Source organism: Prionailurus viverrinus, chromosome C1 (assembly GCF_022837055.1).
Source record: "Prionailurus viverrinus isolate Anna chromosome C1, UM_Priviv_1.0, whole genome shotgun sequence".
Classification (NCBI taxonomy): domain Eukaryota; kingdom Metazoa; phylum Chordata; class Mammalia; order Carnivora; family Felidae; genus Prionailurus; species Prionailurus viverrinus.
Genome location: NC_062568.1, coordinates 143083225 through 143134951, shown reverse-complemented (window position 1 = coordinate 143134951; position 51727 = coordinate 143083225). Strand labels below are relative to the sequence as shown.

At 44.2% G+C, this 51727-nt stretch overlaps 1 protein-coding gene across 1 annotated transcript; it reads right to left on the bottom strand.

The window, feature by feature from the left end:
- Window positions 1–17205: 17205 nt before the first annotated feature.
- LOC125171728 (uncharacterized) lies at window positions 17206–49425 on the bottom strand. Its single transcript, XM_047868874.1, has 8 exons — window positions 49228–49425; window positions 42795–42953; window positions 38794–39035; window positions 28163–28234; window positions 27646–27805; window positions 26313–26485; window positions 21752–21885; window positions 17206–18138 (listed from the first exon to the last, which is right to left on the bottom strand). Exons 1-7 carry the CDS (start codon window positions 49423–49425, stop codon window positions 21864–21866), a joined length of 1026 nt encoding a protein of 341 aa, XP_047724830.1. The 3' UTR covers window positions 17206–18138; window positions 21752–21863.
- Between the last annotated feature and the right edge of the window lie 2302 nt (window positions 49426–51727).

Below are 51727 nucleotides of genomic sequence, written 5' to 3'. Positions count from 1 at the left end.
GAAAACCCTAAAAACTTCACCAAAAAACCTGCTATAACTGATAAATGAATTCAGTAAGATCATAGGCTATAAAATCAACATAGAGAAACTACATTTCTCTAACACTGTAACATTAGTGTTACATGTAAATGTAACATTAGTGTTACATTTCTAACACTAATAATAAAGTAGCAAAAAGAGAAATTAAGAAAACAATCCCATTTATAAGTGCACCAAAAATAATAAAATACTTAGGAACAAACATCCAAGGAGGTGAAAGACCTGTACTCTGAAAACTATAAAACACTGATGAGAGAAACTGAAGACAACAAAAATTGAAAGATATTCCATGATCATGGATTGGAAGGGCCAATATTGTTAAAATGTCCATACTACCCAAAGCAATGTACAGATTTAATGCAATCCCTATCAAAATACCAACAGTATTTTTTCATAAAACTAAGAGAATAATAAAATTTCTCTGGAACCACAAAAGACCTCAAATAGCCAAAGCAATCTTGAAAAAGAAGAACGAAACTGGAGGTATCACAATATCAGATTTCAAGATATACTGCAAAGCCGTAGTAATCAAAACAGAACAGTATGGTATAGCACAAAAAATAGACACATAGATCCATGAAAGAGAATATATAGCCCAGAAATAAACACACAATTATACGGACAATTAATCTTTGACAAAGGAGGCAAGAATATGCAATGGGAAAAAGAGAGTCTCATCAACAAATGGTGTTGAGAAAACTAGATAGCTACATGCAAAAGAATGAAATTGGACCAGTTTCTCAAATCATACAGAAACATAAACTCAAAAGGTATTAAAGACCTACAAGTGAGACCTGAAACCATAAAAATCCTAGAGGAGAATACAGGCAGTAATTTCTCTGACACTGGCCATAGCATCATTTTTCTAGATGTCTCCTGAGCCAAGAAAAAAAAGCAAAAATAAACTATTGGGACTACATCAAAATAAAAAGCTTCTGCACAAGGAAGGAAACAATCAACAAAACTAAAAGGCAGCCTACAGAATGGGAAAAGATATTTGCAGGTGACATATCTGATAAAGAGTTAGTATCCAAAATACATAAAGAACTTACACAACTCAACGTAAATCCCAAATGATCCAATTAAAAAATGGGCAGAAGACATGAACAGACATTTCTTCAAAGACAACATTGGGATGGCCAACATACACATGAAAAGATGCTCAACATCACTAATCATCAGGGAAATACAAAGCAAAACCATAAAGAGATATCACCTCACATTTGTCAGAATAGCTAAGAAACAACAAGTGTTGGTGAGGTGGTGTAGGAAAAGGAAGCTTCATGCACTCTTAGTGGAAATGCAGCCACTGTTAAAAAACAGTATGGAGGTTCCTCAAAAAAATTAAAAATAGAGCTACTATAAGATCCAATAACTTCACTACTGGGTATTTACCCAAATAATATGAAAACATCAATTTGCAAAGATATGTGCATGCTTAACATTTATTACAGCATTATCTACAATAGCCAAATTACGGAAGAAGCCCAAGCGTCCATCAATAGATAAAGAAGACGTGGTGTGGGGGGTGGGGGGCACCTGGGTGGCTCAGTCAGTTGAGCATCTGACTCAGTTTCAGCTCAGGTCATGATCTCAGAGTTTGTGGGACTGAGCCCAGTGTCGGGCCTTGCACTGACAGCATGGACCCTGCTTGGGATTCCCTCTCTTCTTCTCTCTTTGCCCCTCCCCTGTTCATGCTCATGTGCGCTCTCTCTTTCTCTCTCAAAATAAATAAACTTAAAAAAAAAAAGATGTGTGTACACACACACACACCACACACAGTGGAATATTACTCAGCCATCAGAAAGAATGATATATTGCCATTTGTGACAACATGGAAGGATCTAAAGGGTATAATGCTGCCTTTCAGCCAGAACAACCATCTTCCAGTAATTCACCAAAATGACCAACACAAAGGGAAAAAGGAGAGGTGCATGCTATATGTTCTTTAGACCTTTTGGAAAACATGGCGTTGTTCCCTCAGCCACATACATAGGAATCTACGAGAAAGGTGATATTGTGGACATCAAGGGAATGGGCACTGTTCAAAAAAGAACACCCCACAAACGTTACCATGGCAAACCTGGAAGAGTCTACAGTTAGCCAGCATGTTATTGGCATTTTTGTAAACGAGGGCAAGATTCTTACCAAGAGAATTAATGCATGTAGTGAGCATATTAAGCACTCAAAGAGCTGAGATAGCTTCCTACAGTGTGTGAAGGAAAATGATCAGAAAAAGAAGGAAGCCAAAGGTACTTGGGTTCAACTGATGAAAGCCACCAGCCTGCCCCACCCAGAGAAGCATACTTTGTGAGAACCAATGGAAAGGAGCTTGAGCTCCATTGAGCTCCAAAGGAGCCCATTGCCTATGAATTTAAAAAAGGGTATAATGCTCAGTGAAATAAATCAGAGAAAGACAAATACCATATGATTTTACTCATATGTGGAATTTAAGAAACAAAGGAAAAAAAGAGAAAACAGAAAAACCCTGTTAAATATAGAGAACTGATGGTTACCTGAGGGGAGGGGGATTGGAGGACGGGTAAAATAGGTGAAGGGGATTAAGAGTACACTTATGATGAGCACTGAGTAATGTATAGGACTGTTGACTCACTGTATTGTACAACTGAAATTAATAAACACTACATGCTAATCATACTGGAATTAATTTTTTTTAAAAAACAACAAAGTATGGTTATCTTTAACAGAAGCAATTAGACTTTTACAATACTGAAGTGGATTTCCTTTTATTAACTGTGGATCAGAGGAGGCAGGGGCTAAGTGCACTGGGTATTCTGTGCTATTACAAAGGGTGAGACCCTCAGAGTTCCAGTGTGGGTGGATCCGAGATTTAGAGGGACCAACAGCAGTGCTTTAGGCCAAGGTATTTGGAGGATCTCTATAAATTTTGAGAGGTGGGTCTAAATAGTGCTGTTTGAAGATGGTATGCACAATGGAAGTGTTGTAAAACCAGCCAAACCACACAGAATTAAAACACATCTATAAAATAGTAAAACAGTAAAACAGATTCCCTGATCACTGTGAAGTTTGAGAGGGGTTCCCCAGGTATAATCTTTTCAAACAGAAGCATTAGCCTGTCTATAAGAGAAAGCTTCGGTCCAGTGAGAAAACATACAAACCATTACTAAAACACATTTAGCCATGAGAGGGAAGGTTGTATAAAATCCATTTGTAGGAATAGGTTTCTCTAGATAGTAGGCACTTTGGACAGCCTCATTAACTTTTCTTTACCAAAATTGGTTCATAAATGCCATCCTCTGTCAGCATGGTTCAATGCATGTACAGCGGGAAATACGGGAAATTTTAGAATTTCTGGTAAGGCCAGATTGTTATTTGGTTCAAACCAGGGTTCTATTTTTATGCAGCCAACAATTATTATTATGGAGCCAATATTGTTTTTCCCTCTCTAGGGCCAGCTATTAGGCATCTCTTACCAATTTTTCCAAAATTATCATTTGGGAGAACAGCCCGTTGAGCTGTGGCAGAGGTTTGGCTATTGATTTCCTTGAGAGTAGCAATTTTGGCAGAAATATCAGTGAGTTGGATTACTTTGGCCTACAGGGAGTGAGTCTGGAATGCCCAGGAACCTTAAGAATCAGGTGGGTCGACAAAAATATGGCATCTAATACATTTTGGACATAGGAGCTATTTTAAATTCTGTTTCCATTGGAAGTAAGGACAACCCATTGTTTCCATAATATTCCAAAGTCATACCAACTAACAGTATAAATGCTTGTGGTTTTACCCTTGGCTACAGTATAAATTCAAGTAAAGCCATAGGGGTCAGCGTGTTGTGCTGAAGTATACAAAATATAAAGGTGCTGCTTCAAGGACTTCAAAAGGAGTTGCACTAGGATATTCAGTATCATACTCATCATGTTTATCCTTTAGGTAAGAACCATCAGTCAGTAAACCATGAAAAACCTGCACTCACAGCAGTTTCATATAAATTGCCACAGGGATTCAAAGGTAATCTGTCAGCACCAAGCAGTCATGAGGGGTTTCGCCTGGATGCAAATGTAGTCCTTATTCTCAGATCAGGTGCCTCAATGATCAAACCTGAGTTTGAGCAAACTGCAGTTTTTCTTTGTAGACTAAGTCCTTTGAAGTCCAAAAGTTTGAGGGGCCTCTGGGCGGCTCAGTCGGTTAAGCCGCCAACTTCAGCTCAGCTCATGATCTCACCGTCTGTGAGTTTGAGCCCCACATCTGGTTCTGTGCTGACCGCTCAGAGCCTGGAGCCTGCTTTGGATTCTGTGTCTCCCTCTCTCTCTGCCCCTCCCCCACTCATTCTCTGTTTCTCTCTCAAAAATAAACAAACATTAAAAATAAAAATAAAAAAATTTAAAAAGGGGCGGCGCCTGCGTGGGTCAGTCGGTTGAGCGTCCGACTTTGGCTCAGGTCATGATCTCACAGCTCGTGGGTTCGAGTCCTGCGTCGTCCTCTGTGCTGACAGCTTGGAGCCTGAAGCCTGCTTTGAATTCTGTGTCTCCCTCTCTCTCTGTCCCTAACCCACTTGCATTGTGACTTTGTCTCTCTCAAAAATAAATAATAAACATTAAAAATTAAAAAAGTTTGAACAGGTATATTCTTCCTGTGAAGAAGTTTGAAAAGAGGAGCAGAAAAGCAAATTGTCTACATATTCTAACAGGATAGAGTCTGCATAAAACTTTATCACATCCAAATCAGCTTTTAAGTTTCATGAAAAGTAAAAAGGACTGTTCAAGAAACGCTGGGGCATCACTGTTCAGGTATATTTCCCTTCTTTCCAAGTAAAAGCCAAAAGATATTGGCTATCCTCACCAGCTGGAGTACTAAAAACATGCCGCATAGATCAATTACTCACTTAAGAATTTGCTATCAGTGGGAATTGATGTTAGTGGCATGTGGGTGTTAGAAGCCACAGGGTGCCAAGGAATAACAAGGTTATTTATTGCTGGCAGGTCCTAGACAAACCTCCATCCTCAGACGTTGGGTTTTCTCATAGGTAAAGAGGGGTATTACAGGCCAAGAGCAGGATAAGGAAGCCCCAAGCCTTGTAATATCCTATAATGGGCTTGATGTCTCCTTGAGAGGCTTATTTATAGGGTGTTAATTATACGAGAGGGTTTAAGAGATCTATTTGAATCTTGATGGGAGGTTCACTGTGCATCTTGCCGATGTCAATTGAGGCTTTTGCCCATAAAAAGGAGGGTAGCTCAGCCAATAGAAGCTAATTTAATTTCCCTGATTGGCTTTTATTACTATCGTCAAATTCAAGAATTATTTCCCCCTTTTGGGAAATATTTTGGCATGATACTTATCTAAGAAATCTCAGCCCAATAAATGCATAGGGGTGGAATAACTAAGGAGAAAAAGGGTATGTCTCCAAGGGCCTAGACAAAAGGGAAAAGGTTCAGAAATAGGATCCTGTTGAGGTTTTTTAGAGATACCCACTATTTTAACTGTTTTAGTGCTCAAAGGCACTGCTTTGTAGCAATAGGGTTAAACCCTGAGAGTGTAGCTCTGGGGTCAATAAGAACAGAGAGATTTTCATTTCCAGTCTGGGCAGTGGTTTCTCTGAAGCCAATTAAGAGGGAGGATTGAGGGGCGCCTGGGTGGCGCAGTTGGTTAAGCGTCCGACTTCAGCCAGGTCACGATCTCGCGGTCCGTGAGTTCGAGCCCCGCATCAGGCTCTGGGCTGATGGCTCAGAGCCTGGAGCCTGTTTCCGATTCTGTGTCTCCCTCTCTCTCTGCCTCTCCCCCGTTCATGCTCTGTCTCTCTCTGTCCCAAAAATAAATAAACGTTGAAAAAAAAAAATTAAAAAAAAAAAAAGAGGGAGGATTGAGAAGAGCCCCTATAATTCCTTGGAGCTCTGTCACTGGGAATTAAGAGGACATTGGAAAGACCAACTGGAAGGCTGAAGGTACCTGCAACACTTAAATTCATAAGAATCTTTTTTCCCCAATGTCCTGGCTCTCTGCAGTAACAACAGAAACTAAGGGGTTTTTGTTTGTTTGTTTGTTTGTTTTTTCATTTTGTTTAGGGGGCTTCATTTGCTGCAGTTGAAAATTGAGAATTTTAGCAGTCTTTTAGGTGATTCATCTAATTCACTCGATGTGAGCGAGCAGATTTGCCAAATTAACTAAATCTGTAATGGTAAGTTTCCTGTTTCATCCTGATCCTTTTAACTAAAAGAGAAAGATCCCAGGTAAGCCCACTAATAAACAGAACTAAATGCTACCCAGGTAGACTCAACATCTAAAGAAAGAGGAAAAAATTCTTAAAATACAATTTGGAGTTGATTGTAAATAGTCATGAACAGGTTCATCAGGCTTCTGTGTGGAAGCCTGAATCTTGTTTCAATTAGCAGGTTTAACAAAAGCTACCCTAATTGCTCGGTAGAGATTTCCAGTGAGTGTTCTACCCTCTTGCCAAAAGTTAGGGGTTTCTCTAAATCACCTTCAGGATGTTACCTCGGGGCTAGTTTCATCCAATCTTTGGCCTGGTCCTCACCACCAAGCAGGTGAACTAATTAATATAAATCTGAGAAATGAAGTTAAGTCTGAAAAACGATGCTAAATTCTTCAGCAAATTTATGGGGGTCGCCACTCACTTTAGGAAACTTCATGACTCACACACAATTCGGTCTTAGTCCAGGGAAAATAAGAAACTTGGGTTTTATTTAGATCCTCAAAAGACTTAACTTTAAAGAGGAAGGTTTTAACAGGCTCAGGAGAGGAAGGAGGGGAGAGAGATTCCTGTCTGCAAAGAGGGAGGGGAAAGGGGCCTCAGAAGCCATTTTGATTCCTTTCAATTGTTGGTTTGTCTCAGTTAGATTAGAAATAGTATCTTGCAAAGAGGCAAACTTAGAATCCTGAAAACATCTGGGAGCCTCAGGGTACAATTTAATATAAGCATTCCATTCAGTTTTTTGCTTTGTTTTAGAGCCTCAGCTTTCTAATTTAATTTTGAGTAAAACAAGTTTGGGGAGATCGAAATTCCCCAGAACAGCCATTGATGTTCTAAATTTTGGTTAAGTCAGTCCATTTAGTTATAAATGCGTGCAGGGAGGGACCATTGTTTTAAAACAAAACCAGCCAGAGTCTGGGGGGGGGGGGGAACCCTCAAAGCATTCTGATGACTGGAATCCCATTTCATGGAGGTTTTTCTCTAGAGCAAAGAGAAAAATTTCTAAACAGCAGTTTTAATAGATACAGCCTGGTTCCAAAAGGAATCAAACCAAAGTCCAGCACAGTTCCAATAGAAACAGTCCGGTTCCAAGCAGGAGTCCCAGCAAAGGCCAAATGAGTATTCTCATACAAAGAAAAAAAAAAAAAAAGAGAGAGAGAGACAAACAAACAAACAAAACCCAAGGCCTTAAAACAAATCCCAAATAATGCCTGGAGAATTCAAACACAAAGCACGGAGCTCAAAATCCAGGATAAAACTTACCCTCAAACCCCAGGGTGGGCGAGAAAGCCGTGAACCCAGGCTCTCTGAGCACCAGCACCCATTTGCTCACCACCTTCAGAGCTGTTGGGGGTCTTCTCTAGATCCCACTTCTGCTCACTAAGTAATATTAACCTTGAAAATAAAACTGCCAGCTATTTTACCAGCAAAAAAAAAAAAAAAAAAAAAAAAGTGTTTTTTCGGGAATAGCAGAGAATTGCAAACCAGGACAAACAGGCTACCACAAAACCATAGGCAGATCCACAGAACAAAGGAGAAAAAAAGTACTCTTTTATGGAGGAAAAGGAGAAGTTAGGAAGGCTGTTAAAAACACTCAATCGGAGTAAACTAGGAGTCTGAAGTATAGTGGCCTTTCATTGGCTAAGTTGTAACGACGTCTCATTGGCTGGGCTGTTGCCAGGGGGGGAAGAAAGCCTTTCTTCCCCCTGCTAGGGTAGTAGAGTGGTATCCACAGGCGAGGTGCCCCAGCTCTCCTCGTTGACAAGGAGTGGTCGAGTGTGAGAGCTCCCCCTGCTTGGCCTCCTGACTCCATTCCGAAGGAGGTTTCCTTCTGATTTTCACAGGACTAAGTTTTTCCTGGTTCAACAGGAGTTGAACCAGGAGTCATCAAACTCTAGGTGTCACGTGGTTTTTCATCCTGCCTGCCAAAGGGTGTTTGATTACGGTTCCCAAAAGCCTTAGACATTGTTAGGTGGGCGAAAGGAAAAATTAAAGACCGATTTTTACCGCCCTTCTTGGGTTGTTTTGAGGTACCTAACAGAAAGGGCTGGTAGATAGGGAAAAGCAAAGGTAAGCAGAACATCCTGCCTTCCAATGTACTGTTGTAGGGCTGAGATTCTTTCAAACTAAATATTCATTTTCTTGCAAAACGATGGAACGTGCTGCTTGGGAAATACCTCATCATCCTACTTCCTTGCTAGTGTGCCCAGAGTGCCACCCGAAGGGCACAGCAGGGCAATGAAACAAATTTGCATTTGAGGTCAGACCTGGGTTTGAATGCCTGCCTGCCTCTTTCGGGCAGGCACTAACTGTGAGACCTGGGAGGTTACTCAACCTCTCTGAGTTTCCTCATCATCGGCTGAAGGCAGGCCCCTCAGGGAGTGGTCAAGGTGGGTGACTACACCCACACCACCTCTTCTTAGGGCTCAGTTTTGCTTTTCTTACAGGGCCACGAGGACCGGACCTGGAGGGGCAGGGGAGAGGCACTGACCTCGAAGTCAGGGTGGTGGCGGATGGGTTGGCACAACGCTGGATCCTGGCAAGGGCAGCGGGCCCCTGCCCAGAGTGGCAGCACCAGCAGCGGCAGCAGAGCGAGCCCAGGAATGCCACGTGGCCGGCGGGCGAGGAGGCACAGGCGAGAGAGCAGCGGCAGGGCCATGACGGCAGTCACTGCCCGGCAGGAGTACCTTCCTCCAACTGGTGGCTCAGGTCCAGCCTCTCAGCAAGGCGGACCCTGCCTCAGGGCAGAGGTGATGGCGTGGGAGGGGCTGAGCTGTCTGGGCCACTGGGGACATGAAGGTTGGGTGAAGGAGAAAGGCCGCGGTGAACATCTCCCCTGGCAAGCCAGTGCCTCATGCCCCCAGCAGACCTGCTGACTCAATCAAGTAAATATCATCACTCCCTCAAACTCACAGACACCCCCTCAGCACTCTACCCCTGTCTTTGTGTCGTGGCCTTTGTACTCCTCGTGCAGTATAAATGTGGAAGCAGTCCCCCAAATGAGAAGCAGGGGGCTTTGAAAGAGATGACTGAGCAACATGGTTGGAATGGTGCGGGTTAGGGAGCTCTCCTGGGGTGCTCTGAAACTGGCCCCCATGCACAGAGGGCGGGGAGAGACCAAAGACAGAGGCAGCCACTCCAGGTTGGTAGGTGGCAGTTTTAACAAAACAGCAAAAGGAACTTACATACGAGGCTCGTCTGGGACAGCAGCAAGACAAATGGATCCCTGTGGCTGCCCTCCACATCTTAAAAAGCTTATCAAGAGGCCCTAACTGGGCTCAGGCACATAATACCGTGCAGATGTTTTTACCACCACATCACCACCTCAAGGTTATGTCCTTGGAGCAGCCTCTGGGAGCAGGAAAGGCAAGCAGAACCTGTATTCCAAGGACAGGGGCGCGGGTGAGGAGCCTCAGAGTGCTCACAGGTCAACGGGCGGGCGGGCATGTCTTTTTGATGACATTCCCCAATGCGCCACCCTCAGTAACAGGCTCTTACAATCTCACATGCCTGAATGGTCAGCAAGGGGTTTCATTAACGTAGAGGTGCCTCTTTTGATGGCTATCTGCTGCATCGGAGGAGGATGCCACAGCAACAATACAGGCACCTGTTAGAGAAAACACAGATTAAGACAATAATTCCCCAAATTAGTGACACCTCTTTCTATTAAGAGCCCTAGGATCCAAGCCATTGATTTATTCAATCTTCTAGCCTGGGGTTGGATCACTCAGGGCATTTTCACCTGTGTCCTCATGTGATTCGATAAAGATCTACATTAGCATACTCATAAGGTATGAGCTCAGAACATTTTGGCTTGATAATGGCACAGGCACCTCCTTGTGAGGTAGTAATAATGTCCAAGGACATCCTATTTCAGAAGATAGTTTTGCTTGGGGTGACTCAGTCAGTTAAGCGTCCAACTTTGGCTCGGGTTATGATCTCACGGTTCGTGAGTTTGAGTCCCGCGTCGGGCTCTGTGCTGACAGCTCAGAGCCTGGAGCCTGCTTCAGATTCTGTGCCTCCCTCTCTCTCCCTGCCCCTCCCCTGCTCTCACTCTGTCTCTCTCTCAAAAATAAGTAATAAACACTAAAAAAATTTTTTTTAAAAAGAAGACAGTTTTTCTCACTAGAGTCATTTAAGTGTTCAGTAAGGACAGGTTTTTTTTTGGTTTTGGTTGTGGTTTTTTGGCTATCGTTCAGGGCGTGCTGACTGAATTTTTTAGTAAGGGCTTCTGTGTATGCTATAACATCCTCCAGGCCTATGGAGGGAGCAAAGACAGTAGCCAAATAATCAAACCAGTGAAAGACAGTGTCTACCTGGCCTTGAGGAGAGGGAGGCTGGCAGCTTTAAGAACCTGACTCAGTTGTGCACACTACACATGTTGGCCCTGGGGGGCAGTGCTGTGAGGTGTGAGGAGATAGACTGAGGACAGGATTTGCCAGAAGAGGAACCCCCATCTTCTCTTCTCTCTCAGGCTGTACGTTCTGTTTCAGACACAGTACATTTCAACAGGTCCGGCTTGCGGCAAGACAAGGGGACCCCGGTGGAGACTGGGCAGTTTCTCCTCACCCAGGAATTTGAAGGAACTCACCAGCCCTGGCGGTATGCCCTGTTGCAGATTCCAGTAAATCATTCCTTTCCCAGGGGTGACGGGGCTCGGCATTCTCAGCAGATAGCATATTGATCCACAGTGGAGAGCTGGGGCAACGGCCGTTTCCCGTCATTTCCACACCTTTTTCGTGTTGGGGGCCTTGCCAGGGGTCCCCAGTCTGGCATATGGGGCAACTGGCCCTGCTCACTGAGTATTCAAATGTATTATTCCACCTGGTTTTATCTGTTAACAATTTAACATGCTGTCTTAATATGTTTTCTTTCTACCAACCCTGCCGCTGGTGGATTATAGAGGAGATGAAACCTCCATTTAATGTCATTTTTTTTTTTGCCCAGTCATATACAGCATGACCTCTGAAATGTGACCACCACACCCGACCCCAGTTGCTATCTGATGAAGGTGTCCATAAATGGCACTCACTCTCTCTAATCTCCTTATGGTGGCAGCCTGTTTTGCATTGCTCCAGGGGATGGCTTGGGTCAGGCCAGATGCTGCGTCCACAGAAACCAGGGCATATTTAGAACTCTCACTTGGAGGGGACCAACACGATCAACTGGCCAGTCCCTCACTGGTTGGGAACTCCAGTGAATGGCCCCAGATTCTTTCAGCAGTTGCCTTGGGTGTTGTTTAGAACACACGGGATAGCCTGTCACTTCATTAGCAATGTCACTGTACTTCAAGGGCACTTTTGGCATCTTTGGCAATACACCATCCCACCTGGGCCTCGTGTTGGCCATTCTTTCTGTGCACCCAGTCTGCTGTATCTACTGCAGGGTCTTTAGCTAAAGCTTGTACCTGAGACAGGGGGCATCAGCTTCCAGATTGCCAGAGGGGGTGGTCAGTGCCTCAGGAGCTGGGACATGGAAAACAGTGAGGGCTGCCACCAACTGTAGGTTCACGTCTCAGGAGCTCTCCTGGGGTGCTCTGAAACCGGCCCCCATGCACAGAGGGCAGGGAGAGACCAAAGACAGAGGCAGCCACTCCAGGTTGGTAGGTGGCAGTTTTAAGAACAGCAAAGAGAACTTACATACGAGGCTCGTCTTGCACAGCAAGACAAATGGATCCCTGTGGCTGCCCTCCACATCTTAAAAAGCTTATCAAGAGGCCCTAACTGGGCTCAGGCACATAATACCGTGCAGATGTTTTTACCACCACATCACCACCTCAAGGTTATGTCCTTGGAGCAGCCTCTGGGAGCAGGAAAGGCAAGCAGAACCTGTATTCCAAGGACAGGGGCTCAGGTGAGGAGCCTCCAATCACCTGGGTCCAGCTCATGGGTCAACTGGCAGTTAACATCTTTTTTGATCATGTCCCCCCAGTGAATGGCTAAGAGATTTTTAAGATACAGATATTTGTTCTGAATACAAGCATCTAATTTTGCTTCCTCTCATGCTTAAACTCCAGTAAAAACTTAAGCCCACAAGGACAAGGAGATGACAGCAACCTCATTTTGGAAGCTGGAAAGCATGAGAGGTAAGTACCCCAAACCCCAAAAGTATGGAAAGCTGAGAAACAACTCAGTTTAAACCACAGAATCCTTAAAATGTTCCAGAACTGCAAGAGGTGCCTCAAGAATTAGAGCAAAGGGGGGCGCCTGGGTGGCACAGTCGGTTAAGGGTCCGACTTCAGCCAGGTCACGATCTCGCGGTCCGGGAGTTCGAGCCCCGCGTCAGGCTCTGGGCTGATGGCTCAGAGCCTGGAGCCTGTTTCCAATTCTGTGTCTTCCTCTCTCTCTGCCCCTCCCCCGTTCATGCTCTGTCTCTCTCTGTCCCAAAAATAAAATAAAACGTTGAAAAAAAAATTTAAGAATTAGAGCAAAGGGGGAATAGGGAGAGGCTGTCTGAAAATAAGGGGGAACATGGTGAAAGCTGCTTAACAAGCAGATCATTTCTCCAGGCTTATGTCTCTAGGCAACTATCTCTCTCCCATCTCGACTGAAGTCTGGAGGTTTCATTCTTTGGAGTGGGTAAATTCTCTAATGTCCTTCCAGGAGAAAGATAAGAAAATTGGGAGAGCAGTCCTGCAGATAAGAAATCATCAATTAAGTAATTCAAGAAAAACTTCCAGGACTGAAGCACTTGAAGTTTCGGAATGAAAAGGCAAAGAATAGATCCTAAAAGCTTCTAGAGAAAAAAAAAAAGTCACAAAAGATCAAGAATCAGAATATCATCAGATTTCTCAACAGCAATGCTTGAAGCTCAAAGACAATGAAGGAATGCATTTGAAATTCTAAAAGAGTATGGTTTCCACCTAAAATTATTAGTCAAGTGGGAAAGTCATTTCAAACGTCAAAATATTTACCTATCATACAGTCTTGCTCAAGCAACCGCTAGAGAATGTGTTTTACCAAAACAAGGAAGCACGCCATGAAAGACTAAGAGGGGTACAGAAAATAGGAGATGGCACTAGGAGCCGGGGCCTTTGAGAGGTAATCAGGTCATGAAGTAGGCATCCTCCTGAATAAAATTGGTGGCCTTATAGAAAGGACCCTAGAGAGTCCCATCACCTTCCTGCTGCCTTGTGAGGATACAATGAGAAGAGAGCCATCTTTGAGCTAAGAAGCGGGCTCTCACCAGACACCAAATCTGCCAGGGACTTGCTCTTGGACTTCCCAGCCTCCAGAACTGTAAAAAATACGTGTTTGTTGTTTAAGCCACGCAGTCCTTGCTACCTCTGTTATAGCAGCCTGAGAGGACCAAGGCACCAGCTGGGGCTGATGCGGCCAATGTAAGGACCACACTCTGAGAACCACTGCCTCAATAGATCCTGTCCTTTGGAACTTGAATATTTAGGTGGTCTTCTAAACCCGATTTGTTTTTCAAGAACTGATTACAGCTTGGTGGGATGACACCTTAGGGTTGAATCTAAGTGGTGTTTCCACGTACTGAAATCATTTTTGAGGCTAGCTCGAGTAAACATTTCAATGCAGGTGTCAGCCTGCATTAAAAATTAAATATGAAAGTAGCAGTGGGCTCTGTTCACAGTAGGTAATACCCCTTTGCTCATTTAATTCTCACAACAACCCACGAGACAGACTCAAACTAGTGTCATCTCTAGTTTACAGAGGAAGGGGCATCAGAAGTTAAACATTTTCATACAGATAGTAATGTGTGGAGCTAGGATTTGAACTTAGTGTAGCTCCAAAGGCAGGATCTTTTTTTTTTTTTTTTTTTTTTTAAATTTTTTTTCAACGTTTATTTATTTTTGGGACAGAGAGAGACAGAGCATGATCGGGGAGGGGCAGAGAGAGAGGGAGACACAGAATCGGAAACAGGCTCCAGGCTCTGAGCCATCAGCCCAGAGCCCGACGCGGGGCTCGAACTCCCGGACCGCGAGATCGTGACCTGGCTGAAGTCGGACGCTTAACCGACTGCGCCACCCAGGCGCCCCTTTTTTTTTTTTCAACATTTATTTATTTTTGGGACAGAGAGAGACAGAGAATGAACGGCGGAGGGGCAGAGAGAGAGGGAGACACAGAATCAGAAACAGGCTCCAGGCTCTGAGCCATCAGCCCAGAGTCCGACGCGGGGCTCGAACTCACGGACTGTGAGATCGTGACCTGGCTGAAGTCGGACGCTTAACCGACTGCGCCACCCAGGCGCCCCCAAAGGCAGGATCTTAACTATTCAGTCTCCATCCCCAAAAAGAACAAGGCTCAGGCTGGTCAGATGCCTGGGAGCCTCATCCCTCACCACCTTCAAGCAAGAATCATCAGTTCAGATGGCGGAACACAGCCTCCTAGGGCTGTTTTCAACAACCATAGCAATGTGATTTTGGTAGATGGTAATTTAAATTAGATAACAAGACCACAGTCTGCTTCGCAGCGATGGAGAAAACTGGGTCACCATTAGGGTGACACAGTCTAAGACTCCACCACGAGAGGGTGCAGCATGGGCCAGGATGGCTTCCAAACTCTCCATGAGCCATCCTTTCCACACTGTGAATAGAAACTCTCAGAGTCCCATCTTACATCCATCTTCCCCTCCTATAAGCAAAAGCGTTCAGCCTTTACTGGGATCTTCCAGATATAACAAGGTGACCACTCCATTGAGTAAGCAGCCCAGCATACCTTAAGGAAAATAGTAATTACAAAAAGCTTCTTAACTTTGAGCTGGAAATTGTCTACTATGACCCTAACTGTTCCTAGGTTTTCCCTTGGGAACCTCCAGAGCAACTATGATAGCTTTTCCACAAGGTACTCTTCAGGCATCGAAGATGAGCAACCAGTATCTCCTCCTCTTCTGCTTTCCAAAGCTTTCCTTTTTGGGGCTAAATAAATCAAAGTCCCTCAACTGTTCCTCCTATAACATAGTTTCCAGACTTTTTGCCATCTCACTCATAACCTCTTTTTAATGTTTTGTTTTTTATTTTTATTTTTGAGAGAGAGAGAGAGAGAGAGAGAGACAAAGCATGAGCGGGGGAGGGACAGAGAGAAAGGGAGGCACAGGATCGGAAGCAGGCTCCAGGCTCTGAGCCATCAGCACAGAGCTTGATGCAGGGCTCGAACTCACAAACCTCGAGATCACGACCTGAGCCGAGTCGGATGCTCAACCGACTGAGCCACCCAGGTGCCCCATCACCCATAACCTTTTTTGATGAACTTGAAGGATGTGGTGCAAAGCTAATCTGTACATTCTAGGTCGGGCATGGTCTGGCATACAGCAAAATTGTTACCTCGTATGGGCGCTTTCTGGGCATTAACGATGTCTTAGCTTTCTAGGCAGTGATATACCTCTTAGCTCATAATAAATTCATGATCAACTAAAACTCCTTGCTCTGTCTGACAGGAAATATTGTTCAGCCAGGTCTCTTTCATTTTTATCCATGCAGTTTGTTTCATGAAAAAAGAATTTTACATTCATCTCTTAAAATCCTACCTTATTTGAGCCAGTCCATCTTGAATGCAGAGACTCAGAAGCAACGTGTCTGCGTGTACTCCAATGAGAGAAGTTTAGGAAAAACGTGACAACCTGTAAAGCCTGACTTTTTTAAATGGCTTCTCAGGGGCACCCGGGTGGCGAGTCGGTTAAGCATCTGACTCCTGGTTTTGGCTCAGGTCATGATCTCACGATTGGTGAATTTGAGCCCATATTGGGCTCTACGCTGATGGCTTGGAGCCTGCTTGGGATTCTCCCTCTCTCTCTGCCCCTCCCCTGCTCTTTCTCTCTCTCTCCCTCACCCCCTCTCTCAAAATAAATAAATAAATAAGCTTTAAAAAAAAAAAAGACTTCTGTCTGCATGCATGGACAGCCACCAAAAAGGTGTCCACTTAGCAGCTGCCAGACAGTGGAGACCAACAGGGACAGAGGTGTCACTGCGGCTGCTGCTCCTTTGGGGGCTGCTGCTATTATTGCTGCTTTGCCTCTCCTTGCTTTTCACATCTCTCGTTTTTGAATCCCAAAGCAAGCAGAATATGTTTCAAGAAGACACTAGGATGCACAATCTTCTCATAGGATTTACAGAAATGTCTCTGACTCTCTGCAAATGTTTCTTTGACAGTTTATGTGTACGTATCAGGGAGGGGGGTGTTTTTAAAGCTTTGAGAGTGCAATCTCTTACTTTGAAAAGACCCACTGCTCAGAAATAATTGGGCTTTGACTTGATACAAGATCAAATGTGTGGAAAAAGGTTTATAATTTATAGTTTGCCTTTACTAAGCGATAAGAATATTTTGCAATATTATGTCATAACTGTTTTTGTTTCAAACCCCAATTTTCAAGTTCTCATTTTTTATAGTTGAAAATTCTGATTAAAATCACAAGTTATCTAACCCTGGCTCTCAGCTTTTTTTTTGTTTTTTAATATTCCTTTCCAGTGCAAGAAAAAAAGTACCATGAGTTGTTCTAGTATGAACGAGAACCAGACAGCCGTGGCCATAATTGTGCATTCCTTAAATCCCATCTCTATTGCCCGGGCAACCCTAGTTAGAGATTTTTTTTCTTCATCAGTGGAAGATGTGTTCTTTCAGGATTGGAATTCACACAATTGGAAGATGTGTTCTTTCAGAATTGGTAGAGGAGTAAGACCTACCTTATATGTGTGGGACAATCTGAAATTAATTGGTGGCTCTCCAGTGGAATCTTTGAACCAAGGGAAATACGCTATGTAGGATACCTTTTGATGGGAAACAAAACCCTACTGCTGTAATTTTAAGTGAAGAAACAGAGCCAAGTAAAATTTTTAAAAACCGTCCATTCTACAATCAAAACTGAAGCCTTATTAAATGCCATCTAACAAAATTTAAAATAGGAAGTAACGGGGAACAATTAAAATGATCACGTTAAGAATTCTGAAGACAGGAAGAATCATTATGGGAAAGCAAAGGGCCCGGGCAAATGAAGTAATGGAATCATAAACAGAATGATTAACAACATCCTTGAGCTCAGATTTATTAGATAACAACCAGTTGGTCATTCTGGCAAGGTAAGAACCTTACTATATGGTGACTATCCACAGAAACAAAAAGATAGAAAATAGGGCCATTTAAATTACATATTGAATTAATAATGGCAAAATAACAAAAGCCTCTTTGGTATGGAGTTTTTTAAATCACCCATTTATTTACTAATAATATTTGTGATCACTATTATATCATCAATAGCAATAGTATAAGTAATTATTTTCAGTTGCCATGTTGCTGTGTACAATGCACTTTAGTATGTATGATCCTATTAAAACACATCCAGCGGATGATCAGTCACAGATTCAGATCATTGTGTCTCTTTAGCATATTCCAAATAGATATCTGAAGTTCAGTCCTTGAATTTGGTGGCATGATTACTACCAACGTTAGTCCCTTGCCTTTGTGAAGATGCCAGGGAATTTCCTCTTCCTCCTCTCTCTCTGTCCCTTAGGGTTTTTGCTCCTTTGGCTCCGTGCATAATGTCGCTGAGGCTGCACCGCCGCTATCGGGGCTCTGGTACCACTGCTCGTATCGCCCAAGACCATCTGTGTTGGGTTTTGCTTTCTTCCAAGTGTGTTTGCTTCCCCTCTTGCTGCCGAGGCCTCCACGGCGCTTCCCGCCAGGACAGGGGCTGCCAGGGTCCTTGCTGGGGCGCCTCCCTGCAGCCTCTGCGTTGCCCTTGCGCTTTGCTGGGAGACCCAAGTCCCAGTTTGGGGCTTGCACTTTCCAGGAGATGTTACAGAAAATGTTACCATTTTTTATAGAAACGTGAATGGGTTTTTCCTCTTGCTTCAATGTGGATTTCAGAATTTCACTGTTATGTATTTTTGTTTGTTTGGAGACACATGCTTATTTATGTTGGTCAAGCTTGTTGATGATGTCTTCAGTTTTAAGCTATGAATAAGATGATGATGTTGATTACTGAAAAGGGGTCCCAGAGCAGAGTGATTAAGAGTTCAAGCTCCGTTAGGGCACCTGGGTGTCTCCGACTCAGGTCGTGATCTCACGGTTTGTGGGGTTGAGCTCCGCATCCTGCTCTGTGCTGACAGCTCAGAGCCTGGAGCCTGCTTCGGGTTCTGTGTCTCCCTCTCTCTCTGCCCTTCCTCTGCTCGTGGCTTGTGCTCTCTCTCTCTCTCTCTCTGTCTCTCTCTCTCAAAAATCAATAAACATTGAAAACATTAAAAAAAAAGAGTTCAAGCTCTGTCAACACACAGAGCTGGGTTCGAATCTGCTCAATTCTAATCATTTGACTACAAGAATGTTATTTAACTCTTAGAATTTTGATTTTGTACAAAACAGGTAATAACAGTATGATTCTCACAGGATGCCTTGGGAATCATGAACAAAAATGAAATGCGGGGCGCCTGGGTGGCTCAGTCGGTTGAGCGTCCGACTTGGGCTCAGGTCATGATCTCCCCAGTTTGTGTGAGTTCGAGTCCCACGTCGGACTCTGTGCTGGCAGCTCAGAGCCTGGAGCCTGCTTCAGAGTCTGTGTCTCCTCCTCTCTCTCTGCCCCTCCCCTGCTCATGCTCTGTCTCTCTCTGTCTCTCAGTAATAAAGATTAAAAAAAAAAACAAAAAACGAAATGCATGTAAAAGCCTTTGGACGGAACACATATTACTACTAATTTTCATTACTGTTCTTACTGGAGTATCAATTACCATATCCTACATGCAGCTCTTTGTACAAATAAGCATTACATAAGTTTTGGTTTCATAATGAAATCAGTAAATGAATAGGAATATATGGTACCTCTAATACCTTATCCAGTGAAATTGTAAGATTTAAAATTTGCATATGCCTTTCTTGAAGAACAAATGTTTTCATTATTACTTTATAAAGTTCTCCAAGGCTTATGCCATCAAAAGCTAACAGAAAAGATTTCTGGCTTCAGCAAAAATTTTCTCTGATAGACCTTAAAACAAAGCAAGTGCAATTTTTTCTCCAGGGAGAAAAATCAAATGCAAGTAAATATTTATAAATAAGTATTTAAGGAGGAATAAAATAAAATCTGTCAATAGTCATCTATTCATCCACTTGTACATACTATTTAATGAATATGTGTAGAGTGTTACAATGTCCTAAACTGATTCTGGATTAATCCCTTTAAATGCATTGCTGGCTGAAGAGAAGGCTGCACTGGGCTTAAGGTTGGGATGAAGGTGGGGGGACTTGTGGGCCAGAAAGGAGCCCATTCCAGGGCTCAGTATCTCTATTGTCAAGTGGGGATGTGGCTATTCCTTCCCTGCCTTCTTTGCAGGATGCCCTCATCTTCCTGATCCCTGTGCTGGAGTGTCCCAGGGCTCCCTCTTTGACCTCTTTTCTTCTTAATCCATGCTCACTTTTTGAATAATTTCAATCAATCCCATGACTTTAAATACAATCTATATGCTTATGATTCCCAGCTTTATATCTTCACTCTAATCTCTCACTTGAGCTCCAGATTTGCACTTTTAATGGCCCACTTCGTACTGCCATTTGGGCATTAAATGGGCATCTCAAACTCACCCTGTGGAAGATGAGCTCCTGATTCCCCCCTCCCCCCACACCTGTTCCTGCTCCAATGTTCCCCATCTCAGTAATTCCCTAGCCAATCACCAGACTGTTCAGGCAAAGCCCCTTCTCTCTCCCACATACCATGTCTAACCCATCAACTTCAAGCTCTCCCCCTAAACATTTCTCACCTCCTCCATCATACCTTAGTCCAAATAAGCATCAACTCTTTCCAAACGTGCTGCAATAGCCCCTATTTGAACGCTTTTGTTCTTGTCCCCTTGAAAGCAGCCAGAATTATCTTTCAAAATTGTAAGTCATATTCATTGTATTATTATCCAACACATTCCAAGTTAAATCCAAAGTCTTTACCAGGACCTCTAATGCTCTAGACTGCTGGTTTTTGCTTGTCATTGGCCTTCAGTCTTTCTTGCTGAGTGGCTTCTTCCCACTCTTTGACATCCTACCTTGTTCTTCCCTCAGGGCCTTTGCAGTCGCCGGTCCCTCTGCTTAGAACACTCTTCCTCAAGCTTCTCGAGGCTTTTCCCACCACTTGTTTCAGGTCTCTGCGCATCTGTTACCTCCGCATAGTTCTCCTGATCAGCCTCTCTTTAATACTCTTTCTCACATGAAATCACCCTACTTGGCCTCATTTTTCTTCAAGCATTCATCAACACCAACATTACATTTATTTGGTGAGTGGCTTAACTTAACCATCAGAAGAGATTCTTCTTGGGGCGCCTGGGTGGCGCAGTCGGTTGGGCGTCCGACTTCAGCCAGGTCATGATCTCGCGGTCCGGGAGTTCGAGCCCCGCGTCGGGCTCTGGGCTGATGGCTCGGAGCCTGGAGCCTGCTTCCGATTCTGTGTCTCCCTCTCTCTCTGCCCCTCCCCCGTTCATGCTCTGTCTCTCTCTGTCCCAAAAATGAATAAACGTTGAAAAAAAAAATTTAAAAAAAAAAAAAAAAAAGAAGAGATTCTTCTTATTCATGTCTGAAGTCTTGTCACTTGGAATAGTGTCTGATACATAAAAGACATTCAATAAATGTTTCTGAAATGGGTAACTGAATGTCTCCACTTCCTTCCCACCCAGGGAACACAGTACCATGGGCAGACTGAAGTTCGGTTCCTTGACTTTTTGATACCATTTACTGAGCACTTATGTGCTAGGCATAATACTGATGTATTTTCCCCCCGTATATTCATTATCATGTTTAATCCTTAAACTGTACAAAGTAGGTATTCTTATTGACATTATTATTTCTATCTCCTATTTTACAGATGAGGAAACAACTCAGCAAGGGTCAATAACTTGGCCAACACCGCTAGGAAGAGATAGATCTGTGTTGGGAAAGGCAGCAGTTTGTTGACCCTTGCACAGCTGCTGAAGAGTACCATGGGCCCGGAGCATTCCCTCACGTGGAGATAAGGAGCCATCACAGCCTGTGTGGGACTTACCCCTTTGTTGGGGATATCATTCCTTGTTTTGGGTTTGGCGTATACTCAGGGGCTCTCTCCCTATTTTTTCAAGCTCCTTATCTTACGTGTATGTGCACGGGCAGGAAGATAGGGGTAAGCTATCTCTAAAACAGCTCTAATAAAACCTTTCAAGCTGTTTAGCCAAAGCTCCAGATAATTCCATTATCTCATCTAAGATTTTCCCATTCTTAAGTGTAATTTGTTTACTGTTACAAAGTAAGACACAGGACCTACAGAGAATTAACTCAGATATCTGGTACATGTGAGTGAACAAGCTTTACTCCCCGGCCCCAGGCCCCCCTCCCCCACCCCACCCCCACAAACACACGGGTGTACAATGTACTTTGTATATTAATTCTGTCTCCAGGAATTTAGAAGAATTGGGCTTAGGAAAGAAACCTTCTGTTGTTCCCGACAGCATTCAAAATTATATCCTAGATGAAACTTTTAACCAAGTAGAATTAACTCCTAGAGAAAAGAAGCTTGATGGTGCTGTACTCATTGATGATCTTGCTGTTTTTTTCAAGTCACACTTACCTCCCAAGATGCTTATAACATTGTCGACTCCTGCCCAATAAATATTCTGATGCTGGTGAAGAGGTTCTTTATATTTTTGCCCTTGGAAAGTCATTCACATGGATATTTTGTTTCAGAATATCCCATTTTTCTTCCTGAAATATGTGTCATTATATAAGGCTTAGTATTTCATTTCTCAAACCTCTATTTGTCTACAGCATTGTTAGAAATAAGTCTCTCACTGTTCTTGTGAAACTTGGCAAGAGACTGAGAACAGAAGTTTGTTTGTTTGTTTGTTTGTTTGTTTGTTTATATTAAGTTTATTTACTTATTTTGAGAGAGAGAGAGAGAGAGCAAAGGAGGGGCGGAGAGAAAGGGAGAGAGAGGATTCCAAGCAGGCTCCACACTGCCAACACAGAGCCCAAGGTGGCGCTCAAATTCAGGAACCTTGAGATCACGACCTGAGCCAAAAGCAAGAGTCAGATGCTTAACTGACTGAGCCACCCAACACCCCAGAAGTTTTTCATATTTAATTGGTAAAGTGAAAACAGTTGATTATCTGAAGAACGTGTTTAATCCTGCTTGGCCTTTTTCTGCATCCCCAGAGTCTCCAAGACAGCTTCAGACAACCATGGGATGTTTGAACAGAAGAGACACTGGAAACTACAAACTTAATCCCTCCTTTTAGAGATGACGTGACTTGTTTCCATTGGCCTAGTTTGTCTCCGGGGAATAGAGATGCATTAAACTATTCACATGGGCAAGAAAAAGTTAGGAAAAGAAACTGGCTTTCCAAATGTACTGGAAATACAGAGTAACTGGTTTTTGTTAGCCTCCTCTACCGCACCCCACCCTCCATTAGCAGAAACATGAGAAAGTTCAGAGAATCTCATTGTTAATGTCTGTGTTTGGAGTCCAGCTCTTACATAATATACAACTGAAAGGATAGAATTTTAGGTAATTATTGGGTCTCAGGCTAGCTTAAAACCCATCCAATTGTCTGTTTGCAACGGTGAGTAATGAACACAAGAATGACTATGATGATTCCCAACATGGCGCAGACCAGATGAAACTGCAGAAGATTCCAGGACTTGATTAAATGTTTAAGATATTACCTCATGGGGACGCCTGGGTGGCTCAGTCAGTTAAGCGTCTGACTTCGGCTCAGGTCATGACCTCACGTCCGTGGGTTCAAGCCCCACATCAGGCTCTGTGCTGACGGACAGCTCTGAGCCTGGAGCCTGCTTTGGATTCTGTGTCTCCCTCTCTCTGCCCCTCCCCCACTCACACTCTGTCTTTATCTTTCGAAAATAAATAAAACATAAAAAATAAAAATAAAAAAATAAAAGATAGTACCTCATAATAAAAGCAAGTTCCCTTAAAATAGCACTTCAATTTCCAGTAGTCACTCCGGATGGCCAGGTGACGTTATTTATGCCATCCTAATCAATTATGCAATTGCTACCATTATGTATTCTGGGCACATGAACTCATCACTCTTTTGTTTCCACCCCTACCAACTTCAAAGAAACATTATGAAGATAAATCAGACAAAATGCATGAAGACAGGAGCATTACACTGGGGTTCTTTGGAAGTACACAAATAAATTGTGTGTAAGATTTATGTATTTACGTACACAGAGCATTCTTTTGGTTAGAAGCTTTTATCAAATTCTTAAAAGGAATCTGTAACCTCAAAGTGGTTAAGAAGCACTTACAGTCAATCAAAAAAAAAAGGAAAAAAAAAAGGATTTCATTAGAGCTGTTTTAGAGACAACCTCTCCCTACCACCTTTCCCTGCCAAAGACACACACTCAGGATAAGGGTCTTAAATAGAAAGAGAGTTCCTGAACTTACAAGTGTTCTTATGATGCCCAACAAGTCACTACCCTCCATGATAATGCAGTTGTCCATGGAAGCACCAGAAGACCACAAACTGAATCAGACCCTACTTTGGCTACTCCAATCAATGGAACACCCTTTCTGTCAGCACAAATAAAGCCTACTACAGCCCGAGAAAATACATCTTCTTTAGCTATCACTGTATCTTCCCCTCCACCCTTTCCTCATAATCATTTCTGACATGCACACTGACCTTCTAAATGTCTTTTTTTAATGTTTATTTATTTATTTTGAGGGGGGAGGGGCAGAGAGAGAGGGAGAGCATGAGTCTTGAGCAGGCTTTGCACTATCAGCATGGAGCCCGACACAGGGCTCAAACCCACGGACCGTGAGATCATGACCTGAGCGGAAACCAAGCTCAAACCCGCGGACCGTGAGATCATGACCTGAGCCGAAACCAAGAGTTGGATGCTTAATGGACTGAGCGACCGAGGTGCTCCTTACCCTCTTAATTTCTAATTTAAGTTGGTAGGAAACAACAGATTCAATGCCCTAACAGGTTATTACTTAACAAGTATACATCGAGTGTCTTCCAGTTTCCAGGCACTATGCTAGCCAGGGATGCAACAGAAAACGAGGTCAGTGCTTCCATTATGAAGCTTGACCCAACAAGGGCCAGAAAGGAAACCAGTACAACGCAGTCTGGGGCGGGTAGCACAGGAGGAGAAACAGAGCAGACGGGGCACACACAAGAGGAATGCCTAATTCAGTCTTGATGGTCACTAAAGGAAAAGAATATTAATAAACATCCCCTAAATAGCATTCACTGTACAACCGGCACTCTTCCAAGTGCTTTGTATCACTGTTTAATTCCCTTAAGGATTCCAACAACATTAACTGAAGAGCCAGACTGCAGAGTAAGGAGTAGGGTCACAGGCACATTCCAGGCAGAAGTAAGAGCAGGTATAAAGCCCCAGACGTAGGAGAGCATGGAAGAGAAACAGACACAAAGGTGCATCAGAGGCACCTTGTGACAGCTCACCAGATCTAACTGCTAAGTATTCAGGGATTTTGCAAACCAGCAACCGTTGGTAGCTCAAAATCAGCCACAGCAGGAGTATTTACATTATGGAAGTTGGCAAATATCACAAATCGATCAAGCGATATTTGGGTTTGGCTTTTGGTTTTGAGCGGCATTTTATCAGCACACCACTATGCCAAGGTGTAGGAAATAAGGACTTGACAATGACGGTCATTAACCACTCTGACGTGAGAGTTGTGGAGCAGGCTTCTCTTAAGGTTCACTGCTTGTCTTTTGGACAGCAACCAAATGAGGTTTGTCAAAGACTGGAGTATAACTAGAAAACATCTCATACCTTGAGTCCATTTTATGCTGGGGACATGCCCAACCCGAAATGCTTTGTTTGTTTATCTTGATGTCGATCCCATAGACAGAGCTATTGTGTGTTTTTCTATGCAGCTCAAGGTCAGTTTGTTGACAGATATCATTACGGTGGTGTGCCAACATCAACTCAAAGAGAGGAAACGGATGATATGTTAGAATATCATAGGGGCACCTGGGTGGCTCAGTCGGTTAAGCATCCGACTTTGGCTCAGGTCATGACCTCACAGTCCGTGGGTTTGAGCCCCGCGCCAGGCTCTGTTATGACAGCTCAGAGCCTGGAGTCTGCTTCGGATTCTGTGTCTCCCTCTCTCTCTGCCCCTCCCCTGCTCACGCTCTCTGTCTCAAAAATAGATAAAAACATTTAAAAAAAAAGAATATCATATAAAAATAATTTAACATTTTACTGGCACTTTGACCCAACTTAAACCGCACACCTAGATCCCTACATCGTATCTGAAATATACATGTCACCCTCCATCTCAGTAGTGATGCTAACCTCTCCCCTTCAAATTACAAAACCACTCTTGTTGTCACAGTGCATAGAGAGGAGCAATTTTTACATCCAGACTGGATGCAAAGTCTATGAGTAAAGCACAACGTCTTTAAAACTCTTAGGAAATCTTTCAGGACTAGAAGGAAATTCTTCCCCAGTTCTCCTCACCTTGAAGTAAGTAACATTAAAGTGTATATGTACAGTCTGTGCAATCAGCCCTGAGAGGCAGAAAGTTTCACTGAAGGACAGTGATGTGTGCTGTCTGAAGATGGCAACGCTCAGTAGGAAGGAAATACTACGTTTATAATGTATATCCGTTCACCCTAGGCTGAAACCTAGATTATGACAAAAAGTGCCAGCTTTAATGCAGGGGAAGCCCTAAACAAGGTGGAAATTACATGGTCCATTTTGAGCATTCAGAATGGCTGTGCCTAGAGCAGGAAGAGGCCTTTATGGAGTAAGGAAATCACTGTCACTTTTCTACGGGTCCCGTTACTATCTGCAGACAGATCATGCACTAGGTTATTTGTGTGTTCATATATTTTTTTTTTCTGTGCAATGCTCCCCTTTGTTCACGTTGCATAGATTTTAAAAACAACTCACCGAGGGGCGCCTGGGTGGCTCAGTCGGTTAAGCATCCAACTTCAGCTCAGGTCACGATCTAGCGGTCCGTGAGTTCGAGCCCCGCGTCGGGCTCTGGGCTGATGGCTCAGAGCCTGGAGCCTGCTTCCGATTCTGTGTCTCCCTCTCTCTCTGCCCCTCCCCCGTTCATGCTCTATCTCTCTCTGTCTCAAAAATAAATAAAAACGTTAAAAAAATAAAATAAAATAAAAACAACTCACCGAAAGACAACTTTTGTCTTGGCCACCATGTTTCCCATGCAGAGCTTACTTTTTGATAGGATCATTCTGGCCAATCTTCCTGATGTCATCACAGCCTCTGCCTGAACCACAGCAAGAAGGTCCAGAGCAGCAGATGAAAACCCAGACAGGGCAGAATGGTGGACGATCCTTTTCTGCCAGCAAAACAGAGCCGGAGACCATGAGGAGACATACCAGCCCGGTGCACCTGGCTGTCCTCCCCCTCCAATTACGCTGCTGTTGGCCACCAGCATGTTCTTCACCGCCTGGTTCTTCACTTATGAGATCACCTCCCTCAAGTACACGCAGGGTATATCTATTGCTTATGTGAAAGAGAAGAGCATAGAATAAAATTTCTTGATCCTATTATGTGCTAAACAACTCACCTATCTTCTTCCATTTAATCCTCACTACAAACTACAAAGAAGGTGGATTTAGGCTCATTTTACAAATGAGGGCAAGTCCCTTGCATAGGATTACGCATCTTACATTTGACTCATCCATTCAACAAACACTCATTGAGTGCTCCCTATGAGCTGGGTGTTCTGTAAACAAGAGGTGTTGGTTGGGTTAGACGATAGCAAATAAACACGGTCCAACTTCAGGTTGGTTTCAGTTTCCCTGCAGTGAAAGTCACAAGAATGCAGACTCAGTCCTAAATGTTTCAATTTGGAAATGAAGTTCAGAGAAAGCGGTGCTTCTTCAATCTAATGAACATGTGTTAAGTGCCTATAGGAAACAGGGTCCTATGTTAGAACCGTCAGACCCCTTATCCTTGGCCTCACTGGCTATCATTGTTGCTTGAAGAATGCAGCATTCCCTTCTAATAAAAGCATGGAAGCCTAAAATACAAAATCAATAATAAAAAAAAAAAAAAGTAGAGCTCTTCAGTTTAGAAGTGGGAATGCTTGAATTTTTGCTCATTCTGGGCAGAATATCTCAGATCGTGCAGATCACAGTTTGAAAACCACTGAGCAGGGTGCCCGGGTGGCTCAGTCGGTTAAGTGTCTGACTTCGGCTCAGGTCAGAATCTCACAGCTTGTGAGCTCAAGCCCCGCACTGGACTCTGTGCTGACAGCTCAGAGCCTGGAGCCTTCTTTGGATTCTCTGTCTCCCTCTCTCTGTCTCTCCTCTGCTTGCGGTCTGTCTCTCTCAAAAATAAACAAAAAATTTAAAAAAAAAATGTTTTTTAAAGAAAAGAAAACCACTGAGCAACTCAGTATGGCATTGATTCAAGAGAGTAGGCACTGGGTTCCATGACCCCTGCGGTGCTGATCTGGGGAAGGTGCTGAGGAGCTCTGGTCCTGGGACCCACCTGAGTGTAGACTGGGAGGTCATTCATGTACACAACCCCACCACTCTCCATAACCTTCCTTTGGCAAGGGCTGACATCTTCGGTCTTGCCTACAATCACCCCGTTATGCTCGTGGTCTTCCTGGATGGCATACCTGGGGGGCAAACTCCAGAAATGCCGACTGCAAACAAGGAAGAAAACCATCAGATCACCTTCAGCTGGCAGCTGGGAGGAATGTCACCTGACCACCTCCATCTGGCAGCCAAGAGGAATGACACCTGGCCATCTCCGCCTTCCATCTGATCGCCTTCACCTGGCAGCTGGGAGGAACGTAAACAGGCCCAGGGCAGCGGTGTTCACACCCACCTCTGCGGTTCATAGATTGATTGTTTTCTTGATAGTCACATGCAGCCTGTAGGATCCTCAGCACACGATAGTGTCTGATATATTTTCAGGGGCAGAAATGTTTTCCAACCTTCCCACTGGTATACTCAAATTTAACAGGGACAGAGAGATGGAATGCCATCGTAGCAGTCACCTTTGCTGATGGTGGGAAGGGGTCTTTGGGCCAGCAGCCATTGTATTCATCAATTTGGAAACAAGATTGAATCTGAAAACAAGATTGTGGGAAATGGCTAAGATATTTTTCGATCAAAACAAATGAAAGAATACATAAAGAACATCCCTCGTATTTATCGAGTGTTTATTTAGTTCATTCTAGCAGTGTGTTTATTCATTCATCCTATAAATATTTAGCAAGTGTCTGACTGAGCCTATAGTGTGCTCAGCCTTGGGATAACTTTCTAAGAACTGGCAATACTTCCATGATGTCATACCTGAAGACGTTCCAGGACATTTCAGACTTTCTCTTATTATAGTTTCTCTCCAATTCCCTACCGCGCCCTTTCTGAAAAACTGCAAGTCTTTAGGAAAACCATCAGGCCCTGGGCGGCCGTCTAATTGCCCTTGGGACAATCCCCAGTGTGGCCCGAAAGGTCACCAACATCATTTTGAGCCAACCTCCTAATTTGGACTAGAAGAAGCAGATCTCGCGTGGATGTGGGGCAGAGTTTTACCATCTGCAGGCAGAAATCTGTCTGGGTTCTTCCCAGATGGGAAAGAGAGAACTGAGAAAGCCAATTTCAAATTAAGTTGGCAGGAGCCAGAGTGAAGGAGACAATATTCTGGCAGTTTTTTCAGACTTCTAAATTCTTTCCAGTTGAGAGAACAAATAGACCAGAAAGATGAACACGTGGATCTCACTGGGTTGCCTCAAGTATAAAATAATGTGACCGATCTTCTCTTCTGATTTGGAGAGGGTCCCCAGAGTTGGAGGGGGGCAAACACCTCCCTGTCCTCTCCCCACCCCTCCTCCACCCCTGCCCCACTGGGCTTCCGGGGCTCCCTCCAGGAACGCAGCCCAGGTTCTTCTCTCCCAGCACGGATTCCCGGGGAGTCTCTTACCCTTCCTCCCGCCTCCCTGGGAGCTCTCTGGGGAGGAAGAGCTTGGGGGTTAAGATCACAGGCTTTTTGCTCTGTGTCCTCTCAACAAATACAGTGAGTAAATCCAGAATTGTGTTTAAAAGAGGAAGTTGCTGGCTTAAAAAAGAGAGAAGCCCTTCACCCAAGAAGATGCTTACAGGGAAGAGTTGCTGGTGCTCTCCTGGACTAGAAAAATAGAGTCTTCACTTTTGCTCCCAGGGAAGAACACGAACAGCTGAGAAAGCTGTTGATTTTTGCAAAGCCACAGAAGGAAGAAAGCGGAGGAGAAACATTTAAAGGGGAACACTTACTAATAAGAGAAGGGCCTCTCTGCCTGCTTTCTGTAACTTCCCAGCTCTTCAGATTCATTGGCATTATGAGTCAGAAATTTATTTGGGGGATATTTCAGCTCCCTCACTGTTGGAAGGTACCTGTGAAAAGACTATAAGGCCTCAAGGATTTACAGCAAAAAGAGAAATGGTCCAGTAGAAGGGGGAAAGTTCAAAACAGAAAAGTGAGATCTCTGGCTATAAGCAACACTCAGAAAACAGCCTCTTCAGGAAGGAAGCCAGTCTCTGTTACACATTCAAGAGGGTGAACTGGATTCAGTGAACATTTCGTGTTTTGTTTACAACATTTGAATGAAGAAACTTTTGTTTCGTTTTGCCTTTTTTTTAAACTTTTTTTTATGTTTATTCATTTTTGAAAGACAGAGACAGAGCACAAGCAGGGGTGGGATGGAGACAGAGGGGGACACAGAATCCGAATCAGGCTCCAGGCTCTGAGCTGTCGGCACAGAGCCCGACACAGGGCTCGAACCCACGAACCGTGAGATCATGACCTGAGCCGAAGTCTGACGCTCAACTGACTGAGCCACCCAGGCGCCCCTTGTGTTGTTTTGTCTTAAGGTTATTTATTTCAAGAGCGAGCAAGTTGGGGAGGGGCAGAGAGAAAGGGAGAATCCCAGGCACTGTCAGTGCAGAACTGTTAATGAAGAACCTTTAAGAGCAGTCTTTGCTTCTGCTCCCAAGCCCCCGAAGGCCCCATTTTTATTTCAAGCCTTTAAAAAATTTAGAATGTAGAAACAAATGGTGGACAATTCATGACCACTTCTTTACCATCATTAGTGCGAAGGTGAAGAAATCGTGTTTCTAAGGAACTGGGCTGGCTGTACACAGACCAGGAGAGTATAAGACATAATGTCTCTGTGGAATGACACTTAACATAAGTCTCCATTTTCTTCTGATTTCATCAGTTCAGACAAATCGGATTGTGTCGGCTGACTCAGGGACAATAAAATATTCCCGCCACATACAGATTTCCTGTAAGCTGTTTTGCAGTAGAAAGGTTGACAAAGGCCTGGAGGACTAAAAACTCAATTCTGTTCAGGCATTTTCCACATTTTTTAACTATTTTTGTCAGAGCTTTTTATGTGGGTTCTCTTTAAGACATGTTGGTGGCGGGGAGGTTGGGGTGGGCACCTGGGTGACTCAGTTGGTTAAGCATCCGACTCTTGGTTTCAGCTCAGGTCATGATCTCACAGTTTCGGGAGTTTGAGCCCTGCCTCGGGTTCTGCAATGGCGGCTCAGAGTCAGCTTGGGATTCTCTCTATCCCTGCTCTCTCTGCCCCTCCGCCACTCACACTCTCTCTGTCTCCCTCAAATAAAGTAAAACTTAAAAAAAAAAAAAAGACATGTTGGTGGGAGTAGTGGTGATGCTATTAAAGCAAACAAGAAAAACAAGTTGCCTTTCATTGTTTAGGCAGGTGCAAATGAGACTGAGGCAGTCAAGTCCTGGGGTGAAGAAATCGGGCAGGTGGTGAGCATTCATTGAGAAGTTTTTGGTTAAAGAAATAAAGTTATCAACGTTTCCATACAGGAACTCTAAAAAAAGACAAATGAATAAGCAAACAAAAAGCAGAAACGGACCCACAACTACAAAACAAACTGATGGTTGGCAGAAAAGAGGAGGTTGGATGGGGGGGCAAAATGGGTGAAGCAGATTGGTGGGGGGGGGGAGGGCGGGGGAGGGGGCAGGTACAAGCTTCCAGCTACGGAATGAATACGCCACCGGGATGAAAGGTACAACAGGGAATATAGTCAACGGTACTTTAACAGCGCTGTATGGGGACAGATGGTGAGCACAGCATGTTCTATAAACGTGTAGAATCACTATGTTGCTCACCTGAAGCTAATGGAACATTGTATATCAACTATACCAAAATACAGAATAAATAAATTTTGTAGCAAGAATAGCAGCCAAAAGGAGCCGATGGGTAGTGTGACTCTAGAAGCTGGGGGGCGTTTGAAGGTTTGGCTTCAACTACGCCCAACAGGAAGAGGTCAGGGAACAACTGAAGATGTTTGGAAGACGCTCTGTCCGGAGGAGACAGCATGGTGGCCCTGGAAAAGAGGGACGCACCTCTTCCTTTGTGAGCAGGAGAAAAGAGCAGCAAGGGGAGAGAGGCCGGGGCTGGGAGGCTGGGGCTTCTGCACAGACTGGGCTCCATGCCCAGCATGGCCCAGATCACCCACAACTCACCGGGATTCAACTGCTCACGTGCCTTCCCTTCTGAAGTCGTGTGCCCTTAAAACCTACTTGTGCCACACCGATCTGATTGGATGCTCTTCCCCTTAAAATGCTTTCATAGTTCTGGCGGTCACCGTTGTTATAGAATCTAAATTCCTGGGATGCCTGGGTGGCTCCGTTGGTTAAGTGTCCGACCCTTGATTTCGGCTCAGGTCGTGATCTCATGGTTCAAGAGATGGGAGTCCTGAATCAGGCTCTGTGCTGACAGTGCGGAACCTACTTGGGATTCTCTCTCTTCCTCTCTCTACCCCTCCCCTGCTCATTCTGTCTCTTTCTCTCAAAATAAATAAGTTAAAAAAAAAAAAAAACTAAACTGCTGAGCTGGTGCCTTAAGTCCTCTCTTCTTCCCACCATCCCTGTGCCTCGCCCCCACCCAGAGGAGGTCCCTGGCCAGCAACAGGAGTGCAACAAAGAAATTTATTAAAAATGCAAAATCTCAGTGGTGCCTAGGTGGCTCAGTGGGTAAAGCGTCCTACTTTGGCTCAGGTCATGATCTCACGGTTCGTGAGTTCGAGCCCTGCATCGGGCTCTGTGCTGACAGCTCAGAGCCTGGAACCTGCTTCGGATTCTGTATCTCCCTCTCTCTCTGCCCCTCCCCATCCCCGGCTCAGTCTCTCTCTCTCTTTCCCTCTCTCTCTCAAAAATAAATAAACATTAAAAAAAAAAATGCACTTACCCCGGACTTGATAAATCTGAAACACTGGTAAAGAGGCCGAGCAATCTACCAAGGCTTCCAGGGGATTGTGATGCATGCTCCAGTGTGAGAACCGTGGGCCTAGTCTTCTGAACCACTGGCAGCTCCCCAGGCCACACTGTGCTGGCCATCTGCACACCTTTATACACTCCCCTCACTGCCCAGCAAGTACCTCTCCCTCCCACTCCCGTTTCAAGCGTCAACTGTGAATCATTTCCTGACCTGCCCTCTCCTCTTCCCTGTGCTTCCATGAAAACTGGGGAGAACCTCCATCATTCAGCTTTGCTGCAGCTCAGGGTTTATGTGTCTGCCTCCCCCAAAGCCAGCGTGCTCCCCAGCACGACGACTGTTTGTCCTGGCACAGTCCTGGGGCTCAGAAGATGTTTGTTGCGTCAAAACGTTATTGAGGGGCGCCTGGGTGGCGCAGTCGGTTAAGCGTCCGACTTCAGCCAGGTCACGATCTCGCGGTCCGGGAGTTCGAGCCCCGCGTCAGGCTCTGGGCTGGTGGCTCAGAGCCTGGAGCCAGTTTCCGATTCTGTGTCTCCCTCTCTCTCTGCCCCTCCCCCGTTCATGCTCTGTCTCTCTCTATCCCAAAAATAAATATAAAACGTTGAAAAAAAAATTAAAAAAAAAAAAAAAACGTTATTGAAAAGCAAAGTACAGACAGAGGAGAGAAGAGGGAACCAGCATGAAAGAGACAACCACGAAACGATAATGGCCGGTGTTTGCTGAGTTCTATCTGTGGGCCAGGTACTGTGTGCTAAGTGCGCCACAGAAACTGTTACTTAATCCTCACAAGAACCCTGTAGGGTTTACTGAACTCATTCAACAGGGAGGTTACATAAGGCACCCGAGATGCCCTCAGCCGGCACGTGGAGGAGCTGAGATGACTACACGAGCAGTTCTGTGCTCGGGAGTCCGTACTGTCAACCCTAAACGGTCTGGGGGGAGGAGATAGCTTTTTCTGGAGCCCTCATCAGTATTCACTAGTTCAGCAACTATTCCCTCCGTGCCTGCCCTGTGCCCGAGAATACAAAGAGGAATGCAGAGAAGGGCACAGGCACACGGGTGCTGATAACGCAGCCCCGGAGGAGCTCACGCTCTAGTAGAGAAGAGAGAGCTGTAAGCCAGGGAGCATGACTCAGCCAGGACAATTTCCGAAGGATGTCCGAAGTGCTACTTAGACCGCACAGCAGGCGGGACCCACTCGTTCTGCCAAGGGTGGCACTGGATTTGGATCCTAGGAGATGAGCATAAACCCACAGGAAGTGAGGGTGGGGGAAGGGCAAGATTCAAGGCAGAGGGAAAATGCAGAAGTGACCTAAAGGAGGCATGAAACACCTTGGGAAGTCTACGGAAGGACGTCTATGGAAGGGAGAGGTGTCGCAGGGGCTGGACAGAGAACAATGAGCTGGATACTCCGGACTGACCCACGCCACAGCCGTTCCCGGTGTGCTTGCCTGTTCTGCAGAACTGGGAACGAAGCCACATTTCCAGAATGCCTTGAAGTTATGGTTCCGGAAGGAACTCTGCCAGTCAGATACAGTTTGCAAACCCCACCTGTCTACGGTGTGCAGTGGCAAAAGCGTTATTTAAATGATCACTGGAGGTCACCTGGGACAAAAAGTGTCTATGCAAACCAAAACATCGGAAACCCAAGACGCTCTGGCAATAAACGTTTATGGAAAGGGTGAAAAGTTGAAAGACCACGGGGTTGGCTGGCTTCTCTGGAGCGCAGAGAAAGGAAAAGACAAACATGAGGTTACCTAGAGCATCTTCTACCTGCTAGCAGATTCGATGTCGGTTAGGCTTAGGCTCAGCAGCAAGGGACAGAGACTCAGAATAACAGTGGCTCAACTAAGTTAGAAGTTCATCTATCACTGAAAATTCCAGATATAGGCAGTCAGGGCTGTGGCAATTCTGCTCCGTGGCACCTCCCGGCTTGCTGCTTTCCTTTCCCTGGGGTGCACCCCGCATCTTCATGGTCCAAGATGGAAGCCGTCACACTGTTGTTCCAGACTGTAGGATGGAAAAAGGGGGAACAGAGGAGGGGTAAAGGTCACGTCCTCCTGCAAAAGTTCTTGGAAACTTTCTCATGATACTTTTGCTTCATTCCACTATCCAGAACTTTGTCACCTGGCCACACTGAATTGCAAGAAAGACTGTAACAGGAATTAGCAATTGTCATTATATTTTTTAAATGTTTTTTTTTTTAATTTTTTTTTCAACGTTTATTTATTTTTGGGGCAGAGAGAGACAGAGCATGAACGGGGGAGGGGCAGAGAGAGAGGGAGACACAGAATCGGAAACAGGCTCCAGGCTCTGAGCCATCAGCCCAGAGCCTGACGTGGGGCTCGAACTCACGGACCGCGAGATCGTGACCTGGCTGAAGTCGGACGCTTAACCGACTGCGCCACCCAGGCGCCCCTTAAATGTTTATTTTTGAGAGAGAGAGAGAGAGAGAGAAAGTGAGAGAGAGAGCGAGAGAGTGCGCGTGGGGGAGGGGCAGAATCTGAAGCAGGCTCCAGGCTCTGAGCGGTCAGCACAGGGCCCGATGCGGGGCTCGAACTCACAACCACGAGATCATGACCTGAGCCGAAGTCTGGATGCTTAACTGACTGAGCCACCCAGGAGCCTCAGCAATTGTCATTATTTTAATCCGGAAGCAGGAGAGAACATAAATTGGGGGGGGGGGGGGGCAGACCATAGTCTCTCCTGCATGACACATGGTAGAGAGTGTCCCAGGAAGACACTGGGATGGCCGGGAACCAGATGGGAAGAACTTGATGTGTGGTGTGACCAGAAGTTTGGACCTTATCATACTGGCAATGAGAGCCATCAGAGAGGTTTAAGCGAGAGACAGATGGAAACTGAGCAATGTTTTCCAGGGATCCTCTGACAGCTGTGCAGGCGAGCTCTTCTGGTGAGATGCTACTGTGACCCCAAGATCAGTTAGAAGGCAGTTTCCCAGTGCGGGTGAGAGCTGCTGAAGGCCTGGACCAGGGCTGTGACAGTGAGGTGGAGAAAAAGAGAAGGGAGAGTGAGACACGCTAGGGTACAGGAGGATGGACCTTGGTGACAATTAGGAAATGGGGGGAGGGAGGACACCAAGGTTTTCAGCCTGAACAATCTGATAAATGACCATGTGGCTCACCAAAATAAAGAAAGGGATAGAGAAGGCGAAGGAGGCTGCTCCCAGTGATGGAGATAATTGATTGGTTTGATCTGGAAGATGCTGAGCTGCAGGCGCCTGTTGGGTAGAAGACATTCAGCAGACACAAAAATACGTCTGGAGCTCTGGAAACAAGTCAGGGATAAAAGTGCCAACTCAGGAGTGTGCGTCTATGGGACGGCTGCAGACACAGTTTGGGATGGCTTGACCAGAAAACAATGAGGGAACAGAGTCGAGGATGAAGACTGGAGAGTGCCAATGTGGTGTGAGTTCCCTGCAAAGTCTATTCTGATGGAAGGTTCTTTGGAAATTGAAGCTCAAGAGAGTTGAAGTTGCAAATGCATCCTTTTCCCAGACATCTAGGACCTGGGTCAAACTCTCCTTTTCAAGACAAGGTAAAACCACTAAAAGCTTTTGCTTTCCCTGGCTGAAATACTTTAACACCAGCTAATGCTAGGTTCGGGGGGAAAAGTCATATTGAAGGTTGTGGTTTCCATTACTACTCTGTAATACAGTAGAGCCTGTGCCCGGAAAACCTCCTGCCTCCCTCGTCATCCAGGGAGCTGCCTTGTCATTATGCCACCAGGTCTAGGGCTGGGCAACATCAGCAGGCTGAGGTACGTGTGGTGAGGGATGCAGATCAGAGAGCGCCTCGTCTACAAACTGCTTTCAACCGCAGGGTGATTTAATGGCCTGATGGCTTTTAAGAAATGGGAGGTTGACTGTTGGTCCTAATATCTGCTTCAATTCTAGAAAAGGTTTAAAAAAATGGCATACAGCATCCCTTTCATTTTAATTGATTCTTATTGTTGTTCCCCTCTCCTCTGCCTTCACTCCTTGCTCCTCTCCCCCCTCCCCTCCCCTTCTGCTTTTAAGCAGCTGGCTAGTATAACCCACTTGCAAAACTTGTTTCCTTGAAATTCGCTGATTCTAATTTGGAAAATACTTTAGGCCAAAGAATATGGTATCAAAAGACTCAGTTCTTTGGGTGATCATTAGCAAAATGCCTTCAACTGAGGAGAATCCAAGTAGAAGGACCTTCAATGATCTAGCAAGCACTAAAAGTCCAAACCCAACAGAAACAACAAAAGCAATCTAAACCTGAAATACTAAATGGTGGTACACTTGTCTAAGTTGGAAGGTTTGGATCCAGGATTAGTATAGGATCGTAGGATTAGTGTGAAGTCCTAATTAGTATAATTTCACCCAAATGTCTACTACTTCTCACCTCCATGTACTTAACAATGTTCACTAATACTCAGCATGACTGCCCTAAAATAGCGAAAGAAAAGCTCTGATCAAATAAAGATTGAACTACAGGTCTTATGCTCTAGTGGCTAACACATGAAAATGGGCAAAATGCAAGCCGGTGACACTTTCACTTTGGAAACGTGAAAAATTAAAGAAAATACGGTAAAACGTTTTACAAAGCAAAGTTTACTCTTTAAGACAGTCCTTTATTCTGAGATCATGTCCCTTTTATGTCAATGCGTCCTTTCTTTTATAAAAACAATAGCGCTGGGGCGCCTGGGTGGCTCAGTGGCTTAAGCATCTGACTCTGGCTCAGGTCATGATCTCACAGTTCGTGAGTTCAAGCTCCATGTCGGGCTCGGTGCTGGCAGCTCAGAGCCTGGAGCCTGCTTCGGATTCTGTGTGTGTATCTCTCTCTCTTCCCCTCCCCTCCCCTGATCGTGCTCTCTTTCTCTCAAAAATAAACAAACATTAACAAAAATGTTTAATAAACAAAATATATGTATTTTTAATAAATTGGTTACATCTACAGAACTCAAATCCGACCACCCTTGAAAGGCACTCTTGAAGGGGAGCCTCTTGGCTTTACACATCTACTCCTCACAAAGATCCTCAAAAGACCTGGTCAGGCTCCATGTGTTTAGAACACAGCACCAAACCCTTTTCTGCTTTTCAGAAACCAGGAAGGAGAAAGGAGGAAACTTGTAATTACCACATGACGCTCAAAGACAATAAAGAGTCAGCGTTAGTTAGAACAAGCTTGAATTCAGAACTTGGGTTCTCGGGCCTCCAAAATCACAGAAAACTTTCAAAATCGCTTTTCAAGAATCACAAAGAAAAACAAAAGCCCCTTCCTATGGGTTCTTAATCCACTGTGTTTTGATAAAACTATCATTGGGATTCTATTGTTATTTCCCAGAAACCAGCAGCCCACACTTTCCGGATGAATCTGCTCTTAAAGCTGGTAAATATGTAGGCAGGAGCCGAGGCTAGTCCATCATAGTCATTAATCACGGAGACACAACCCTCAAGTTGTTACTAGGGGACCCACAGCGCTGCTTGGTGAAGCCAGGACAGTCTCTCCACGAAAGAGTCTCAGAGCTGCCAGCGGGAGTTAGGTCTGTTTATGTGCAGGTGAGGACAGTCTTAAGAGGGGAGGGGTTTCAAAAATGGTAACGACTCCCCTGCCTCAAACATTTTCCCTGCAGAACACGGAGAAAATAGAAATCATTCTAATTCTACCACCGACAAATGACCACGGTTAACATTTTGATCCATCTTCCAGGCACGAATGGACGCATGGACAAACATACAGATCTCCACAACGATATACTTACTACACGTATAGAAGTGCATTTATAAGAACCTATTACTAGTTATTTATGGAGAGGAGAGTTGGTAAAGTGGTAGTGAAGGGAGACTGATTTTTTTAATATACACATAATTTGGATTTGCCATAACGACATATTACTATGTTTTACTTTCCTAACTTTTTTTTTTTTAATTTTTAATGTTTATTTTTGAGAGAGAGACAGAGAAGGGAGAGAGTGTGAGCAGGGGAGGGGCAGAGAGAGAGGAAGACACAGAATCCAGAAGCAGGCTCCAGGCCCTGAGCTGTCAGCACCAAGCCCAGCTCTGGGCTCGAACCCACCGACCGAGATCATGATCTGAGCAAAGTCGTGTGCCTAACCAACTGAGCCCCCCAGGAGCCCCCCTAATTTTTGTTTAATGGCAAAAGCCAAAGCAATCACTCTTGGGAGCGGTGGAGTCCAGTCGCGAGCACCTCCCCCGCCCCGCGTGTGCCTTGGGGGCGCAGAGGTGACCCGGCCGGGCTCCCCTGCCTCCAAGCAGGAGGCTGGTGCGAGGGCCAGGAGGAAGACTCCAGCGCAGAAGCCCAAGGCAACCCGGGCCCGCGGGCCGCTGGAAAGGCCCCGGGGGCGGGGGCGCAGGCGGCCCTTGAGCTGCGCGGGACTGTGTTTACCTGCGGGCGGGGTGAGGTGTGGTGCGCCAATGACCACTGTGTACAGAGCCTGCTTCGCTGTGCACGGGTGTCCCGCCTTCCCGCTGGTGGGTCCGCGGCGGTGGGAGGACGACTCTCCCCTGCAGGAGATCTAGCTGCTGGGGCGAGGACGCCGGGCGGCGGTCCCAGGGTGCCCTCTGGCGGAGCAGGTGCGGGCCCGCGAGGGGCGGGGCGCGCGGCAGCAGGAGGGGTCGGAGGCTTGTCTAGCAGGGATGCGGAAGAACTTGCACCCTTCAGGGACCTGCCCTGGTTTTCCAAGATTTGGTTTGGGTTTGGGTTTCCATTTCTCACCTCCTTGCCTGTGTATTCATATTTCCCTCCACTCCTGTTGGCTTTTTTTTTTTTTTTTTTTTGCAACACCAATTATTTTTCTGTTGTCCAAAGTAATGTTTATTCATTGTAAATAAAAATTTGGGAAGCACAGAAACTCATAAGGAAAATAAATAAAACAGCTGTAATCTCACCATTCAAAGATAAGCATGTGTTTAAAAGTGTTTCTAGTGGTCTTTTTTTCTGTTCCCAATATTATATATAATGGTGAGTGTGTATTTAAACAAACTGGTTAATGCTATTTGAGGAGTCAGGCCTCGTGTTGAACTGGCCCATGGGAAGAGAAGACAGACCAAAAGACAAGAGAGGAAGGGCCTTCTGCCCTTAAAAACCAGGCCTGGCTGCTTCTTGGCTTGATAAACCAGTTATTCTGGTCCTAAGGAAGCTTGTTTTTTCACATGAGCCAAAGTTGCCCCTTTACAGGAGGGAAGTAGATGGTGGTGGCCAGTGAGGTTGGGAAGGAAAGGAAAATTGGTCTCACTGTTAGCTTTAAATAACTAGAAGGTTCTAAGTATTTTGTCATGCGGTGCGGCTCCAGCCCCTGCCTGGCACCTTCTCCCAAGCTTATTCCATGTTGTTTGGCTCATCCTGTGTGATCTCCCACCTCTAGGCTGTGAGCCCCAGAGAGCAGGAGTATCTCGGGCCCATTTCTTGCACCTGGAAGAATGCTGAAGTCTCTTTGGTCACTTTGTCTTCTTTTTCCTCCACACACTTTGTCCCATCATGAAAACAGCATGCTTGCTTTACAAATGTAGCTTCAAACAATCCCCACCCCCTTCCTGCTACATTTGGGCCTCCAAGCCAGACTCCTTTTTTTTCCTCCTCTTTTTTATGTTATGTTATGTTATATCCAAGTTAGTATATAGTGTAATAATGATTTCAGGAGTAGAATCCAGTGATTCATCACCTACATATAACACCAGTGCTCATCCCAGCAAGTGTCCTCCTTAATGTTCGTTTAGCCCATCCTCCCGCCCCAAACCCTCCAGAAACCTTCAGTTTGTTTTCTGTACTTAAGGGTCTCTTATGTTTTGTCTCCCTCCCTGTTTTTTTTTTAATTAAAAAAAATTTTTTTTAATGTTTTCTTATTTCTGAGAGACAGACAGAGCATGAGAGGGGGAGGGGCAGAGAGAGGGGGAGACACAGAATCCGAAGCAGGCTCCAGGCTCTGAGCTGTTGGCACAGAGCCCAACGTGGGACTCAAACCCACAAATCATGACCTGAGCCAAAGTCGGATACTCAACCGGCTGAGCCACCCAGGTGCCCCATCCCTCTCCATGTTATATTAGTTTTGCTTCTCTTATCTTATCTTCATTTGTTTTGTATCTTAAATTCCACATGAGTGAAGTCATATATTTGTTTTTCTCTAATTTCACCTATCATAATACACTGTAGTCCCATCCACATTGTTACAAATGTCAAGATTTCATTCTTTTTGATTGCCGAGTAATATTCCATTGTATATATAGCACATCTTTATCCATTCATCAGTCAATGGACATTTGGGCTCTTGGCTATTGTTGATGGAGCGGCTATAAACATTGGGGTACATGTGCCCCTTCGAAACAGCACTCCTATATCCTTTGGACAAATACCTAGTAGTGCAATTGCTGGGTCCTAGGGTAGTTCTACTTTTAATTTTTTGAGGAACCTCCATACTGTTTTCCAGAGTGGCTGCCCCAGTTTGCATTCCCACCAGCAGTGCAAAAGGATTCCTCTTTCTCTGCATCCTCGCCAACATCTGTTGTCAAGCAAAACTCTTCTTTATGGGAAGTCTGAAGTTGTCCCTCTCTCCTGGGTGTGACTGGATGTTGGTTACAGTCATTGGTTTGGGAGTAGAGAATCAACTTCAGTGCTTACATGTGACATCACATGTAAACTCCCTCCCTGTCTCTGTACTACTTGGCCCAGGCTGAGGCAGAGAGACGGGATTGTAAGAGACTAGTCTGTGGAGCTGAGGATGTTGTGGGGCATCGGGGCACAAGGTCAAATCCTCAGGCCTTCATCTCCCCTCAAACTGATATAAAATCTCATGAGATCCATATTACTCAGCAATGCCTAGTAGAGAGTTTTCCCCGTGGAAACACAAAGAAGGACCGAGTTCCCCTTCTAGTTCTGCTTGGGTGAAATAAAGCCTTTAGGAAGTAAAAGTCACCACCTACTTGACACTCATAAAACTGGCTGGGCCATGCCTGGTCTGACCTGTCTTTTTTGGAGAATAAGAGAAAATCTATAATACCCAGAGTTGAAGGCCTGGGTTCTTCTTATGCTACATGTTAGCATTGTGCTCAGGAGTGGATTACCTGACCTCACCTAATCTCAGTTTGTTCATCTCTAGCAGGGAATAGTCATGTTACCTGGAGGTTGTGTTTCCATGATTGCTGTGGGGCCCAAATGAGCCTTGAAGCTACATTTGCAAATTTTCTCAACTTGAAAGCACTGTACCTCCTTATGTTTGATTCTCCTGCATTAATGTTGAAACCTCTGAGTGAGGAGTATGGGCAGCTTGACAGAGACATGACTCAACATTGAACTAGATGATCCTTCCACCATAGTGGCAGTGTCTCGTACTTGTCAATCAAGGACTGTGCTGGAATCGTCTTTTCGGCAGTTGAAAAAACAAGGCTCAGAGAAGTTGAACAACTCGCCTGAAGGCACACAGCTTGGCCATGACAGGCCCAGGACTGGAATATAGTCCATAACCAACCTGTCCTTGCACCCATCTCCAGCAGGAGATGGGAAAAGAGAGTTCCCTTGGAATTGTTCCAGGGTGTGAGTGTCCCCATGTAGGAGACACGGAGAAAGGGGTAGAGGATCTTAGGCTCTGCTCTAAATGTTTGGTAGTGGGAGGATGACCCCATTATTCTTTATGCATTTAGAATCTTTTTTTTTTTAAACAATGTTCTTCACATGCCATAATAGAGCTGAACACTCATTTAGACGCCGTTTAAAAATTTTATACACTGAAATTTCAAAATAGACAACTTAATAGGCTGCTTCTATGTTAAATGAGTCACTCGAAATTAAGATTCTTTCTGTATGTCTCAGAACTGGTAGTCATCTAAGAGACTGGAGAGACACTCTGACCTGGACTTTATAAATACTGACTGGTCAGTTTGACACAAAACACCTTCTTGTCTGCACACTGCTGCTTTCTTGATCAGCTTCAGAAACTGAGCACTGAGCTAGGTTAGGACACGGAAGCAATCTGTAAGACTTGGATACATATACATGATATCAGAGAAGATGACCTGACCAAGCAGTGAGAATCTTTTGATTAATGGGGCGCCTGGGTGGCTCAGTTGAGCATCCGACTTTGGCTCAGGTCATGATCTCAGTCTGTGAGTTCGAGCCCCACGTCAGGCTCTGTGCTGACAGCTCAGAGCCTGGAGCCTGCTTCGGATTCTGTGTCTCCCCCTCTCTCTGCCCCTCCCCCACTCATGCTCTGTCTCTCTCTCTCTGCAAAAATAAACTTTAAAAAAAAAAGAATATTTTGATTAATCACAGTTTGCCTTGTCCTTTCCTTATTTGTGCATACATTGGCTGTTTATACAGCACACACTCAAACATAAGAGAATCACATCCTCCTGTTAGCTGAATTTGATTTTATTATCAGAAAAGGGCAGACCAACCCCTTTTGGGGGCCAAACTAGACTGCCAGGGCACTGTCCTCTGCCCCCTTGGATGTACATGGGCAGGGGGAGATAGGTTCCCCAGACTTGAACAGAGGAAGTGGAATCATTTAGAGATGACTGCTGGGGGACAGGACAAGGTGAATGAATACACCATCCCTGGGAGAAAAAAAAAAAAAAAAACCCCGAGAAAGGAGAATTCTTTTAGAATCCTGTTGGGGATTTTATTTTCACATATTTATCGAAGTCATTCACCTAAAGTGAGAGTTTTCACATTAGAAGTGAGAGTTTTCAAAACCAAAACACACCCATTTCAAGTCCAATCGCTCCCCAGTGCAAGCAAGGAGAGCTCTGCAGAGGACTGGCTTGAGGGAAAGAGCAGCCACATCACAGCAGAAGAGCGCACACAGCATACACCAGAGACACTTCCTGAAGCACCAGGCCCTGGATGGTGTAGAGCCCCTTCATAATATAGCATTACTCTCGGGATCAGGAAGTATAGCAAGGTTTCATAACATGTAAAAGACAGGAACCTAGACAAAATGACAAGACGGAGGAATTTTCCCCCAAAGAAAGATCAAGAAGAAACCAGAGCCAGGGATGAACTTAAAACAGATATACATAATATATCTCAACAAGAATTTAGAACAACAGTCATAAGAATACTAGCTGACCTTGGAAAAAGGCATAGAAGACACCAGAGAAACCCTTGTGACAGAGATAAAAGACCTAAAAACTATTCATGCTAATATTTTAAAAAAATGCTACAATTGAGATGCAAAACCGACTGGATGTGATCACAATGAGGACAGAAGTCGCAGAGGATTCAATAGGTGATACAGAAGATAAAAGTGTGGGAGATAATGAAGCTGATAAGGAGAGTGAAAGAAAACTATTAGATCACGAATATAGATTTAGGGAAATGAGCAATTCCATAAAGCACAATGATATCCATATCATAGGCATCCCAGAAGAAGAGAGGGAAAAAGGGGCAGAAGGTTTATTTGAACAAAATATAGCTGAGAACTTCCCTAACTTGGGGAAGGAAACAGACATTCAAGCCCAAGAGGCGTAGAGACCTCCTCGAAAAATTGATAAAAACAGATGAACACCGAGACATATTATAGTGAAACTTGCAAAATACATGATAGAGAATTCTGAAAGCAGCTAGGGTAAAAGGTCCTTAACCTAAAGGATAGACACATGAGGTTAGCAGCAGACCTGTCCACAGAAACTTGGCAGGCCAGAAGGGAGTGGCATGATATATTCAATGCGCAAAATGGGAAAAATGTGCAGCCAAGAATGCTTTATCCAGCATGGCTTCATTCAGAATAGAAGGAGAGATAAAGAGTTTCTAAGACAAGCAAAAACCAAACAGTTTGTGAACACTAAACCAGCTCTGCAAGAATTATTAAAGGGGACTCTTTGAGCGGGAAAGAGAGACCAAAAGCAACAAAGACTAGGAAGAAACAGAGACAATCTATAGGAACAGCAACTTTACAGGTAATACAATGGCACTAAGTAAATATCTATCAATAATTACTCTGAATGTAAATGGGCTAAATGCTCCAATCAAAAGACAGAGTATCAGAATGGGTAAAAAAAAAAACAACCACAAAACAAAAACAAAAACAAAACAAGACCCATCAATATGCTGTTTACTAGAAACTCATTTTAGACCCAAGGACACATCCAGATGGAAAGTGAGGTGGAGAACCATTTATCATGCTACATGGACATCAAAAGAAAGCTGGAATACATCAGACACGTCAGATTTTAAACCAAAGGCTAGGGGCGCCTCGGTGGCGCAGTTGGTTAAGCGTCCGACTTCAGCCAGGTCACGATCTTGCGGTCCGTGAGTTCGAGCCCCGCGTTGGGCTCTGGGCTGATGGCTCAGAGCCTGGAGCCTGTTTCCGATTCTGTGTCTCCCTCTCTCTCTGCCCCTCCCCCGTTCATGCTCTGTCTCTCTCTGTCCCAAAAATAAATAAACGTTGAAAAAAAAATTTTTTTAAACCAAAGGCTATAATAAGGGATGAAGATGGGCACTATATCATAATAAAAAGGTCTATTCAACAAGAAGATTTAATAATTGTAAATATTTATGTCCCCAACTTTAAAGCAGCCAAATATACAAATCAATTAATAACAAACTCAAAGAAACTCATTGATAATAATACAATAATAGTAGGGGACTTTAACACCTTACTTACAGCAATGGACAGATCATCTAAGCAGAAGATCAACAAAGAAACAATGGCCTTGAATGACATACTGGAGTACATGCACTTAACAGATATATTCAGAGGATTTTACCCTTTTTTTTTTTAATCTTTTTTTTTTCAACGTTTATTTATTTTTGGGACAGAGAGAGACAGAGCATGAATGGGGGAGGGGCAGAGAGAGAGAGGGAGACACAGAATCGGAAACAGGCTCCAGGCTCCGAGCCATCAGCCCAGAGCCTGACGCGGGGCTCGAACTCCCGGACCGCAAGATCGTGACCTGGCTGAAGTCGGACGCTTAACCGACTGCGCCACCCAGGCGCCCCCAGAGGATTTTACCCTAACACAGCAGAATACACATTATTTTTGAGTGCACATGGAACATTCTCCAGAACAGACTACATACTGGGTCACAAATCAGGCCTCAACCAGTACAAAAAGACTGAGATCATCGCATGCATATCTTCAGACCACACTGCTATGGAACTTGAAGTCAACTACAAGAAAAAAATTTGGAAAGACCACAAATACATGGAGGTTAAAGAGCATCCTACTAAAGAATGAATGGGTTAACCAGGAAATCAAAGAATAAAAAAATACATGGAAGCCAAGTGAAAATGAAAACATGACAGTCCAAAACTTTTGGGATGCAGCAAAGGTTGGTTCTAAGAGGGAAGTATATAGCAATACAGGCCTTTCTCAAGGAGGAATAAAAGTCTCAAACACACAACTTAACCGTACATCTAAAGGAACTGGCAAAAGAAGAGCAAATAAAGCCCAAAACCAGCAAAAGAAGGCAATAGTAAAGATTAGAGCAGAAATAAATGATATAGAAATCACAAAAAACAGTAGAACAGATCAACCAAACTTGGAGATTGTTCTTTGAAAGAATTAACAAAACTGATAAACCCCTAGCCAGACTTCTCAAAAAGAAAAGAGAAAGGACAAAAATAGATAAAATCACAAATGAAAGAGGAGAGATCACAACCAGCACCTCAGAAATACAATCACAAGAGAATATTATGAGCAATTATATGCCAACAAATTGGGAAATTTGGAAGAAATGGATACATTCCTAGAAACATACACTACCAAAACTGAAACAGGAAGAAACAGGAAATTTGAACAGACCCATAAACAGTAAAGAAACTGAATTAGTAATAAAAAATCTCCCAACAAACAAGAGTCCAGGGTCAGATGGCTTCCCAGGGGAATTCTACCAAACAGTTAAAGAAGCATTAATATCTATTCTTTTGAAACTGTTCCAAAAAATATAAGTGGAAGGCAAACTTCCAAACTCACTCTATGAGGCCAGCATTACCTTGATTTGAAAACGAAAGACCCCACTAAAAAGGAGAATTACAGAGCAATATCCCTGATGAACATCAATGTAAAAATTCTCAACAAGATACTAGCAAATCAAATCCAGCAGTGCATTAAAAGAATTATTCACCAGGATCAAGTGGGATTCATTCCTGGGCTGCAGGGGTGGTTCAATATCAGCAAATCAATCAACATGATACACCATATTAATAAAAGACAGGATAAGAACTATATGATTCCCTCAATAGATGCAGAAAAAGCAATTGACAAAATATAGCACCTTTCTTGATAAAAACCCTCAAGAAAGTAGGGATGGAAAGAACATACCTCAACATTATAAAGGCCATCTATGAAAGACCCACAGCTAATATCCTCAATGGGGAAAAACTGAGCTTCCCCCCAAGGTCAGGAACATGAGAGGGATGTCCATTCTCACCACTGTTGTTCAACATAGTACCGGAAGTTCTAGCCTCAGCATTCAGACAACAAAAAGAAATCAAAGGCATCCACACTGGCAAGGAAGAAGTCAAACTTTCAGTCTTCACAAACAACATGATACTCTACATGGAAAACCTGAAAGATTTCATCAAAAAATTGTTAGAACTGATATATGAATTCAGCTAAGTCACAGGATGCAAAATCAACATACAGAATCTGTTGTATTTCTATACACCAAAAATGAAGCAGTAGAAAGAGAAATCAAGGAATCGATCCCACTTACAGTTGCACCAAAAACCATAAATAACTTATCAAATTCAACACCCAAAAAATAACCCAGTTAAGAAATGGGCAGAAGACATGAACAGACACTTCTCCAAAGAAGATATACAAATGGCTAATAGACACATGAACAAATAATCAACATCACTCATTATCAGGGAAATACAAATCAAAACTGCAATGAGATACCACCTCACACCTTTCAAAATGGCTAAAATTAACAACACAGGAAAAAACAAATGTTGGCAAGGATGAATTTCCATTGTTTACGGAAATGCAAACTGGTGCAGCCATTCTGGAAAACAGTGTGGAGTGTCCTCAGAAAGTTAAAGATAGAACTACCCTACATCCCAGCAATTGCACTACTAGATACTTATCCAAGAGTCAAAAATACTGATTTGAAGGGGTACATGCACCCCAATGTTTATAGCAGCACTGTCAACAGCCAAATTATGGAAAGAGCTCAAATATCCATCGACTGATGAATGGATAAAGATGTGATACACACACACAAACACACACACACACATACATTCCATTGTATATACACATCATGTATACACACACACAGACGATGGAATATTAGTCATCAAAAAGAATGAAATCTTGCCATTTGCAACGATGGGGATGGAACTATAATGTTTTATGCTAAGTGAAATAAGTCAAAGACAAATAGCATATGCTTTTACTCATATGTGGAATTTAAGAAACAAAACAGATGAACATAGGGGAAGAGAAGGAAAAACAAGATAAAAACAGGCAAACCATAAGAGACTTTTAACTATAGAGAACAAATTGAGGGTTGATGGGGGGGGGGGGGGTGGGCTAAATGGGTGACAGGCATTAAGGGCACTTTGTGATTAGCACTGGGTGTTGTATATATGTGATAAATCACTAAATTCTGCTCCTGAAACCAATACTGCACTGTATGTTGACTAATTTGAATATAAACAAAATCTTGGAAGAAAAACAAAACAGAAAACAAAAACAAAACAAAGGAGTGAGAGTTTTCACATTAGGTTCTTCTCTTAGAGAAAAAGTAAGTCCCCAGGTGTGAAGGAAGAGAGTTTTTAAACTCCCCAGGCAAGTGATGCAGGGTATCCAGGGCTGAATCTTGCAGGCTGCAGTTCCTGTCCCTGGGTCCACAGGTTCAAGGAGCAGTTCCAAAGAGCACTGTCTGGGATTGGAGCTCAAGCCACCCTGCAGGACCCCTGGGGTACAGCCCTTCTGTTGCAGGCTTCTCAGAGACCCTCCTCTCCAGAGCTTCCTGTCTAGTTGGAGCAGTAATGGTTGGGACAGAGAACTCTGCCAATACAGAGATGTCATGAAATATAATCCTGCCCTTGGGGAAAGAAAGAGCCTCACCAAACTGAACCAGTGTTAGCTCCGTTTCCCCAGATATTAAATTGAGCCAATTCTGTAACAATAGTTCATCCTCTGAACACACACTCAGCTTTGGGGAGCTGAAGACAGGATTTCTGCACAGGTGATTGAAGAGATAGGCCTGTTCTCCCCTCTTCATGTCGACAGAGCACAAAGTGGACTTTAGAGCTACAATCTTCCGGCCTGCTTCTGTCATCTGCCATCAGCACCACTGCTCCCATTCTTCTCGCTTTACTTTGCCCCGGTGTCTCCTAAGAGGGCAGCGTGCACAGGCAGCTTCCAGAAAGTAAATAATGTAATCCCAATATCCTGACTTTGGTGACCTCATTTCAGACCTCTTTCCTACTGCCCATGGTTAGCCAGCAATGGGTCAGACCATCTTTCTGAGGAATTCCAGGAGAAAATATAGGCTAAGCAAAAAGCTTTGGACGACTCTTTCCAAACCTCAATGGGAAGAATATTCTATGACTTTGAGGCAGAAGTGACGAATTTCAACATGTAGCTTGAGAACCATCTAGTTCTGGGGCAAATTGACCAACACCAGCAGCCCGTTGGTAGCCTGAGAGCACATTGTATGTGCTCCAGTCTTTGAGGTGGTGAAATGTGGGCTCCTGCAGTGGTCTTCTCTTGATAGCAATCTTGCCCAGGCTACTGTGTTTTCTCCAGTCAGCCTCTGTTGCTCTCAAGAAACGTAATGAAGTTCAAGTGTGTGGGAATGACAATAGGGATAAGCTCGAATTCGCTCTAAGAAGCACCGATAAAAGGAATTCATTTGCGAGCATGAATACTTTGTCACTGATTTCTCCCACATAGCTGTGGATGAGAAACACTGGCCTGGTCCCTAAGACTGGGTTTCTGCTCACATGCTGTGGGGACTGGAGTCTGCCCATGGGCCTGAGGTTCCGGCAGCCTCCACAGGCCTTGCCAGCTCCTTCTCCTGATGGGAGGGACCCTTTGCCCTGTATTTCCAACTGCAGATTTGGCATCCTGTTCTGTTGGGGCACGTCACCAGTGTTTCTTCGGTGGTTTATAAGCTGCCAAATTCTTTTGCCTCAGTTACTTCCAACTGGGTTTCCATCACTTATCTACAGGGTCAAATATGAGTTTGCCGTGATGGGATTGGAATTGCTGGTTATGCCCCTGGCACACCATTCTAGCAGCTGGGATGGTGCCTGGTCAAGCCCATGCCTGGTCAAGCCCACTACTGCCACCCTCAAAGGAAGAGTATTTTGAGGCATGTAAAAATGCATGAAATTCAATTTCCGGGACCATAATAAAGTTTTATGCTAATGCAATCATTTTAATTTATTTGCCTACTATGACAGCTTTCATGCTAAGGTGGCAGCCGAGAAGTTGGAAGAGGGACCATATGTGATGTTCCCACTGCTTTGCACCACCGCCAGTTGTAACTGCGGTGCCACAAATTTGTAACCACAAATGCCCCACGTTTCACCATACAGTGACATTTAAAAACTCTCTATTACCGGGGCGCCTGTGTGGCTCAGTCGGTTAAGCGTCCGACTTCAGCTCAGGTCATGATCTCACTGTCTGTGAGTTTGAGCCCCACATCGGGCTCTGTGCTGACAGCTCAGAGCCTGGAGCCTGCTTCAGATTGTGTCTCTCTCTCCCTCTGCCCTTCCCAGGCTCATGCTGTCTCTGTCTCAAAAATAAAAAAAATAAATAAATAAAAAACCTATTACCTGTGCACAATAGAAGTGTTTTTGGTCACTGTGACTGTAGTCACAGAGGGACATGGCACACAAACACTAACACTGCCAAGAGTGAACAAAGACGGCAGAAAAAGCAGGCCGTGTAGGTATATCTTGGGATTCCTCAGTGGCCTCTACTCTGTTTACATGGGATGAGCTATTTGAATTAGATCCTTAATGCCCCTGTCTTGAAAAGGTAAATGTCCAATTCTGAATGGGACTGCCATGGTAACCATTCACAAAAACAAGAGTGAGCCTTGCACTGGGAATGAATGACCAACACTTTAGTGCAGAAAATTATAGAGTGGCGAATTATGGGTAAAGAATCGAGTAATTTCACCTAAAAACGGATACCAAAAGGTCCTGTAGCAGTCTGGAATAAGCTGGAAATTTAGGGCTCAGAAAGATCTGGGTTTTGTGGCACCTGGATGGCTGTTGGTTAGGCATTCAACTCGATTTCGGCTCAGATCATGATCTCGCGGTTCGTGAGTTTGAGCCCCGTGTCTGGCTCGTTGCTGACAGCACAGAGCCTGCTTGGGATTCTGTCTCCCTCTCTCTCTCTGCCCCCCTCTCTCTCTCTGCCCCTCATCTGCTCGCACTCTCTCTCAAAACTAAATATTAAAAAAAAAAAAAATCTGGGTTTTAAGTTCCAATTTTACCACTTACTAGCTACATGATCTTAGATTCTGAGTCTCTTATTAACTCTTCGAAAACAGAAAGATTAATATTCTCTCAAGGAATCAAAAGAAATTGTGAATGTTCTGTGCAATGTGAATATTTTAGTAACTGTGTAAAACTACCATCTGAATTCCTTAAAACTTTATATTATGAAAATATATACTCTCTTTATAGAGAGTATAAAAGAAGCCTTAAATACATTCCTTAAAATACACTCCTTTCCAAAATTAAGAATATGTGACTTTAATAATCAGCAATAAACCCCTTGCACCAGGTAAAAGGTTTTGCTGGTTATTTTTTGAAGTAAATGACTGAATGGATGAAATATCTCTCTCTCTCTCTCACACACACACACACACACACACACACCTGCCTTAGGTAGCAAACCATCAATGCTCATCAAATAGCTGCATTTTCTATACCTCCTAGTCTTGTTGGTAGTGAGGCTGATTCCAGACGTCTAGGTGTTGGACAAAGCAATGTAGGTAGAAGGCAGGTCTTTTTCAGGTCTGGTCTGTAAAAACATCCACGACCACCTGCTAGACTGTGGTTTTCCTGATTTGACAGCATCTGAGGCCATGAGTTCCAGATGGCATACCTAAAGATGGAGGAAGACTACCCAATTCACATCAACAAGAATTTCATGTTGACCAATAATTAAGCTTTTGTATTGAGCCATACCGACTTAGTGTTTATTTGTAAGATGGTCTAATAGTCTGTGCTAAGAATCAAGCTAGATGGGGTTGGAAATAGGACCCCATCCCCCCGGCCCAATCATAAAACAAGGTTCTTACATTCTTAAGCATTTTATAGTGTATTCCTGACAATGAAGTACTGTGATACATTTAATTTAGTGTTTTATGTCTCATTAACAAATTATCTTACCATGTGTTAAGCATTA

What these genes read in the sequence shown, in the direction of transcription:
- LOC125171728 (XM_047868874.1), bottom strand. Translation starts at nt 49,425, where the DNA reads ATGCCAAATCTGCAGTTGGAAATACAGGGCAAAGGGTCCCTCCCATCA. An exon ending in TGGGAGAAATCAGTGACAAA is followed by an intron (nt 42,954 to 49,227) that starts GTATTCATGCTC and finishes TTTTTCTCCCAG; the next exon opens with GGATGGTGTATTCATTCACC. An exon ending in ACCTCCCAGTCTACACTCAG is followed by an intron (nt 26,486 to 27,645) that starts GTGGGTCCCAGG and finishes TTTTGCTGGCAG; the next exon opens with AAAAGGATCGTCCACCATTC.